Source organism: Epithele typhae (assembly GCF_022376455.1).
Source record: "Epithele typhae strain CBS 203.58 chromosome Unknown BXZ73scaffold_146, whole genome shotgun sequence".
In the NCBI taxonomy this organism is placed as follows: Eukaryota; Fungi; Basidiomycota; class Agaricomycetes; order Polyporales; family Epitheliaceae; genus Epithele; species Epithele typhae.
The window spans coordinates 1-62,520 of NW_025954337.1; the positions used below are offsets into that span (position 1 = coordinate 1).

Here is a 62,520-nt window from a genome sequence, read left to right on the forward strand (position 1 = left end):
CGACCATCCACTCTCCTCGTTCCCGGCTTTCTTCTAACATCCTCGCGCCGCAGCTTGCGGACAGCCCTGGAGAAGGGCGCCGCTCCTATCGTGCAGGGGATGTAAGCTTCGGGAGGGGTGACTTTGGACGCCGCGTCTGCTGCGAGGGCTGGGTTCTCTCGACCGTATTTTACCAGACGGCGCGGACGAGTACATTCGTGTACATAAGATGTTGCATTACTGTGCCAACCCTCCCAGGAGGAATATCTCGATCTGGACCACACCCCACCCGCCACACGCCAGACCAGAGTCTGGGTTGCCCTACTGCTTGGCCTCATATGCTCGCACCTGACGCTGAATACCGACCAATTCCCCATGTTTGGAAGGCGGGATAGAAGTGGTCCCTTCCGACTCCGGTACACACACTAGAAGCGCCAATTTAAAAGCTTAAAAGCGTGATTACTTAGGCCATTGTTGACGGTGTCACACACTATGAAGTTCAAGCGAACACTAAGTACCAAGTACGAATCGCATTGAAGACTACGCAATACAACGAAGGCGCATGTTGGCTTCCCCGCCGCAGGAGCGACGGGTACTAGTCCCGAGGGCCACGGAGAGGCCTGCGCCGATACCTCGGGGAGCATTTTTAAACAGAGGTCGTAAGGACCTCCGTCGCCCGTACTAACGTAGGTAGACATGGACATAGAGATAGAGAGAGAGAGGAGCCAGGGACGGGCCGAGCTGGGGCCGGCGCGTACGAGTGTCCCGGAGCCATGAAAACATTCCGCGAGGTTCGCGGAGCGGCATTCATAGGGTCGTGCGCGCCGCCTGACGATCGCCGTCCTTGAGGGTATGAGTGTGGGGAAGAGGGAGGGATAGAGATCGAGAGAAAAGAAAGGCGAATCGAAAACTGGAGGCGGCACGCACGACTTTCCCGGAGCCTGAACTTTCCGACAGGCTTCGCGGAGAGGCAACCATCGGGAGTGCGCGTGCTGCCTGGCGCGGGACCATGCCCTACTTTCGCCGCTGGATTGGACAGCGGGAAGCGATCGGCCGCGCCCTTACTGAGCCTGTACGTACGATTGGTCTCGAAGACGGTCGCTGCGCAGTCAAAGTCAGATCGCATTCGAAACCAATAAGGAAGGCGAGCAACTCACCATGTTGGGGGATTGCCATTGAAGGCGCAGCTGCTGTGCGAAAGTCAGCGTCGACGTTGGCGGAGAGAGTGAGAGAAAGACGCACGAACCACCGGCGGGCTTAAAGTGCGTCTTGTGAGAGCCATCAGCGAGGACCATGAGGGGTGATCCGAGGTGCATACGAGCCTCGTCCTCGGCCTCACGTGCGGTGCGGCGCGAAGCCGCTGCACGCTGTCACTCGCATGCCCATGTGGCGGTGAGGATGGCGAAGCGCGAGCGACGCCAGAGCCTCGGTGCCGAGCGAGGTGAGTGACATGAGCCGAGTCCTAGCGGGTGGTCAGCGCGAGTGGCGCACGACGATGGCGAAGTCAACTCACCTTCGAGGTGCCGTACGCGCTTGGTGAGGCCGACACTGCGAGTCGGAGGGCAGTTGGGAGTCGGAACCGGATGCCTCACCCGGAGGTGAGCATGTCGTCGCCGCTGCCGTTGAGGCTGGCGAGGTGTGAGGGTGTAGTGTGCCGCATGAGCAGGGGTGCGTCGCGGGGGTAGAACATCGTCGAGGTGGTGGGGTCGTGGGGGTTCTGAGGAGAGAGAGCGCGGGGGAGGGGGGCTTTTATCCTCTCCCCGCGGACCCCACCCCGAATCCCGAGTGGCGACCGCATCATGCGAGATCTGCGCAGAGAACAAGGCCGTGCACTCGGCTCGCCCAACGACCCGTCGAGGCCCGCGATATTGGGGTCCCGAGGATCACCTGGCCAATCGCCTCCTGCAGGTCTCCGCGCCCAAGCAAGACCAGGTGCCTCTCGGGTGGGAAGGAGCTCTCGGATCTCAAAGTAGTCCCTGGAAATTGATTTTAATCACCAGAAGCTCTCAGCCGAGTCCCGACAGAACGACCGACGTACCGCGCATGAGAAGACTCGCCCAGAGATATCACGGCGGCCAGGGGTGAGGAGGGCACCGCAGGCCGTCGTGTGTCGCGGATTGGTCGCAGAGACCGAGTTGACGGCACCTAGAAATGATTTGGGGTGCTCGAGTCAGGCCCCGGCTGGTCGGCGGAGTTCAGAGGCGTTGCCAAACAAGAGTTTGGTGTGGGCGTCCTTGGTTGTGAGCGGTGGACAAATCTGACGTCGTCATTTTTAAGCACTCGAACGCGAGCCCGTGCATGTATCTTCCTGAAGCACGCCCAGCGACTCATGCAACTCGTTGAGGAGGTTGTTGTTTTGCTTCCATCGTCTGCCAGCAAACAAGACCTCAGGAGTCCGTACGCAGGGCAGTACGACAAGGTTGACGGCCTATGGGAGCGCTGACAGTGAGATGCCGTTGGATACCAGAAGAGCGACCGGAAAAAAATGAAGATGAGACCATACCTGCCGATTGAGCTCTTGAGGAACGTGGTTGAGAAGAAGACAGCGTTGAGTGCAGCGTTGAACGTTGAGACTAAGCGCCTGAGGGGTGTAAGCGCTGGCTTCAGTCCGCGGGCGAGCGTTCGATTCCATCCCTTGCTGCTTTTCGGTGAATGATGGTTTATTTCAATGAGCCATGTCAGTCACCCCTGATTTCAACAATTTCTACTAATACGATGCCCAGAGTTAGAGCGAAACCTCGGGAAACACGGAATCCGGAGCCCCAGACACCACTTCGGAGATTCCGCGTCATCCTCCACTTCAACCGCAAGACGTGCACATCAGGAAAAAACGACATGTCTCGGGAGTGCACCCGAGGCTCGAGAGCAGTTCGAGTACGGCGTGACAAGTCCCCCTCTCTCGAGGCACGAGAGCTTGGCAGGGCGCCTCGCGGGCGCTCGGGAGACACAGCCGGCAGCTCGGTGAGCACTGTCGAGTAGCTTCGAGTTTCGTCTCGAGAGTGCTCGAGAGGCTTCTTGAGCATGATATGCACTCCCGATATGATTCACATCCCGGATCTATTTCTGTTCGCTGCTAGATATGCGTTTGAAACAAAATATATTGAAGTAGGTATACTAATACAGTCCCGCTCTCCGTATCTACAATACATGGGTTGACCCACCACACAACATGGGAACAGGCGAGAAAGGCGACGTCGTGGAGGCGCACCGAGCCAAGCACCCACTCGTCTGTCACGTCGTCCGCACGGGTGAGGAAGACCTGGGCTGCGAGGAGCTCCGTGGAGCGCGTTTCGAGCGGCACGATGGTCTGCCAGTGCTCCTCGCGCACGGCGCCGCCGCAAGCTCTCGCTGGAGCTCGTTCCTGCATGTCTCAACCCGGGAGGCGGCGGTGTATGTATCTTCTGTTAGTGTCATATACGTAGTACAACCAATGTGTACACACTGTAAACAAATTTTTATCGAACTCCTGGGGTATCCTGTGCGCCGAGGGCATCTCGACAGTCCTCTCGTGGCGTCACTCAGACACGCGAGGGCTCGGTAGTAGCTAGCTGTAGCTCTCAAGGTGTTGTGAGCAACCACTGCAACTCTGGAGAGCTCGCGAGCTCACCGCAGTGCTCGCCGCTGCTCGGACGACCTCGGTAGCATCAGTCATTACGCTCGAGCGCTCGAGAGCTCTCCCGGCCATCAGTGACAACCAGCGTGTGATCCCGAGTCCGGGCCGAGGCTCTCGCGCCAAGCACTTTTTCCTGATGCATCTCCCCGGAGGGACCTAACCATCAATTCTCCCTTTCCCTCTCCTTCTCCTCGTGCTTCCTCACTTCCCGCTCCCCCCGCGCCCTGCTCGGCGAGAATCGCATCCACATCCGACTGCGCCCGCGGCGGGAACCACACGTTCCGCGACGCCATCATATCCTCGTACCGCCGTCCTGCGAGCTCGAGGTGGAACACCCTAGTGATCACCGGGGCGAGCGTCGAGCGCGTAAACGCGAGGCGGACGACGCGCGCCCCGCCGCCGTCGTCCACGAACTCGCGCGCCCACCCGGGCCAGTCCCGCACGTGGTCTTTCGTGCAATCGTGCTCGCCCAGCGGCGCGGGGACGCTCCACGAGGACGCACTGTGAGCATAAATGTAGATTATATTCACCCGGGCACAATGGGTTCTTTTAATCTGCGTCGTGGGTGATGGCGATCAAGCGCCGGGTACTTGCAACCACTGTTGCGTGTTAATGTGCGGCGTGATTATACCCCCGGATATTTCCGGAATCACTGGTGAGCCCATCCGCTGGCTCGCGCGAGATACTGCGGGTTATTTGTACCCCCTGGGGATTTTCACCTCCCCATGTCGCGGGTTATTGGTAGCCGCATTGCACTGCGTTGGTTCACTGGGCTCACGGGTTCAGATCACACGCCTACTGGTCCTGAGCAGCACAAAATGGATGGATACGGATGCATTGGCATCATTCAGACTAACAGCGCGCTCCACATGCTTCTACTAGTGCGTAAGAGGCTACTTCGGAACCACCTTACCCAAATTGCGCCGCTTGGGCGACGGCCGAACGTCCTCCTCACCCTCATTCTCGTCGTCGTCCTCCCCCTGAGCCATGAGCTCACGCTTGACCGCCTTTGTCATCCGCTCCTTCGTCTTGCGTGGTGCCTTCGTCGGCTTCTCCTTCTCCTTCGAAGCGTTGGCCTTCGCCTTCTTCTCCTTCGTGGCGTTGGCCCTTGTCGCCTTCTTCTGGGCATCATTCGCCTTCGCCTGCTGCGCTTCTGTCTTCTTGCTTGCTGTCTTGCTCGTTGTCTTGCCCTTCTCAGGGTGCTTCTTGCCAGTTGCGGCTTCAGGAGCCCTGTTGTGACCCTTTGACGGTGGCTTGGTCGGAGTGGCAGGTGTGGTATAGTTGACAGCGGTGTCGGGCTCAACGTTCTCGTCGGGGTGGTTGCCATCACCGTCTTGGACATCGGGACGGGGCATCACCTATGGTAGGGTATCACGGTGCTCGACTTCAGGCAACGCGATTGAGATAGGCAATGCAGCGAACTCACCTGTATGCCATCGTCCTGTTCCATTGGCATGCTCTCCTCATCGTCGTGATTGTCGTGGTCACGGTCTGGGCTGTCGTCGTCTTCATTTCTGGACTGCCTGGCCTGAGCCTCGTTGAAGCCGTTGTTCGCGTCCTCCTTGCCGCTCGGTGGGTGGCTTTCATCCAAGCTGGAGCTGTCGTCATCGGAGGACAACGAAGAGTCTTCTTTCTCATCATCCTCCGAGCCATTGTTGTCAGCGTCGTCTTCGTCTTCATCGCCTTCATCCACAGAGACCTCCTCATCGTCGAGGATGCCGTCTTCATCGTCGATGATCATGTGGGCATTGTCATCCAGTTCAGAGTCCTCGCTGTCATCACTGACGATGGCCTGGACCTTCTACAGCATTGAACCGGAGTCGTTAGGTGGGAATAGGGCAGTATACTGTATGATATGCTCACCTTGACATCAGGCCTCAAAGCGGTCTGCGATAGCACCAAGACACGATGGCCATGCTCGTCCTCTGTGATGACTGCAGTGCCGTCCCGAATGGCCTTCTTGCGGCGGTTAGAAAGGTACTGTATAAGGATCTGTGTGATTGCCCAATCGCCCTGGAAGCGCTTGAGGTACGGTTGGTCATGGCGGGCCTAGCCACGTTCAGTTAGATATGGTGCTAGAAGCAACAAGACGGTTACACACCAGATCATACAGGTCCCCCATCTTCTTTCGGTCCTGGGACCGGATTCCCTTCAGAATATCAAGACGCACGGACTTGCTAGCATCCCGAACAGATGCCTGGTTGGGAACACACGATAAGCATTAGCTCCGCGCGATGACAGTGGTTACTCACAAGGCATTGAGAATAAAGGGGCTTGTTCCTGTTCAAACCCATCTCGTGCTGCAGACGAAGATCCTTGCCAACGGTGCCCTTCGGTTTAGGAATGAGTCGCTCCACATGGTTCAGGCGTCTGCGAGACTTCTTCGCTGAAGCCTCCAGCTTCCGGGACTCCTTCTCTAACTCTGCCACTTTGGCTGTATATAGAGTGAGATGGGGGTGGATTAGTGCGCGATGCGTGATGTATGAACGAGTATTCTCACCTCGAAGCCTCACTAGCTCGGCTTCTGCGTCCCCCTTGTCACGCGCCATTGACGCGGAAGTGTGCTTCACACCTGAGGTGCTGTTCGACTTTGCAGCCTGCTGCATAGAAGTGCCCTTTGCCTTGGAGGGTGTCTTGTTCGTCGGCTACAGTATGCACATATAACGGAGAGCAGTGATCATGAGATCTGCTGCTGCAAGCTCTGATAGATACAGTAACACTCGCCTGATCACTGCCGGGACTTCCTTTCGTAGCCTTGACAGGTTTTTTCACACCGCCATTGGTCGACTTCACTACCGGTGACAGTGTATGTGAGCACTTGCAAGCCAGAAAGAATGAGAACATGCACCTTTACTAGAACCTGCTGGAGGTCGGTTCTCTTTCTTAGATTTTGGGGGCATAGTGAAGCAAGGAATTTGGGTTGATAGAACAGAGCTGAGCTAAAGGAGAGCGACGTGCCAGCGATTTCGCAAGGAGATTTTGGAATGAGTGGCTTTTCACACGGTCACCTGATGGGGTATGGCTCACCGATGGGACTCAGGAGTTCACAGACTCGCTCCGAAATCTCTGCCAATAAACCCTTTGCTGCCACTACTCGCCTTTGTTTACGTCTGTGTGCATGTACCGTTGGGATTCCAGGTTAGAATGCATCAGATCTCCTTTAATACGGTTCTCAGTACTCACCTGAACGTAGATGACAAAGTCAGTAAAGCCAAAGGCTAAAGTTGGAAAGTCAAAGTCGGGACAAAGAGCTACGGCATCCACCGCTTCTTCTTCGAGTCGCCCCAAACCTTCAGAGAAGAAGAGACGGTGCGTTTGCGGATGTGGGAAGAGGCTGTCAGAACGGATGATCAGGCATCATCGGAAGGACATGAAGCTCCCTCACATGGGTCTTGAAGCGTACCGACGGCGTGTCCTCATAGAAGGACTGCAAGAGGACCATGCCTTGGACAGCAGAGACTCAGGTACACCAACTGAAACCGTGCTGGAAGGAGGGGGCATGGAGCCCGTTTTCAACATCGGCGAGCTTCAGATTGATGTTGAGAGGGAGCCGGAGCCGGAGGGGAACACCCTGGAGGAGAATGACTCCGTCAGTGAGTGCATTGGTATATGAGAGATGAGCGGGGAAAGCTGAGGTTGGTTAAGCAGCTCTCGATGACGATGCAGAACAGAACATACGTAACGAAGACGCTGGTGAGGGTCTGGAGCCGCCGAAGCACATCAAAGATGCCCTCCGCCTCAGTGCGCAGTGTCGTGCTGTGCTTGTGGAGGAGGTCGAGGATGAAGAGGCGAGCCCAGACCCTGCCGAGTCTGGGGACAGTGACGATGAAGAGGAGGACGAATGGGGCACTATGGAGTACTGGGAAGACGTTCTAAACCCTGGGATTGAAGACCGCCTATACGAGAGCCTGCGGCAAGAGATCTCAGACATCCAGGACCGCCTGACGAAGAGCGACTTTGCTATCCTGAGGGCGTACACGTACAAGCTTAAGCACAATCTCACCGAAAGCGCGCTAGAGGACTTACCGTACGTTCTCCAGTCTTCCGAACTCCCCACCCTCCACAAGATCAGAGCACGTATCGCTTTCCTATCTGGCATCACCCCACATCGATATGATTGCTGCCTCGACTCCTGTATGGCGTTCGTTGGTCCGTCCGGAGAAGAAGTGAAGTGTCTGTACTGCGGTTTGAGCCGATATGACGAAGACAAAAGGCCCCGGAAGCAATGGACATACCTGGCACTTGAGCCGCGCCTCGCGGCCCTCTATCGACACCGACCTACTGCTGTGAAGATGCTGTACCGAGGTGACTACCAGTCGAAGCAGGGTGTCATCGCAGACTTGTTCGACAGCAAGCACTACAGGACTTTGAAGAACCACAACGTCTTCGTCCATGGCAAGGATTCGGGGCGCAAGTTCTTCAGTGATCGTCGAGACATCGCCCTCGGGATCTCAACAGATGGGTTTGCTCCTTGGCGTAGAAGAAAGAAGACTGCCTGGCCTGTAATCGCTTTCAACTACAACCTTCCACCTGAAGAGCGCTTCCACAAGCAGAACATCATACCTCTATGCGTCATCCCAGGGCCCAAGAAGCCGAAGGACTTCGACTCATTCCTCTGGCCAGCAGTAAACGAGATGTTCAGGCTGGCGCTGGGTGTAACGGCGTTCGACATCCTCACCATGTCAACCTTCCTTCTCTGTGCTTTCATCATTCTCGTCTGCGGTGACATACCTGCCGTGTCAATGGTCATGCAAATCAAAGGTCACAATGGGCTCGTACCTTGTAGAATGTGCGAGATTCGAGGCCTCCCAGAGCCCAACTCCAAATCGACAACCCTCTATGTGCCACTAAACCGGAGTCGCCATCCCAAAGTCCGGAACGATGAGAGTCTTGTGAAGGCATATGATCCAGCGAGGCTTCCACAGCGCACGCACGAGCAGATGCTAGAGCAGGGCAGGCAGGTCATGGCAGCTGAGACGGAAGCATCTCGCAAGCGTCTGGCGCGCGAGTACGGGATCAACGGCGTTTCTTCACTCTTCTATCTGCCCTCCATCTCCTTTCCCACCTCCTTCCCTTACGACTTCATGCACCTCATCTGGGAGAACCTCATCCCCAACCTCATCCTTCACTGGACCGGCACCTTCAAAAAGCTCAACGACGGCAAGCACTCATACCAATTCTCAGCCACAGTTTGGTCTGCCATCGGGCAGGCTACCGCCAAGACCGGAAGCACCGTCCCCTCAATATTCGGTCCACCGCTGGGCGACATCTCAAGCGACAGGTCCATGTGTACGGCCGATGCTTGGTCCATATGGACTCTATATCTCGCCCCGGTTCTCCTTGAAAGCCGTTTTAGTGAGCAGCGCTACTACACTCACTTTGTCGACCTCGTGGAGCTCCTCCTTCTGTGTCTCCAATTTGAGATTACTGTAGAGGACCTCAACAGGATTCGTACAGGGTTCATCAAGTGGGTGAAGATGTACGAGCTTTATTACTACCAGCATGACCCATCCCGTATTTCGGCTTGCCCTGTTACCATCCACGCACTGCTTCACATCGCGGACAGCATCGAAGACATCGGGCCGGTTTGGACGTCGTGGGCCTTCGCAATGGAGAGATTCTGTGGGGATCTCCAGCCCGCTATCAAGAGCAGGCGGTTCCCTTGGGCATGCATCGACAACCACCTCCTGGCCAAGGCCCAGATCACGCAGATCAGACTCATTTACGACGTTGGCACGGAACTGGAGCTCCGACCGAAGCGCGAGGAGGACGACCTGCGACGGGGGGAGATGTGTTTTCCAGAATGTGAGTAACGCATTTCCTCTTGTCATTTGTTCTGTGATTCCCAACGCTCTGTCGGGAGCAGATACCACATGCGTCTTCTCTCCTCCCCGCAAACCGTTTGTCCCAGACCAGGAGCTCCGAAAGAAGATCCTGGGCGCGCTGAGTACTCGTCTAGGCCGCACGAACTCCGCGCTGGTTAAGAAACATACGCCTATGGAGCTCATAGGATGGGGTCGAGTTCGAATCCGGAATGAGGGCGACACGCTTCATGCGTATCGGGTTCAGAGCCGCACTAGGGATGCGAGGGACGCCACTTTTGTGAGAGTGAGTCCCCGCCTTTTCAAAACCTGTTCCAATGCATACCTGATCGCTCGCCACAGTATGAAGTTCTTGTTGACAAGAACAAGCACAAAGCCAGAAAGCAACCGTCCTATGAGCTGCAGACGTTCTACGGCCGACTGGAGTACGTCGTTCAGGTCAACTTTGATACGCAGACGGCACAGCGGCTGGGGCTAGATGTCCTCTCTCCAGACGGGGCAGTCGTTGCTCTTGCCGCAGTATTGGAGTGCGCAATCGAGCGTAGCCACTCAAGGCTTGACATTCACTTCTACCGTAATTTTGGTAGCATTTCTGTGGTCGACCTCAGCTGTGTTCAGTGCGTTGTCGGTCGTGTATGGGATCCTGAAGCATACATGTGGGGCATTGTTGATAGGAGCGGTTCGTTATCCAGAGCTCTCGTAGTAGTAGATGAGTAGCTGTAAATACCAACGCCCTATGCTACATAAACAAAACATATGGCGTGTGCGGTAGCATATCTGAATGTGGGGGAACCCGGGTGTGGCCATCGGAGGGCTGGGGTGTGGATGAAGTCTGAAGACGCATGTGTAGGAAGGGGCTGCAGGATGAAGCGGTGCTATCGAAGGCCTATGAACGGCTACACCTAATGAGGTTAGACGCAGTCCAAACCGAGTGGTATTCGTGGAGATGTGGGAGGAGGAAGCTGTCCAGTGGGGAGTGAGGGCGCGAAGCCGGCTGGGAGGGCCTCGAGTGCGCCGACGTTCGTGCCGACGTCCTCACGGATCGCGGCGTGCGTGCATCCCCCGGTCTTGATTGCCAGGACGTGGCCGGGGGGAAGGGTGCGGTGCTTAATCAGGGACTCCTGGTCCCCGCGGGTGAAGGTGTTGTTCATTGCCATCGCTGCGGGGACGGTGGGAGTGAGCGTCGGAGATGGAGAGGAGGCGCTGGCAGGGCGGAGGGCGCACCGGTGTCGAAATCCGCGCAGGGCTTCTTGCCGAGCCCGTGCACAAGGACCGTCTTGCCAGACCCAACTGACCTACATGCACACGCACTTATGCGCGTCGCGCTTGAGCACCGCGGCTAGACGGACGGAGAACCGAGAGGGAACGCACCTGATGATGCCGACCGTGAAGCCCCTCCTCCAAGCTGAGGGAGGTGTAGACGACCATGTCGCGCTCCGCATGCTTGCCTGCACCGGCGAGCGCCGAGGTGGTGGTGAGCGCGTGCGGAAGAGGAGAAGGCGGGGACATACCGGGATGGTCGAGATGCTCATGCGCGTGCGCATGTGCGTTTGCGCCGCCTGCATATGTGTGGGAAAAAGCACCGTCGCGGTGGGAGGGCGTGCTGCAGCGGCGGTACGGCGGCAGAGAGGGGGTATAGCAGCCGGACGCCGTCCGACTCGGGACGGCAGGACGGAGTGGGTCGCGAAGGGGCTCGTTTGAAAGCAACGGGGGAGGGGTTGAGAGAATATCCGTCGCGAGAGAGAGGGAGGAGCTCACCTGGCGGTATAACATATCCATCGCCTTCCATGTTTGAAGCGTTCTCAGCCGTGCAGCAGCTGCACGCGTTCGCCGTTTGGGGTGGGGAGCCGTTTTGCGATGCCGCAAGCATAAAGAACTGAACGACAAGGGGTGACGATCGGAGCCAGGGAGGGGGCCAGGAGGATTAGAGTACCTGTGGGAAAGCGATGATGCAGCTCGACTATGCGAGAGCCGTCCAGTGAGGAAGAAACCGCGGCCGCGGATGGCTGGAGAGGAACCAGGGAGTCAGCAAGACGGCATGCACGACAGGCTGCGCAAAGCTCACCTAATGAACGCTGCAGGAGCTTGGGCCGGCGTACGACAGCCTCTGGGCGCACCCGGACGTGGCGGAACGGTGCTGAGTCCCACTCGGGACGGGAGCCAAGGCTTCGCGGTTCGCGGTGTGAGGGTGCGGGGGAGCGAGCGGGCGATGACGACAAGCGCGCGAGACCTCGCGAGACCCGCTCGCAAGGATAAGCGCCAGTCTCGCCTTCTCATCGACCGCCATCCCGCGCGCACGCATTCTCCGTCAAGCTTCGACCCCGAGCTCCCCTCTTCGACCGCCACCCCACGCGCACGCACGAACCTTGAAGCTTCGACCCCGAGCTCTGCGCGTCGCCTTCCTCTTCAACCGGCTTCCCGCGCGCGAACCCCGCTGCGGTCCCACCTTCAAGCTTCCACCCTGAGCTCGGCGCGTCGCGTTCCGTGCTGCGCCCGCCGCTCAACCTACCGCAGCGATGGCCAGGATGGCATGGATGTCACACGTTGAGGTAAGTGCGGCTTTACAGCTGTATTTTTGGGACTTACTCCGTACACTGGGCAGAGCCGCGCACACCAAGCCGCGCACTCCTGCCGCCGCACGCGCATTCAGGTCGGCCGCAACGCGGGTAGACGAACGTGTGCGGTCGAATTGAGGTGAGTTCACTCTATGGCGAAGTCGGGGAGAAGTTGTCTCCCTGTCAGCTGCTGTGGCAATCTTTGCCCGCGAATGACAGGGAGATCAACTATACGGCCTCATCCTTTCTGCGCCGTCTGATACCTGGCTCCGGTCGGTCCAGAGCATGTCCTATCGCCTCAAAGCATGCCGACTGAGCGGCATAACTACAGCCGGACGAGCATACGAGGGATCGTGCCCCGGCCCTCCCCTCTCCCATCCCACGCGCTGCCCGCGACCATGCCGCACACACGGAACGGAACCAAGGATCCGCAGGTGAGCACTGGCCTTCTACATGCTCCGCATTCTGGCTGCAACGGCCCCGCTCCTGCTCTCGCGCTCGCGCTACCCTGCCGTCGCCGCGACTGGAGCATCCTCCGTTTCGAGCGCTGTCACCCTGCCGCCTGACGCGGCTCGGATGGCGAGCTCCCAACCGGATGCCGCTGCCGCAGCGTGCTGCTTGGGCGCGATGACGGCAGTTGCGTTGGGCGGTAGTACCTGGTGTCGCCCTGCCGCCAGACGCGGCTTGGTTGAATGGGTCCTCACCGCGTGCGCGTCTGCCGTTCTGCTCTCGCACGGTGCCGCCCCGGTGACGGTTGCTGACCGCTCCGCCTGCAGGCCCCGTGCACCGTTGCGGATGGAGCTGGCGGATGGCTCCCGAGGATCACTCGGTCCGGGTTCGAGTACGGCTCGGTATTCCTCCCCGCCGAGGGCGACCACAACATTACGCAAAACGCCTACTCGTTTGGATACGACCTCGCCAACGCCCTGCATCGGCAGGAGCAGAGGCTTGATAGGGAGGAGGAGGGTGAGGAGGTGGACTCCGATGACGAGGATCTTGAAGACCTCCCAGGTATTCGTCGTGCCGCTCCTGCATCCGTCCACGCTGACCTTCTGGCAGTGGAAGAATGGCGTCGGGTCGTCAGGTCATATGAGAGAGAGACGGCAGCTGCCGATGCAGCAGGCTCCCGAGGACGCACGCCCTCTCCCTGCCCCCTTGGTGAGCCACCTGTGCCCTTAAATCCCAATGGCCGTTTGCTGATTGATTCCCACAGGCAGTGCCCGCATGAGATCGTGCTCACCAGACGGGTGCTCCCCTCACCGGACCGGTATGTGTGCACGAATCATGCCTTCCCAACGCCCGTTGCTTAAGCACATGCCTAGGCACTACCCGCTCCCACGTGCACACCTTGACCCGGAGGGCACAAAGAAAGCGGGCGAAGCTCGCCAAGGACCGCCTGCGCTCGCCGTCATCCAGCCTCACCCGTACCGCACGGGCGCACCCCCCTCTTCCCGCACATGTGCGATCTCATCCTCCCACGTCTTCCTCAGTTGAGATGCCCCCCATCCCATCTGGTGACGCCTTCTACAAAAGGCATGTTGAGGTCACGGAGACCGTGCTGCACGACTTCTCCATCCGGGACGACTACCCTGTTGACAGCTTTGCATATCAGACGAAGCGAAGTCCGATACCTGTGGGTGCGGTAGTTGAGACGCTGGAGGGTCTGAAGGCCCAAGGTTTTCGTGGAATAATATGGGATGGCAAGTGAGCGCCCTTCTCCCTTCACTAAAGGCCCTTTCTGAGAATCTGACTGCCTCAACAGAACTGTGCATCGCCTCCTTGACAAGGACAGAAACATCTTCACAGTGCTAGTGCCCCCACCCAAGTCGCCGGACCTCATCGCCAGCATGGACCGGCTGTTCTCCAAGCTCCACGACCAGCGTGAGGATCCCAATCGTGACACCAAAGCCAACCGCCGAGGTGATTTTTCCTCTATACACTCCGCTATCACAATGGGATCTGGAGCCAAGGTACGTTGACCTCCTTCAATTTCTGCAAGCCACGATACCGACCTCCCTTGCATAGCGGCCCATCAGGGTGCATCAGAAGACCGACTGGACGGCGGCAGCGGAAGAGGCCCTGCACAACGACCCGGACCTTGCAGATCTCTGTGGATGGCAGTCAGGTGATTGCTTGAACGTATGAGACGGCATCACTCGCTGACGGCTAAGGGCTTTCTTAGGTATCTTCACTCACAACTTCCCCCTGGTGTACGGCCACCTCTACAGGACCCTCAATGCGCTTCTGGGACGCGACCCATCCCTGCGACTCAACTTCCCAGACAGGTCCATATACACTGGATTCTCGGTGAACTATGGGCCTCGTACAGCAACCCTACCCCACCTCGACAGCGGGAACTACCCAAGCGTTCCCTGCGTCATCACCAGCCTTGGCCGCTTCAATCCCGATCGCGGCGGCCATTTATATTTTCCAGACCTAAAGATATATATTCGGTTCCCTCCGAAGTGCACAGTTCTCTTCTCCTCCGCCTCCATCAAGCACGGCAACACGGCGGTCAGGGGTGCTGATGCCGAACGCATGTCCATCACTCAGTACGTCGCAGGCGGGATTGTTCGCTTCGTTCGGCACCGCTTCCGTCTCGTCAAGGAGATGTCTCGTCAGGAGCGGCTTCGTCTCGATGGCCCTCCCGGCTACCAGTGGATAAAGCAGAGGTCTAGGTTCTCCACCCCTGAGCTGCTTGTTGACCATCGTCGACAGATGCGTAGCGATCTCGACCCCTACCTGATTGAATAGCGCACTTGTAGATGTGGAGGCGTAGAGGCTTCCTAGCATATCTGTAACCCCGTGCTATGTGAATACAGAGTTTGGTGTGAGTTTGACATTGTGCGTGCGTTGTCAACCAGATCGCTCTTTCTTAACAGCGCGATAGCCCTCCTCCTCCTCCATCTCCTTCAATAGCTGCCTTTTCTTTGCCTCCACAAACAGCTCCTTCCGATGCTCATCTTGGTGTTGCAAAGCCTCTGCATCAGGCTTACGCCATGAATGTTTGCAACCTGGGGGCAGGCCTTGAGATCGAGGCGGCGTGTCGGGGCGATCCTCATTGAACTTATGCAGAGAAGGGGGAGTGCTCTGGCATCCCGATGAGCCACTGTGCCCAGAAACCATGGGTATAGTACTCACAAAAGGACGTATTCTCTCTGAAGGCAGTCTCTTTGAAGACGGTGTTGACATCTCAGTGTCAGTCTCCGAGAGATCCTCGGCGGCATGGAAGGAGGCGTCCACCACAGAAGGTTCCTTCTCTGTCTCCTTTGCGCTGATCTGCAGAAGGGGAGCCTCAAGAGGACCCGGGGAGAGGTCAATAAGCACTGTCTATGGAGATGTGTGGGGTTAGCTCCAAAAATGTGCACACTCTTGCGACACTCACAACTGATTTGCCAGAGTCGTGCGCTATTTCAACAGCGACGCATATGCCAGTTCCGTCTGCAGAAGACACCACGTGATATTGGGGCAGGAGAGGCCCAGAAGCCACGGATACAGTAGTGTTTTGGAACAACGCCATTGGTGGGGAATTGGGATGAGAGAGATGACAAAGACGTATACTACACTAGCACTGCACACTCAAGCTTTTAAAGACTGCAAAAGGTGGCATCGATCAATTCACACGTGACCTCGTTGGACCCAATCATTGAGCGCTGATCGGTCGGAGGTGTTTTTCACTGCTCCAGCTTGGGACGGGTCATTTCCGCCCACAGGCGCTTCCCCAATCAGACGGCGGTGAATATCACCTGCGTCACGTGTTAAACCAGAGTGGGTCTAAATCACCTTCAAACGCCTACTGCCATGAAAACAACCACTCTGCCGGTGATCCTCGGGAAACACCTGGACCGAGGGTGCTTTTTTACCCACATTCTTTCTCACAGTGACGGCGTCCGGAAGAGCGTCGTCGCCCAGTGCACGGGCTCGGCGTCCGCTGCGTGGGTGGACGTCCCTTCGCGGTCTTGGTGGGGGGAGGGCGTGGCGGAGGCTGAGCAGGTGCCGAAATGGAAGAGGATGCACTCCCTCTGGGCGACGTCCTCGAAGTACATCGACGCAATGAGCGGTGTGCCGAGGCCGTCCTTCGGGGAGCTCTTGATGAGCGGGGTGGCGTTGGTGCCGAGCCCGAGGACGAGCAGGCGGTCGATCAGCCAGTTCGGGAACCGGAAGGGCGGCGCGGGAAGGATGTTGTGCAGAGGGTGGCAGAGCGCGACGCGGTCCACCTTGCGGTACTCGGGGAACGAATCGGCGATGTAGATGTCGCGCCATTCCGGTTTGACGGGCTCCCCGAGGAATGAGAGGTTGTACCAGTCTTTCCCTAAATGGACCCGGCGCACGAAGCTGACCCCGCCGTCTGGCATATCGAAGCCCCAGCCAACGCTGTAGCAGACAGAGGAGGGGTCTGTGAGGTTGTCGTTAGTCGGATGCAATAAGAGTCCGAAGTGCTCCTGGTTATCGTCCGCCATGAGCATTGCGACGGTGATTCCTTGGACTTCGAAGACAGGGAAGCGGCATTTCATTCCGTAGTTTGTTTTGTGGAACTTCGGCAGCTCGAGGCGCCCGAAGGGACCGAGCGTCCGTTTCTCGCTGTCGGCAGGCTCATTCTGTGGACCGTGTCACTACAGAAGCAATGAAGAATGCCAACGAAGCACGTACATGTTCTGGTTTCCATTGCCACGGAAGATAGGGCTGGAGAGAGTAAATCGTATTCGGGGAGTAGCGTATATTCTGTGAGTTACCGAAAGTAGACACAGACTGAGCGAGCAAGAAGAAGTGATCGAGCGAGGGTACGTGGAACACGTTGTACGTTCTCTGCCTTGTCATAGGTTTTGCTCCGTAGGTGTACGAGAACCATCGTCCCCATACGAAGAGGCTAGTGTCGAAGGACTGGCGCATGATCTCTTGCTGAAGCCGCTGGAACGCGTGCTTGCCCTCGCCGTAAATGGTCGGCATGTTGACATGGAAGAGACCCATGAGACAGTACGCCTCGTCCTCGATGCGTGTCGTCCGACGGTTGGCGGCCCACGCCATGCGGGTGGCGACAGATTCAGTGGAGTACGACGACTCGTTCTTGAGTGCTTCCTCCCGTATGCCCGTGATATCAGCCAGGAGGCTGGCAAGCTCGATTTTGTTGCCGATGACCTGCCAGTCTTGTGAGACGAAGAGAAGAAAGAGGGGGGCGATGAGCTCCTGGAGCGTCCATCCACGCGTGTGCCAACGGGCCTTCCTGAACGCCGAGCCGGGAGCGTGGAGCGCGTCGTCGCCGGGGACGTCGGCAAGGTAGGCGAAGCAGACTTCGGATGCGGCGTACCAACGGAACATGGAGTTGATCGCTTCTGAGAGCTCTGTGCTGCTGGTCTTGTCGATGCAGCATGCGTCGATCCAGACCCATTTGAAGCCGTGCCTTTCGGCGAGGAGACAGGTGTGTCGGATCTTGGGGGAGACGAGGTCGCGTGGGATCTCGTTGCTGACGTTACAGTGCTCTTCTAGCTTGCAGATCTGCTGGTACGTTTGCTCCCCTCGGTCTTCCCATGTATGCGAAAGGATGGCGTAGCCGCCGATTACAGCACCTGGTGCGGAGAAGAAGTGGAGCTCTGCGCGGTCGGTGCTGAGCAGCCACATCTTTGGAGGACTCGTAAGTCGGTAGACAAAAAACCTGGACATTTTCGACGCACTTCATTTGCGCGATGGAGGGAGCAGACAAGTAGGTTGTGAAGATTTCGTAACACGAGGGAGTATTTGGATGGGTGCCATGAGACGCCCGCATGTCATGATGCTCTACTCAGGATCACATGCTCCTCACCGCACCTTGTTGACGGGGGAAACAGACAGAGTACGAGCGCGTCCATCTTGCGTGACGGCAAGTAGGATCCATTCAGGGAGCGCGCTGGTGCACTGTACTTACGGCCACTTACGGGCATGCTCGTCGCTAGGCACAGTACCAGATATAGATGAGCGCTTGCCACCAATGCACCCGGAAGACGCTCGTCCGATAAGCTGGGCCGTCGGTGACACCGTCGAGCATCGAGCGACACGCAGGCAGCTGCAGGCTTGGAAAAGCAGCCTTTTCTGGGCTGAGAAGATCTTTGAAGAGCTTGAGCCTTGCAAAGCCGAGCGGTGACTCGCGCTACCGCGGCTTGTGCCTGGACAAGGGTCGGAGAGCGCGTCGGGTAAGTACTGCCACTGGTATAGCAGGCTAGGCACGCGCGCGTAATGTGGGGAACGTCACCGGCGGCCCCTCCGGAGTCCTTCCCCCGCATGCTGAAGGAAAGGCCGATGAAGTCGGTGGATTGCCGGCATGGACCGAAACGAGGTGCGACAGACGTGCTGAAACGCTGACAAACGGCACCAGGTCGCTCCCAGGGCTTACGCTGGCTTACGGGTCCGCGTGTGTGCAGTTGATACAACGCCACTTCGAGTCAGAGATAGCGCAGGCGTACATACTTATGCCGAATGATGGATTCTTTTCAGCGCGTCCTTTTCGCTCCGCGCTTACTCCCGCCGTCCGGTTGAATTCCTTCCTCCACACCCTTTCCGCCTGCCACGCCTGCCCCAGTCGCGCAAGTTCTCCCGCGCGCATTCTGAGCGCATAGCATGGACCGGCCCATCGACTGGTTTGTCGACATCGCCCAGGTGCCTCTCACCCGCTCCGGCCACTCGATCGCCTCCGTATCCCAAACGTGCGTGTTCCACTTCCCTGCGCGACGCGCATTCCCCCAGACGCGTCGAGTGACCGCGTCTTCCATCTCCCAGTCCTTGGCTCGACTCCCTCCTCGTGACCGCGTACATTGGCGCGTTCTCCGCCCTCACATTCACCGCGTCATCTGTCGCCGACCGCTTCCGCCCCACCCAACATGAGGCTGAGGAACGTCGCTCCTTCTTCCGCCGCAAGCTCGACATAGTCGGTGGCCCTGCCATTTTCGCCTTCCGGATAGCACAGTCCCTCTCCACCTCCGCCCTCTTCGGCATCTGCTGCGCTCAGCTTGTCGCCTTCCTCAACGCCCAGGATGAGACGTCCGCCCATGGCGTAAACTGGCCCTTGGTCTTCCAAATTGCCTCGGTCGCACTTTATGTGAGTTCTTCTACGCATATACCCGCCCCCACTTTGCGAACCCCCTACCCCAGGCGTACCTCGTCCTCCTCACCTTCCTCGGCGCGTTTGGCACCACAAGCACCGGCTTCCGCGCGTACACGCACGGCTCCTGGGTGCTTGCATGCGCCTGGGGCGTGTACGCGTACCGCGACCTCTGGCCGCTCGCGACCGTCGACCTTTCCCCTGCGGACTCCGCCGAGGGCACGCTCATGTGGGTCAAGATTGCCCTCCTCTCCATCGCCGGTATCTTCGTCCCTGCCTTCTCCCCCGCAAGTTCGAACCCCGCAACCCGAAGGACGACCTCGTCGCGTCCCCGGAGCAGGTCGCGTCGGCGTGGTCCCTGCTCACGTACGGCTTCATGAGCCCGATCGTGTGGACGGCCTACCGCATGCCCCATCTCCCGTTCGACCTTCTCCCACAGCTATCCGACTTCGACCATCTGCGCAACCTTATCCCCAACAGCTTCCCGGTGCGTATCTGTCAATCAGTGGCTTCTAGCCTGCCGACTCACGATCCTGCGCAGGTCTTGGACCCTATGCGCTCCAAGTCCAGGCTGCCCCTGGCGCTCAAGCTGATCCGTGTGTTTGGTAAGGAGGTGCATTTGACCGCTTTCCCTGCTGATTTGCTAACGCGTCGACGCAGCGGTCGAACTTACCCATCTCGCGGCCATGTCCATCACTGCCGTAAGTCACATCTCAGCTCAGGAGCGCGGCTGTGACTGGGCTTAGTGTATTGCGCCCTCTCACGCTGTAACGGTTTGCATTGGACAGATTGAGACTGACACTTGTATCCTCTCAGGTTGTTTTCGCCTTCGCTGCTCCCATCAGCATCAACAACCTCCTCATGTGCGCCCTTCCTAATCCATTGATTCGGATCCTACGGATACTGAACCTTCTCCGTGCCTTACAGCTACCTCGAAACGGGCAGCAAGGGCAACTTCGCCGTCGAGCCATGGTTCTGGATCGTGCTGCTCTTCTTCGGGCGCGTGTTCAAGGTCATCTCCGACGAGTGGTTCGTGTACAAGACCACGCGCGTGAACGTGCGGATGCAGGCGATCGTCACCGAGCTCGTGTTCGAGCACGCGCTCCGCATCCGCATGAAGGCCGAGACGTCGGACAACGCCACGGCGGACGACAGCAACGCTCCGACTGCAGTCGCAACCCCGGACAACGCGTCCCAGGCCGACGTCGACGCGTCGAGCACCGACGACGCGGACACCGAGACTGGCACTCATTCGGCCGAGTCGAGCACCGCGACTGCGGTTTCGCCGTCGCCCCAGCGCCAAGACAAGGACAAGGGCAAAGGCAAGGAGGAACCCGCGAAGAAGGAGGAACCGAAGAAAGAGAAGGGCAAGAACCTCGTTGGCCGCATCAACAACCTCGTCTCGAGCGACTTGAGCAGCCTCGACTTCTCGTCCATGCACCTCGTGTTCGCCACCATCGAGTCGCCCTTCCAGATCATGCTCTGCATGATCTTCCTGCACCAGATTCTCGGCTGGAGGCACGTTCTCTCTCGACTTCAACCTTCTTGATTTAACTTACATTGGCTGCAGCGCGTGGGTCGGGTTTGCGGCGATGATCCTCACGCTCCCCATCCCCGGTTACATCACTAAATACCTCAGCACCACGCAGCGCGAGAAAATGCAGCGGACCGACGGGCGTGTGCAGCTCGTCTCGGAGATGATGAACGTCATCCGCATGATCAAGCTTTTCGGCTGGGAGTCGCGCATTTTGTCGCAAATCAAGGAGAAACGTGATGAGGAGTTGGTGGTCATTCGCAGGAACAAGCTCCTCGGTGTCTTGAACAACTTGTACAAGTGAGTGGTCGATTGCTTGCACATGGCGTGAGCCAGATTTGAATATGATGCGTTTACAGCTACTTCGTCCCCATCCTTATCATGCTCGTGACTTTCTTCACGTACTCGGTTATCATGAAGGAGTCGTTGACCGGTACGCCGTATCCTGTGTCCTCTCTTGTTCCGCGCTCATTACCCCGCAGCTGCGAAGGTCTTCTCGGCAATGAGCGTTTTTGACATGCTCCGCATGGACATCGCCGCGACTTTCTACATCATCCCGGCCCTTATCCAGACTCACGTCGCCATTGGACGTATCGCGGACTTCCTCTACAACACCGAGCTCATCGACGAGTTCACCGAGGCCGCGAACCCGGAGACCGCGCTCGTCCCCGCCCCGATCCCCGACTCGCACAAGGACAGCGTCGGCATCCGCCACGCGTCCTTCACCTGGGCCAACGACTCGGCGCAGCAGGCGTCGGTCACACCCGGGGGCACGCGCCGGCGCGCCTTCGCGCTCCGCGTCGACGACGAGGTCTTCTTCCGCCGCGGCAAGATCAACCTCGTCGTCGGCCCGACCGGCTCCGGCAAGACCTCGCTCCTGATGGCGCTCCTCGGGGAGATGCACTACCTCCCGCAGGGCCCGGACTCGTTCGTGAGTCTCCCGCGCACGGGCGGCGTCGCGTACGCGGCGCAGGAGAGCTGGGTCCAGAGCGACACGATCCGGAACAACATCATCTTCGGCGCGCCGTTCGACGAGGCGCGGTACAACAAGGTCATCTCGCAGTGCGCCCTCAAGCGCGACCTGAGCCTCTTCGATGCCGGAGACCAGACTGAGGTCGGCGAGAAGGGTATCACGCTCAGGTCCGTCGTCGTCTTGTGTGTTCTGTGCTTGTGGCTGACGATGTTTCCCAGCGGTGGACAAAAGGCTCGCATCACCCTCGCGCGCGCAGTCTACTCGAACGCGGACATCCTCTTGCTCGATGATGTAACGCGCATCTCTCGCCTCCGCACACTGCTTGTCGCTGATACACCCTACAGATCCTCGCCGCGCTCGACGTGCACACCTCCCGCTGGATCGTTGAAAAGTGCCTCAAGGGCGACATTCTCCGTGGCCGCACCATCGTCCTCGTGGTAAGCGCCTCCATCGTGCCTTGATCTCCTCACGCCCTGCTCACGCGCGCTCGATCAGACGCACAACGTCGCCATGGTCAGCCCGATCGCCGACTTCGTCGTCGACATGGGTGCGGACGGGCGTATCGTCAGCCAGGGGTCTCTCTCGACCGCGCTCGCGCACGACACGAAGTTGCTCAAGGAGTTGAAGCAGGACGAAGAGGAGATGAAAAAGGCGAGCCAAGAGCTCGACGCCGAGGAAGACGAAGACGAAGACCAGGAGGCGAAAAAGGACGCCGGCAAGCTCGTCGTCGAGGAAGAGACTGAGCTCGGGCATGTGGGCTGGGACGCACGTAAGTTGCTCATCGGAATGGCTATGTAGATGGATGACTGATCACGAGATTCCAGTGAAGCTCTTCATCATGAACATGTCGAGTACGCCTGTGCTCTTCTGGGCTGTGTATATTGGCTTGTACATTGTCCGCCACGCGTTGAACAATTTCCAGGTGGGTAGTCGTTGACGCTTCTGTTTTCACTCTCTGTTATTGATGGTTTTGCACAGACTTGGTACCTCGGTTACTGGGCGGCCCAGTATGAAGTCATGCCCGCGGAGGACGTCGATGTGTCTTAGTGAGTGAGCTTTCATCGGCCCATAAATGAGTGAGCTGACAAATTCACAGCTACCTCGGGATGTACTCTGTCACTGTCCTCATCGGCATGATTATGTCGGCATTCTGTATCATCTACTACGTGTTTGGGACCATCCGGGCAGGGCGGATCATCCATGAGAAACTTGTCGTTTCCGTCATGGGCACCACGCTCCGCTGGCTCGACAAGACACCGACGTCGCGCATCATCGCGCGCTGCACTGAGGATATCCAGGCCGGTATGTGAATCACGTTCTTCATCTACACGCCCGTCTTTGTTGACTTTCGAGGCAGTCGACAACCGCGTCGCGATGACCACCGAGTTTGTCGTCCAGATCGGAGTTTTCATGATCCTCAAGATGGTCTCCGTCGTCATTTTCTCGCCCATTTTCCTCGGCCCATCGCTTGCCGTTGCGTTCCTTGGCTACAACATTGGCTCCATCTTCATGAAGGCACAACTTTCCGTCAAGCGCGAGATGAGCAAGGTCAAAGCGCCGGTCCTAGGCCACTTCGGTGCCGCTATCACCGGAATCAGTGCGTATTTCGCCATGCTAGGTGGTACGGATGCACGGGTTGCTAACCGGCGGCGTTCTCGATAGCTTCCATTCGCGCCTATGGCAAGCAGGAAGACTTTAAGATGGAGTCGCAGAGGCGCATCGATCGCTTCAGCCGTGCCTCTATCACGCAATTTAACCTCAACCGGTACGTTGGTAGTCGTCATGCCGCGTCCAACGCAGATACTAACGAATGAGTATGCAGCTGGGTATCGATGCGTGTCGACTTCGTTGGTACTCTGTACAGCACGGCCCTGACCACCTACTTGGCGTACATCGCGCACATCAGTGCATCCAATGCCGGTTTCTCGCTCAACATGGCCGGTGCGTAATTCACGTCTGGTGATCCACGCTTCGCGCTGACGTGACCGTTCCCCCAGCTGCCTTTAGCGGTGTCATCTTGCAGTTCGTCCGTGTCGTCAACGAGTGGCAGGTGTCTAGCAACAGCTTGGAGCGTATTCAGCAGTACCTGAATGTCGAGCAAGAACCGAAGCCCACACCGGAGGGTGTTCCTCCCGCGTACTGGCCCGCCAGCGGTAGCCTCCACGTCGAGAAGCTCTGCGCTCGCTACTCCGAGACCGGCCCCCGTGTCCTCCACGAGGTCTCGTTCGAGGTCAAGTCCGGTGAACGGGTGGGCATCGTCGGGCGTACAGGCAGCGGCAAGGTACGAAACACCTTCCATTTACATAGACCGAGCCGGATTTACTGACGAGCCCCGCAGAGCTCCCTCACCCTCGCGCTCCTTCGCTGCATCCTCACCGAGGGCCACGTCCGCTACGACGGCCTCGAGACGCACAACGTCAACCTCGACGCCCTGCGCTCGAGCATCACCATCATCCCGCAGGTGCCCGAGCTCCTCAGCGGTACGCTCCGCCAAAACCTGGACCCCTTCTCCGAGCACGACGACGCGGTGCTCAACGACGCCCTCCGCTCCGCCGGCCTCTTCTCCCTCCAGGACGAGGGCGACCACTCCCGGATCACGCTCGACTCCGAGATCGCGGGCGGCGGCGCGAACCTGTCCGTCGGCCAGCGCCAGATCCTCGCGCTCGCGCGCGCGATCGTCCGCCGGAGCAAGCTCCTCATCCTCGACGAGGCGACGTCCGCGATCGACTACGAGACGGACACGGTCATCCAGGGCTCGCTGCGCACGGAGCTCGGCAAGGACGTGACGCTCCTCACGGTCGCGCACCGGCTCCAGACGATCATGGACTCGGACAAGATCATGGTCCTCGATGCGGGGAACATCGTCGAGTTCGGGAGCCCGGCGGAGCTGCTGAAGAACGAGAAGGGCATGCTCAGGTCGCTCGTCGACGAGAGTGGGGACCGCGAGAAGCTGTACGCGATGGCCATGGGCGTGGCGAAGGCGTGAGGAGGTGTGCCGACTACCTGCTCTAGTATATCTCGGATGCGAGATTTTGGGTTTATTTGTTACATATACTGCGCTGTGATGTAATGCTTTTGGTGTTTGCTTACTATCGTCGATCAAAATCATGATACGTTCAAACTTCAGCCATCAATGCATCACAGTTCGGACGTTTGAGAGTTGCTTTGCTGGCTTCCGCGCTACCGATCTGCCATCCTGCAGGACGGGCGTCCACAGGGTGCCGTGCGTGCCCGACAAATGGGCATTCGTCGAGCAGCTCATGTACGCGCGTTTAGTCTCCCCAATGTACAGTGAGGTCAGTTAGGCTCTATAGGCCGGATCTTCTGTGAAGGCTGGCCAGGTTTTCGCAATCAGTTCATTCGACCCAAATTCGACCACGTTGTACCAGAGTCAGACGCGGGGTGAGTGACATGTTTCATTGTTGTTGCAACCCCCCACCACGGAGAACGCTGCGATCTGGACGGGGCGAGGACAGACAACTCGGACGAATGGATGGCAAAGTGGCAACCAAATGCATTTCAAGTGGACTCTCCTGGTCGAAGTGACTAGTACAAATGTACGTAGATGGCACATGTTGGCTTCCCCGCCGCGCGAACGACGGGTACTAGTCCCGAGGGCCACGGAGAGGCCTGCGCCAATACCTCGGGGAGCATGTTTAACCGGAGGTCGTAAGGACCCTCGTCGCCCGTACTAACATGGACATAGAGAGAGAGAGAGAGAGAGAGAGAGAGAGAGACCAAGGACGGGCCGAGCTGGGGCCGGCGCGTACGAGTGTCCCGGAGCCTAGAAACATTCCGTGAGGATCGCGGAGCGGCAATCATCGGGTCGTGCGCGCCGCCTGACGATCGCCGTCCATGAGGGCATAGGAGAGGGGAGAGGAGGAGAGCAATCGAGAGAAAAGAAATCCGAATCTGAGGGCGGCACGCACGGATTTCCGGAGCCGAATCATTCCTACAGGCTTCGTGGAGAGGCAACCATCGGGAGTGTGCGTGCCGCCTGGCGCAGGACCATGCCCTACTTTCGCCGCTGGATTGGACAACGGGAAGTGATCGACTGGGCCCTTACTGAGCCTGTACGTACGACTGGCCTCGAAGGGGCCGCTGTCGCTGCGCGGTCGAAGTCAGATCACATTCGAAAACAATGGGGAAGGCGAGCGACTTACAATGATGTGTGTGTGTCGTTGAAGACACAGCTGCTGTGCGGAAGTCAGCGTCGACATCGGCGGAGAGTGTGAGATAAAGACGCACGAACTGGCACCGGCGAGCTTCAAGTGCGTCTCGTGAGAGCCATCGGCGAGGACCATGAGGGGTGGTCCGAGGTGCATACACGCCTCATCCTCAGCCTCACGTGCGGTGCGGCGCGAAGCCGCTGCACGCTGTCTCTCGCCTGCCCATCTGGCGGTGAGGATCGCGAAGCGCGAGCGACGCCAGAGCCTCGGTGCCGGGCGAGGTGAGTGACATGAGCCGAGTTCTAACGGGTGGTCAGCGCGAGTGGCGCACGACAGTGGCGAAGACAACTGACCTTCGAGGTGCCGTACGCGTTCGGTGCGGCCGACACTGCGAGTCGGAGGGCAGTTGTGAGTCGGAACCGGCGTGCCTCACCCGGAGGTGAGCATGTTGCCGCCGCGCCCGCTGAGGCGGGCGAGGAGTGAGGAGGTGGCGTGCCGCATGAGCAGGGGTGCGTCGCGAGTGTAGAACATCGTCGAGGTGGTGGGGGTTCTGAGGAGAGAGCGCGCGGGGGAGTGGGGCTTTTATCCTCGCCCCGCGGACCCCCCCCCCCCCCCCAAATCCTGAGTGGCGGCCGCATTTTGCGAGATCTGCGCAGAGAACAAGGCCGTGCACTAGGTTCGCCCAAAGACCCGTCGAGGCCCGCGATGTTGGGGTCCCGAGGACCACCTGGCCAGTCGCCTCCTCCACTTCTCCGCGCCCAAGCAAGACCAGGTGCTTCTCCGGTGGGAAGGAGCTCTCGGATCTCAAAGCAGTCCCTGGAAATTGATTTTAATCAACAGAAACTCGCAGCCGAGTCCCGGCAGAACGACTGACTTACCGAGCGCGAGAAGAGTCGGAGAAATCATCAGGGGCAGGAGGGCACCGCAGGCCGTCGTGTGTCGCGGATTGGTCGCAGAGCCCAAGTGGGGAAGCAGGAATCCAACATAACAGCACCCACGAATGGTTTGGGTGCTCGAGTCAAGCCCCGGTCAGATGGCGGAGTTCAGAAGTGTTGCCAAACAAGGGTTTGGTGTGGGCGTCCGACTGGTCGTGAGCTGTGGACAGATTCGACGTCGCGATTCATGAGTGCTGCTTCTTGATTTAAGCTTCTACATGTGATGATAAACAGCGTAATAACGCACCCGAGATCGTCGCTGGCCTTGCGCTGGCGCTGAGATTGCCACTACACTAGTCGGAGTCTCGACCGAAGAGACGACTCATGGTATCCCGCCATACATCCCTTTATGTGACGGCTTAATACGAACTTAAGAATATATTAACTCTGATATAAGTGCACTGAAGCATTAGAGCCTGTGTTCAGATACCAAGCAATCTCTGGAAAGTTTCTTCAACGAGATGGATGAGAGGAGCAAAAGTGTGCAGAAGCGCACACGAATCCCCAGGTCGGTGTGTTTAGCGCCAATCCCGGCGCTTCTGGTGGTGGACGTCAACTCCGCACTGCTGCCAGTTGGGCTGAATTTTCATTCTACTTCTTCTCCTTCTCCTTCTCCTTCTCCTCCTCCTCGCAACAACACCCCGGACCCGGGCCTCCTCGCAATTATGTGCGTCCGCCTCATGGGAACTAACTATCTGAAAGTAATTTGCCACAATTGGAAATTTGGGAGAAGATTACTAGGTCATTGGCATGCTTCGGGATGCCTCAGCTTTGCGTGGTTTTTGGATGTGTGTGTCCGCATTCATGGAATTGCAGCTGGTATAGGAGTTGCGGACGTTTGGATAAGCTTCTTCTCACGGGTGCAGTGGCTTCTCTTCTGACATTGGAATATGCCGCCACATGGCAGTGGGCACCAGCGGCCGCACGTCCATTATAAGTATGTTTGTAGTTGCGCGCGGACAAACCTGCGATAAATCAGGGCCGTGGATTTCGGGAATGTGCTTCCGCCGTGCACGTACCGCATGTCGCACAATCTTGCCCGAGCGGGTTGCCGTTGGCGCGAGATTGTGGGTTTTATGCGGGAACGAGCGGGGCCCGCCTCGTGGCTCGCGCACGTATTATGCGTCGTTTTGTACCACCACACTCTGAAGGCCCGGCGCTGCCTTCGCTGCCTCTTTCGCGGGCTAACATAAATATACTCAGAGCCGTCTCCTCTCTCGCCCCCGATTCCATTGCGTGTGTTCCTCCAACCTGTACTCTGCATATTCTTCACTAAACGTCCCTCGCTAGGATGCCTCCTATAAACCCCTCACTCAGCATTGATGGGCAGAACAGCAAGATTATGCTCGACATATCCGGCATCGCGGTTTCTTTGGCGGAGACGCGGCCGTAGCAGCGATGTTGGCCGTCCACGTCTACGAGGGCCGGAAGTGGCTTGGCTGGTACAACACCCCCGGTAGCTACGAGATTGCGAAGCGGTGCGGACAGCTGTCCCGTTCGCGCTTCTGGGACGGGCTGTACCCTGGACCCAACCTGACACCCGCGAGGGTCTTGGGCTCGATGGCTCTGAGGGCTCCCGGTATCGATGCGTCCAATCGGGCACGATTATGGTGAAGACGGGCCACATCGCCAGCATCTTCCAGCAGCACTGCGATCAATTGAAGCCTCAGGAGTGGGGCGCCGAGGCATTCCGTATCACGTCCAAGGTCAACGTCTCAATAGCCTACCTCGACCACGAGCCGCCCTCGAGCCTCCCTCCGCTGCGCAACTCAAAACTCGCGTCAGGAAGACGACCCTGGTGGCCATCATCCCCATCTTCGCCTCCGTCGTCACTTGCGTAGCGTGCGCGCTGCACGAGGACTGGATTTGCTTCGCGATGATCCTCGCAGGGATCCTCGCCAACGGTCTCTCTTGCTACTGGATCGGTTCCGGAACGCTCACCTTCACGCGGCCCGAGCCCGCGGGAGGCGCGCTCCCCGTGCACGGCATCCTGAATGACGGCGAGCAGATCATCATCCTCAAAGGTCCCGAGGGCGCGGTCAACGTGGTCACCCGCGGCGCGTTCTCGCTCGACTACGGCTGCGACGAGAGATACCACCGGATCGGGGTGTGCGCGCTCCTCCTCATGACGCAGTTCCTCGCCCAGCTGCTGCTGCTCCCACAAGGGACGCACTTTGGCCAGATTATGTTCCTCACGTCCCTCGCGGTCTCATGGCTGCACAACATCTACCTCTCCGCCGAGTTGTCACTCAACCGCGACAGCATGAAACGCCATATCCTTATGAAGAAGATCCTGCAGGACCCACACATAGTCAAGTACACGCTCGGAACCCCTGCAGCCATGGCCGTCTTCACCCTCCTTGTCCTCGCCGAGCGCGACACCGCTCATCCGGAGCGATGGGACCGCGTCGCGGAGCCGGGCCGCCCGCGCACGGAGGGCCACTCCGACTCGGGCGCGGAACGGGACGAGGCTGACAAGGAGTCGCTCCGGAGCCTGTTCGACGAGCTCCTCCCGAACAACACGCCCACGTGGCAGGAGTGGAAGGACGAGACGCTTCGCAAGGTGCTCGAGCGCCACCGCGGCGCACTGTCCATCTCCCAGCTCGGGGTGGAGGCGGTTGGGCAGCCGTACACGCCGGAGCAGCCCCTAGCCCTGCTCAACACCTTGAACTGGGACGTGGGCGCAGCGTTCTGTGCGTACGGGTCCCTGTGCCAGAGCCTCGTCAAGGAGGTGTGGGGACGCCACAACAGCGAGGACACGTCGGTATGTGCCCCCGCTGGCTCGTTGCGTATGCGGAGTGGGTTGCTGAGGGTTAAGGTTAGGCCACTCTCGAGGCGGATGACCACAAGCGCGAAGACAGCACCAACGACGACGAGTCCACCTTGGTCAAGACGAACTACCTGTCCTCCGATGTGAGTGGTTCCACAGATATGCACCGTCTCCCTTTCTCAACGTCAATCGTTTCCACAGAAACCTACCCACCCTATGCACGACCATCATCTGAGTGACCTCATGAGGCGCCGCAAATACTCAGTTGTGCAGGAGGTGGAGGTTGGTGACTTCATCCCCTCCAGCAGTGGCATGATACCGCTAGGGGGTGGTGGGGTCCTCCGCTAGAGGAGAGGCGGGGTCCTCCGCTAGAGGAGAGGCGGGGTCCTCCGCTAGAGGAGAGGCGGGGTCCTCCGCTAGAGGAGAGGTGGGGTCCTTTTCCATCGTGGATTGAGGGAGACGAGTACAAGCGATACGAAGTAGACAATCGCGTGTCCCTAGGACTCTACTATCACGACCCCAGTGTTCGGATGGGCAAGCGCCGACCGGGGTAGTTCAACGCGTCCTCGTCGCCCCCCTCTGCCGATAATCTTCAAATTTTATAGACCCATTTTAATTGTTTTTCTCCGTACTTCTGCAAACTTTGGGGTCGAGCGGATGACATATGCGTGTATAATCGTTGAAACAGTGGACAGACCCCAGTGTTCGGAAATTTCTCCGCGCGTCGTCACAGACGCGGTCACGGCGCCCAGCTGTAGCCGACGTCAGAGTCTGTCATCAGCGAGCCATTGCCGAGCCAAATCGAGTAGGGTGACGAACAAGCGCTGGATCACTGTCACACCTTCAGAGCTCGACTTTGTACTGTCGACGTCCACGAGGGCGCATCCTCTCGGAGAATTTAGCCAACGCTTTTAAAGTGCGTAAGATTGACATTACCAAATTTCCAAGTGGAGCGCTGGGATAGGTGTTTCAGCCGAGACTCATCAAGGGTGGGACTTCTCCCAGTGAGATGAGTGTATCCTCGAGATCGGACGCAGCATGGGCTGGGGGGACGCGAAACTTCGAACATAGGTGTATGAGAAGCTATCCTAGCCACGTCTAAAATTTCATGGTTATCGAACGAGGTACTGGAGCGCAATTCGCGTTTTTCCGAACACTAGGGTCCATCCGAACACTGGGGTCGTGATAGTACTCAGAGGGCAATCCGCATCAGTAATTCTTCCTCAGTCGGGCTGGGTCTGAAAATGTCAATACAGACCAATCTGACCCCTTTCTGACCTGTCCGACTGTCCGACATCCGACCTTGCAAAATTTGCCATCCGACATTGGCAATTGCTGTATCCTCGTAGTCTGACATTCTGACCTCAATCTGACTTGTGTAAACGGCATTCCTGAGCGGGACGTAAAAATGTGTATATCAAGTCCTGCATACGAGTACATAGTCACACTATCTAATCGAGGTCCCGTACACCTTCCTGGGACACGGATGGTGAGCATGGCGGCGCGTAGAGCTCCCTCGGCGATGCAAGGTACGTCCGAATCTTCGACACCGCACTCGTCCACATATGCACATGTGCACACACCTGTGGGAGGCTCCAGGCCCACACCCCCACCTCCGCTCCCGGGCCCACCTCTGTCCGGCATCACCATCCATACGCGTGGCGGCCGCGAAGGCAACAAGGGGGCGGCGAGGGGAAGCGCGATCGCCACACCACGGTGCAGTGGAACGTGAACCTGCATGCCTCGGCAGCGACGATCCATGCAAGGTTGACGCGGAAGTTGGCCCGTGGCAGGGTCCGTCGACGCGAGGGCCAGGACATTGCATCAAAGGCCTGAGCTCCACGCAACGTTAGCGCGGACGAGACAGGTGACGCGGGGAGGCGGGAACGACACCAGCGAGATAGGTGCACAGGCAACGTGGGTGACGTGGCAGCAACATGGCGGCGAGGCGGGTGACGCAGGAGACGTGGGCGGCGACACGGGGGCGATGGGGCAGGCATCATGGAGGTGGTAGGGTGGAGGTGAGGGTGGATGGAGGCGAGTCCAGCGCGGTCCTGTAACGGGGAAAAATAAACGGATGAAAACTCACGTCGTGGATGAGATAGAGACGGGATGAGCACTCACCGAAAAAAACGGGCTGGACGTCCCACTAGATGTCAACATCGCAGGCAGGAGCCCGCTGCCCGGGAGAGACGCTGTTCAAACGTTACGCGGAGCACCTGTTTCGGTGTCAGTCAAGCCTGGCAAGTTGCCTGCGCAGGTGCTCACACACGCCGTCAACGGCAAAGACCCGGCCGGAGACGTGGCAGGCGACAAGAGGAAGACGGGTGCGTTTGCAATGTCCCCAACTTCGCCGTCGCGCCCGAGCGGGTAGTGGTGCCCGTACCGCTTTGCGTCAGGGCCCGGGGGCGAGACATTCGAGCGCGCGTGGGACGGGAGAAGCGATTCGCGAAGCGTTGAGTACGAGTGTGCAGTCGAAATGGAAGCGGAGGGACTCACATGGGAACCTTTTTCGAGTGTTCTTGACTTCGGGCTGGCGACGGGGCTCCTTGACCTCGTAGGGGAGGAGCTCATTCTCCTACTCAAGCTTGCGAATGCAGATCAGCGGTGGGGGGATCGCGGCGACCTATTTGGGTGACGCGGGCGAGGTGGGCGAGACCGAGTGCAAAAGGGCGGGTGAGATGGGCGAGGTCAAGAGGACGGGCTACGAAGATGAAGAGGACGAGGTGGGAGGTCGGCGACGCGCTGGCAGCCGGAGGTGCGGCTCCGCCTCGGGGACCCGTGGGAACCGACGCGCGCTGCGGGCCGTCGCGTGGACTCCAGCGCCTGGCACTGCCAGCACCGCTAGTACTGCTTCTTCGTCGTTGTCGTCTCCCTTGACCTTTCCTCCCCTGGGCCCGCCTCTTCTCCTGTCCCCTCTCCAAGCCGAATGGTGCGCATAATGCCCCGATCCCTCCCCCGCCCACCTCTCACTATCTTCCAACCGAACACGCCCCGTCTCAAGTGACCTCAGTACATGTCTGCGAACTCGGCCATGCTCCTCGTCTCGCTCGATGGCGACGGAACACCTTGTCAAAGTGCGTACCCACCTCATCCGTCTGTGCATATTATTCACATAAACCTTTGTTCCCTTCTTCGCCCCTGGCATCTCCCTCGTTATCCACTTGCGGAACCCACACCCGCCGACCTTGGACGTCACCTACTGCCAACTTGGGACCACCAAGGAATAGACGGATGCGCAGAGCGATCCTCCGCCCCACCGTGGACCCCGTCTCTTGCAGCCTGACTCTCGCCCAGAGCGCCTCTCGCGCTGGCTCGCACCCACCAATCCCCATCTCCATCGCCCACGCTCCACCCGCGATCCAGCCCGCGTCCGCGCCGGTCGAAGACTCCTCCAACTCCAACAACGTCCCCTCCCTCTCTGGTGCCGACACGAGCATAAACATGGCCGCAGTGGTGCCCCGCCACCGTGGGTGCCTCGCCGCCGCTTGCCTGGAGCGCGACACTGTTCCGACGGGAGAGCGACAGCCTGCAGCACTTGAGCGGCACGATGGTCCACAGCGCACACACGGAGCTCAAGTCAGTCTACATCCCACCTCGTCGCTTGAGATGCTAACACAAGCGTGACTCCTGGATGTGCGCCCCGCCGTTCTCCTCCCTTTCTCCACACCTTGAACCGCCCTCCGACCACGGCTGCACGAGGGACTGCGAACGCGAATAGGACGACAGCCCACGCCAAATCGAGCCCCGCGCTCCCCCAGGGCTGGTCGCGACGGGGCTTATGTGCCACGCCCTCATCGATGTGCCCTTCCTTCTACCATCCACCTGGCCAACAACGTGACGGGCCCCAGTGCACTTGCCCGCGTACCCTCGGCGTCGTCCGTGGGCCAAATCGGCATTTTGCACTAGCGTGAGTCGTTCAACACTGGTGTGGGCGCGTCGAGCGTGCGTCTCTGATTTAACAACAGCAGGTTTGACGGCAACCGGCGGGACTCGGACTGCCATGTCCGAGGTCCAGCGCTGTGACGTGGACTTGCACCCCGTCCTCGCGTTTTGCACATCCCGCCCTGGCCATTCCGCGCACTCGCGCTCGCATGGCACCATGCACAGCCTGGCGACAGCGGGAGTGGGAGCGTGGGCGATGGCTTGGATTCTGTCGTACGAGCATGTGTTGGACCACTTGTGCCTGTATCTAGGATGTACACTGTAGCATTAACACAATATATCATCGTTAAAGTCTCTTAATTGTGTGAAATTCGATGGTGTATACGCTACAGTGCAGGTCAAATGGGTGCTGAGCACCAAAAAATTCAGATCGTCGGATGTGTCAGATGAGGGTCAGATGTCGGAGAAAGTGAGATTTCGCCCGTGGCCCGCCATGTGGCCGTATCAGCAAAAAAGCGTTTTTGCCGACGCGGCCACGCCCGATCCGGATTTCTGTGGCCAAGAAAAAAGTGCTAAATTTCGAAAAAAAATTCGTTCAAAAGGTTCTTTTCTTTTTCTCGGCCTTTCTGCTTAAGAAGCCTCTCCTCTGTCCTCTCCAAACTGCCGTCCCCCCGCCCTTCCCTGCCGTTCCTCAACGTTCAAGGTTCAACGCTGTCCGGGCATCCGTCACACGTCATGCTCCACTGGCGCCCATGATCTCATCACTGGCACCTCTCCATCAGGCTTTCGCCCCACATGCTCTCCGCGTCGTCCTGGCCTCTGCCTGCACTGCACTCGCCCTCCACCTGCACTGTGCTCGCCGCCTCCCCCGTCTCCCACTCTCCTGTATGTCAACTCACACCCGCTACTCGTCCCTGTGACGGTCTGCGTAGCTCTCGATCTCACAGAGCCCCCTGACAGCCGCCCTGAGCCCCACCATAGGGCCACGAAGCAGGTGGCCGACATCGACGCATGGCGCACCGAGCACACTGTCGACTCACACCCTCTTCGCCGACTTCCCCACCGATGAGCTGGAGTCTACCTGCGCCGGGCCGGCCGGCGCAACAAGGTGCGTCACCTCGCTCCGTCTCACCAGCCTGCCCTCACCCACTTGTACGCATATTCCTTCGTGTCCACAGAACGGGCTCCCAGTTTATGTGCACCGCATTGCATCTCCCACGCCGCCCATCTAGAATTCAGGGGCTCAGCGCCATGACCACACTTTCCCTCGGTGCCACAAGAATGAGCCAACCCATCGTCCCACTCTCCCTCGACCTCCCACTTTCCCGGTCGACCTCCCACACCCCCACGTCCTACCGTGCCCCCTACGTCGCCCCCTTCTCCTCCTCCTCCCACCCATGGTCGCGCTCCCACAGCAATTCCCACGTCCCGCCACCCCCCGCAACAGTGGGTTTGGCACCTCTGATCCCGTGATATTCACCAACGACGCACGCTAGGCGCGCCGCTGCCCCACAGTCTTCGAAGGTGAGCACAGCCAGGACGTCCCCTGTCGCGGGACGGCGTGCGATGGCAGTGCGTCCGACTCAGGACACGGCGTGTCTGAAGACACCCCAACTCGAGGACCAACCCTCATGGCATTGACAAGCAGGCCATCGCTGATTGTAGAACTGGTGCACTGCTGGAGATTTTCCGGTGGTGTGATGGAGAGCCCGGCGACGACTTCCACAGCGACGAGACATGCCATGCAGTCATCCCATCCTGTGGAACAGTCCTCTGGACAGGCTTCGTGGGCTCATGGGTCCAACCACGATTACGACGGCGGGTGGGTCATGGAGGGAGCAGCAATAGCGACATCGTGACACGTCCCGCCCCAGTGGAATGGAGGGTCAACTATGCCTGGACCGGAACTCAAGCTGCCGCTGGTGCGGGTAAAGCGGCCACCGCGAGTGCGAGCGCGGTAGACGGTGCGTACTTGGCTATTTCCTACGTTCCCTTGGTCTATTTTAATATGAGCTCGCCTGCAGGCCGTCTCCTGGACCATGCTACTATACTTGACCCTCACAACCTCTTGTAAACCCTCACCCACGCCCTTGAGGTCCTCCTTATCGCCCACAACGGCCCCGCCGCCCACCACGGCCTCGGCTCTGCCCCTCTCCCCCTCCCGCTTTCCCCCTCGGACTGCTCGATCTACCTGTTCCACCAGAACCACTATGTTGATCCCTCACCCTCACCCTCGCCCTCACCCTCACTGACACTCACCCTTGCCACGCTTCTCACTGCGCTGCATCCGCACCTACACACGCCGATCACCGTGGACTACTACAACACCACGCCGAGCCACTCCGTGCGGGTATGCTTCATGAACGTGTGCAGTGTGCGCCAGGGCGGGTGGTGGTGGTACATGCACATGGAGGGCGGCCCGACGTCTGTCGGATTCATTACCCGATGGACTATGGGACCTGAGGAACGTCCCAGGCAAGGAGGAGGGCGAGAGAATTTGATGGCGAAGGTGGCAGGTCTCGTGGGCATGATTCCAGTGACAGTTCCAGCTGGTGCGTTCCCTCTTGACCTTCGGTGGCGAACAGATTTCTAAGGACGTCCGCTTAGCAGCCAAGACCTTCGGCCCCACCCTCTCGCTCAACACGACCCATTCAATGGATATGCTCACTGCGCCTGCTGTGCGCTGTTTCAGCGCCAGTGCATCCTTTTGGAGAGCTCGCGCTAGTGGTGCGCCATCAACGGGCCCGAGGGCTTACACGTTATTACATTGAGTACATGGGTCTCCATGGTCCGTATCCGATAGTCATCCCTAGCTCGTTCTGCGCTCCATGTCATAGTTTTACCTGTGCTATTCTATTGTTTCTTGTCTGTCTTCTATCATGCTCGTTATCGCCCATCTTCCCCTTCAACATTAAGATTGTGGCGCCCATATGCATCTGAGTCCCGCCTTGCACAGTGCGCTTATCCTGATCTCTTGCTTGTCTTAGCCTCCGCATTTGTGCATCGCCGCATCCCCTCCCCCTTTTCCTCTGCCTACATATGCCTCACCATACTATTTCTCTGTCTGACATTGTTAGCTTTCTATCAATGCCAGATCAGATCCACATCACACAAGCTCTTTCAGCGCACTCCTTCTCCATCTTCATTCAGTTGGTGTCCCATTTCCGCACACATCTGGCTTGGACAGCCAATCTGTCCTCAGATCAGCCACCTCCTCGCCTTTCTGAAGATATGCAACTGTTCTTCACTGGTGCTCTCGATATCTCTGTTCATGTGTTCGAAAAACTCTGGCAAACACTCAGCCCCATAGTTTGGGATCGCACAAGCAGGTGTTTGGATCCTCTTCAGAAACCCTCCAAGGAGATCATAGACATCATTCTGAAACATGGCACAATGCACGGGATAGGTGAGTTACCCCTTTATTTGATTTATACTGCACTCCTCAACGTTTTGATAGCGGCATACTACTTCCACCTGCCCACTTCAGTATGCTTTCATGATGAATGCTGGTACACAGCAACTCACTTAAATGGTCAGCCACGCAACCTAGGAGATAGGCTAGTCAACCGTGGTGTCTACTTCTCCCACGAGTATGGGCCCTTGACCGCGTGCTCGTATAGTGCAGCGTGTCCTCGTTCGTAGCTTTCTCTCCATCTCCAGCATTGTTCTTATATAATCGCTGTTGATACAGGCTGCCGGACTCGCTATTACCACGATTTTTTTGTCAACACACACACCAGCCAGCGGCGATATTATGGTGGGCTCCCACAGGCATTTCAAGTGTCTACCCATGCCTTTCTGGAATGGTCTCGACTCTCTATCAGAGAGATTCACTATCTCACCTGTACCTCACAAGATCAGAGTCAATTGATCTGTGATCACCCCCCCGGGGTGATTCCACTTTCGGTAACTGCAAACGTCTCTAAGCCTGCGTACTGTAGTGCCTCTACGGATATCGATGAAGATACCTTGTAGGGAAACGTTAGAACGCGGGCACATGCCCAAGTCCCCGCCCCCTTCCCCAACGTCCCCGAGGGCTCGGCCCAGCCGTCCTCCGCGCTTCCCCGGCACGCGTGAGCAGATTCCTGCGCCACGCCGCCGCCCGCCCTTGATGGCCCCGGTATATCTGGACGCTGCGCGCCACCGGGTCTCCGCCGGCGCCTCGCCTCTCCACCACCTGTGCTCGCCGCCCCCAACAGCGAGCTCGCTGTTCCTGTACCCTGCCTCCCCCTCCCCTCCGTTTCCCTCCGTTCTTTTTGGTACCTGCTTGTATTTTAAATGTGCACCTAATGATACACAATGCAATAGCTACAGTTGGCTGGGTGTGCCTGCACTGAGCCCTTAAATCCCCCAAAATGCGTGCAACATAGGAACATATAGAAGCAGTCCATCGATGGGATAAGTTCTGCATAAGTTAGCTGTATATGAGAGCCTCTGTAATCTGAACTTGCAGGTGGATAGCTGAAGGGGTGAAGGCATGATGTCATATGTTATTTCAGAATGACATACTCCACAGTGATATGGAATACACATTTATTGTCTTATGTACACCTAGAATCGTTCATAGAGGACATTAAGAGTGTGTTGCAAAAGACAGCAAGTCAAAGTACGATGTTCTAATGAAGATATAACATATACTCAGAAGGGGGAGTTGGCTTGAAAATGCGGTCTTCATATGTTTTGTGCAGACCTCCGATCACTGTACATCTTGTTGCATCATGTTTACATGTATGTGGAGAGCTCAGATCGTTGTTTTGGTGCTTATCGGTGAAGGACTGAATACAGGCCATGGTATGTCATTTTTCTATGACATAACGTATAGTGAGATAGCATGTGCTCCGATTGTTATTCTGAAAAGCGGAATAGAACAGGGTACTCTGCTGCTCAACGATGTAGAAGGAATCTCGAGAAACGGTTCAGGAGTGGATGAGATATGGCAGATGAGCTTGAAGGGTGCACAGTGTTGAAGGTGGTTCAAGGGCGTCCTCTGGACAACTTGCCATTCTAGACCCATATGACATATCTCATCCACTCCTGAACCGTTTCTCAAGATTCCTTCTACATCGTTGAGCAGCAGAGTACCCTGTTCTATTCCGCTTTTCAGAATAACAATCGGAGCACATGCTATCTCACTATACGTTATGTCATAGAAAAATGACATACCATGGCCTGTATTCAGTCCTTCACCGATAAGCACCAAAACAACGATCTGAGCTCTCCACATACATGTAAACATGATGCAACAAGATGTACAGTGATCGGAGGTCTGCACAAAACATATGAAGACCGCATTTTCAAGCCAACTCCCCCTTCTGAGTATATGTTATATCTTCATTAGAACATCGTACTTTGACTTGCTGTCTTTTGCAACACACTCTTAATGTCCTCTATGAACGATTCTAGGTGTACATAAGACAATAAATGTGTATTCCATATCACTGTGGAGTATGTCATTCTGAAATAACATATGACATCATGCCTTCACCCCTTCAGCTATCCACCTGCAAGTTCAGATTACAGAGGCTCTCATATACAGCTAACTTATGCAGAACTTATCCCATCGATGGACTGCTTCTATATGTTCCTATGTTGCACGCATTTTGGGGGATTTAAGGGCTCAGTGCAGGCACACCCAGCCAACTGTAGCTATTGCATTGTGTATCATTAGGTGCACATTTAAAATACAAGCAGGTACCAAAAAGAACGGAGGGAAACGGAGGGGAGGGGGAGGCAGGGTACAGGAACAGCGAGCTCGCTGTTGGGGGCGGCGAGCACAGGTGGTGGAGAGGCGAGGCGCCGGCGGAGACCCGGTGGCGCGCAGCGTCCAGATATACCGGGGCCATCAAGGGCGGGCGGCGGCGTGGCGCAGGAATCTGCTCACGCGTGCCGGGGAAGCGCGGAGGACGGCTGGGCCGAGCCCTCGGGGACGTTGGGGAAGGGGGCGGGGACTTGGGCATGTGCCCGCGTTCTAACGTTTCCCTACAAGGTATCTTCATCGATATCCGTAGAGGCACTACAGTACGCAGGCTTAGAGACGTTTGCAGTTACCGAAAGTGGAATCACCCCGGGGGGGTGATCACAGATCAATTGACTCTGATCTTGTGAGGTACAGGTGCACTATCTCTGCTGCGTTTGCATGGTAAGGCCATTTATAGGCCACAAACAATCCTTGCTCTGACTGCTACTCATTTAGGGTTTCTTTTGCAAACAATGCTCAAATCTACAACACTGAACACAAGCAGGCCATAGAAGAGTTCCCGAAGATATGGAAGTCAATCTTGCCCACCCTCACTTCACTACTAGTGTCAGATGCCTTCTATATAGCCGCTCTTCTGTGCGACCATGATGAGAGAGGGGGTCTTCAACTAAATCTGGAACGCAGTGGGGACCATGATGCACAACTTGAACCTGCACTGGATGCTCAGACTTGTCGCCTGGTTGGTGCTGCTCGCAAGCATTGGAGCCACGTTTGCAAGAGATGCTGTGCGGAGAAGACAGATCCGGAGACAGGAAGAACTAGTGAGTGTTTTTAATTGTCTCACATATGCTTAATCACCTTAATGAAATTCTGTGACCGATAGAGGGCTTGCGAGCTGTAGTGATGGATGGAGTGACTGTCGGACGTCCGTGTTGTGGTGTCAAGGACTGCCAGTTACCTCTTCAATCACAACGACATCGGTTCTGCGAGCTTCACAAGAACAAACAGTTGGTCTGCTCGGTCATAGGCTGTCGTCAACCCTCCGAGCATCCTCAGTTCAAGACATGTCTTCAGCCTGCTCACCGTGTTCTGGAGATTCTATCAAAGCAAGATGCATACTTCGTTCTAACTTAAGGCTGCATGCGGATCGATCCACGGATGATCCGGAGTCTTATCCGTGGATCAAGGCCTTTCTCAGGCCTTGATCTGGATCCGCGTGGGTCAGAGCCTCCGGAAGGGCCGGAGTCATGGGACCCGGACCCGCACTTTGCGGATTGAGCCGTGAATAGAGCCGTGATTCGCAGAAAATACGGATAGGCTCGACCTGTGGATCAAGAACGAGCCACACATGGAGCCGTGTCTTATTGATCCGCGCACAAATGGCTGGATCCGTAGGTGCGTGAAGTAATATATTATAAAAACATCAGTATGTAGGATAGCGCATGACACAGGCGATGCGAGGACACAAGGGCGCAGGACGCTAGGGCGCAGGACACTAGGGCACAGGACACGACAACGTGAGGTGAGCACGTGGACGCGAACTTCGAAGACACGAGACGCGAGGGTCGAAGAGGTGATACGTGAGGTGAGGGCGCAGGTGCGAGCACGAGGTGAGGACGCTGGTGCAGACACGAGGAGGCAATGCCATAGTAGGATGCGGTGCGGGTGGATGCGGCCGTGCATGCACAGACGTGAGGTTGGACACTGGAGGGCGGGAGACACAAGCCTTGCGTCTCACACTGTGCAAGGCGAGGACGCGGACGCGAGGTGCGGACACGGACGCGAGGTGAGGACACGGACGCGAGACAAGGACGCAAGGGTGGAGGGCGCGAGAACGTGAGGTGAGGACGTAGATGCGAGGTGGGGATGCGGACGCGAGGCAAGGGCGAGTACACGGACGTGGGCATGGATGCGGACACGGATGAGAAGGGGTGAGGGTGGAGGGCACGGACGCACAGTATGAGCGTGAACGAGGAGTGGTAAGCATATATTGGCCACATTGGTGGCATGCGCGAATGTAACGGTACAAGAAAACTACAGACGGAATTAGTTGGCGGGAGCACGGCGGCCGCTGTTTGTGCCCTTCTTGTCCCGAAGGTACTCAACCATCTCAGACTCAGGGATGAGGCCGGGGATGCGCGCCCAGGAGCCAAGGATTGTGTTCGCCCGGACGGAGTTGTTGCCCAGCGAACGGCGAAGACGAGAGACAGTCAGGCGGCCGCGCGAGAACGCCCGCTCGGCATCAGTAGACGTGGCTGGAAGCGCGATAAGTGAGCGGTGGAAATATGCGTGTGGGGATGCCTGTGCATACCGGGGATTGAGAGATAGTCAAGCGCCATGCGGGCGAGCGCAGGGTCTTCCGTGCCGCTTTTGAGTGCAGCACTCCAGTAGGCGAGAGGGTCCTTGATGGAGGTCTTCGGCGCCGTATTGAGGTACTTGTCAAGAACATCAACAGTGACGCCACGCCCGCGAGCGCTGATGGAGGCGAACAGCTATGAAGGGCAAACATGAGTTCGTTTAATGCGAGCGAGTAGCGCAGTGGGTATGGTACTTACCACGGCGCTGACGCTGCAGCGTGCAGGAGCAGCAGGGGCTGGGATCTGGGTCGCCGAACGAGGGAGTGAAGACGACGGGGCAGCACTGGCCGAGGATGATGCTGCACCGGTGGGCCCCTGCTTGTCCAAGGCAAGACTGGCAATAGAGGGGTTGTTGGGCTTGTAGTAGGTGATCCACGCCTCACAGAAGAGGTCGCGCACGGTCTGGGTCCACTCCTTGGGCCACCCCGCCTTCTGGAAGTAGCTGAGCTTGAGAGCAGGGTGCAGGACTGCAGCGCAGATCGCGTCAGAGAGGGATTGTGAGAGGTAAAAGGGTGAGTTACTTACTCATGGCAATCCTGTAGACCGGGGTCTCGTCCGTCTTGCTGTAGTACTTGTTTAGCATAGCGCGGGTGAGGCAGGCAGCCTTCCGAATCGCGGGATGGAGGGTGGCCTGGTCGACGAAGTCGTCAAGGTGCTTAGTCAGCACATCAATGAAAGGAATTACCTCGTGCAGAAGGGCACGCGTGCTCGAGGAGATTTCATTAGTCGCATAGAGAAATGGCTGTATGAGTGCCATGCAATTATGAGTCGTCAGCACACGTTGTCGGCGAAAGGTTATTCGAGTACTCACATCCATCAAGTGATAGAGCTGCTCAAGCAAAGTCCACTCGCGCTCGCTGAGGATGAAATGCCGCAGGCGCACACCCCCAGAACGGTTGAACTGGTGCATATCACACAAGTTCCTGAGGACATCCTTCAGCTCAAGCGCGCGACCAATGACGGACACAATGGTGTTCCACCGTGTCTTCACCGGGCGGATGAGGACGCGAGAGTTGAGCCTGGTGTCAATAGCGAGCTTCTCCAGTTCTTCACGAATGATAGGGCTATGCCATACCTTCTGCGAGAGCTTGGAGAGCTGCCGTGGTGTGCGCACGTGAGTGTTGTGTGGCTATGCGTAGAGAACAGCGACCATACCTTGTCGAGGGCGGCGATCGCCTCCTTTGTATCCTCAGAGGTGCATGTCAGGTTGTCGTCCTCGAGACCGTCGATCAGCACGTCATCAGCAGCCTCGCACGCATCATTGGCCTCCTCGAGGTCGTCTTCTTCATCATCGCCTTGAGAGTCTTCAGAGAACTCGTCGTCCTCGTCGCCGCTGGTGTTGTCGTTGTCGTTGGTGTTAGAAGCGCGGCGGCGTTTCTGGAATGGCTTGACCGTGGCCTGCAGAATGTGAATGAGTTTAAGTGAACTCCAAGGAGAGTACTAGGAACCATACCTTCGAAATGAGGTTCAGCACATGCCTGAAGCAGCGCACATGCCCATCTCCAATACGCGTGAGAGGATCTGCGGCATGCAGGTGTTGCATGAGGGCGGTGTTGACCTCAGCATTGTCGCAGGTCACACCGATTACCTGCAGATGGAGGCGATTGGCGTGAGGTCCGCGTGTATTCAAGAGTGCGTGAGGCAATGGACATACCTTCTCGAACAGGCCAAACTCTTGCAAAGTGTCCTCGAGCTTTTTAGTGAGGTACCTTGCAGTGTGAGACTTTGTGAGCCTGTATGAACGAGACAGATTATCAGCCTCAACTGTTGGTGTGCGTAGTAAATGAACACTTACTTGACAAAGTCAAGGATTACGTGCATAATGACGCCACCGGCCTCCCAGTGAGCAGTGATTCCGAGGAAGGAGATCACGTTTGAAGAGGTCCAGCCGTCAATGCAAATATGAACACCCCCTGTGAGGTTCTAGCCGCATGTTAGAACGAAGCCGACACAATATATAGTGTCACATACCTTGAAATACTCCACAAGACGCTTCTTGGCCTCCACGTGTATATCGCGGACATCTTGAGATATCGTGTTGCGGCTGGGGAGCTTGACCTTGCTATAGAGCATCCCCACAATGGCACGGAACTCCTTGTCGTCGACGATCGTGAAGGGGCGGTGGCTGCGAGCGCACCACATCGCCAAATGGAAGCGCATGCGGTGGTCGGAGTACGTGACGCCGCTGGCAAATGCCTCGATGAGCTCGACCTCTGGGGTTGCACCAGGATCGCACGACTTGATGTGGCACAACAAGTTCCCAGTGCTCTCTTGGTACTCGAGCCGGTCGACAGTTTTGGTGGGGTTCCTAGGGCAAGGGGTTAGCGGCCAGCTTCACGAGTGATCTAATTGTGAAACAATAGAACGTACCTCTTGCACACAAAACGGTGAATGACAGAGCCGTTCGTGCCCTCGACAATACGTGGATGCGCGAAGTGGGCGTACACAGATGAGCGCCACTTCTTCGTAAGCATATCTGAGGAAAGGTAGAACAAGATAAGTAGATAAACCGACTAGTATTAGAGAGACAAGGCTTACTGAGAGTGGATTCGGGCGTAAGACCGGCATACTTCTGGGCGAAGCGAGCCTGGCGGGAGTTCGCGACATGGATACCCGCGAGGTGGCCACTAGTACGAGTATGACCCTTGAGCGCGGCGACGACGTCATCACCGTCGTTGTCTTCGCCCTCGGATTCAGACGCGGCAGGCGTGGTAGCGGTCCCGGTGGTCTTCCCGTCGTCCTCGTCATCGGTGACAATGATGGGGGTTGAAGCCGAGCGGGTGGAAGCTTTTCCGTGGTTGGTACCACGTGGAGCAGTGGGCGTACTGCACAATATCATAGTCAGACAAGTTACACCAGCCCGAGGTAAGGCTGTATGCAGGTCTACCTGCAGGTGATCTGGATCTGTACCTGCAGGTAAGCATGTCTGACAGACACTGATCTGGATCTGTAGTGATCCGGAACTGTCAGGGACCCGGATCTGTATGATCTGGACCCGTGACCTGCAGGTACACCTGCGAAATGACCTGCAGGTCATTAAAACCTGCGGATCCAGGTACTACCTGATCTGTAATATTCAGGTACACCTGCTACATGACCTCCAGGTTGTCAATACCTGCAGATCCAGGTATTGGTTTACTTGAAAAACTAACTATTACACAATGCGGAGTTGTAGAAACGTCCTTGCGAGTCCCTAGTTTGGAGCCTGCACGTGCAGGAATCTGACGCAGGCAGAGAGCGTGAGTGCGGACTCGGGCGGACTCAGTGGAGGGTGGACGATGTGGCAGACATGGCAGACGGGGATGACGCGCGGATGCGGAGGAAGCGCGGAGAGCGCGGAGGACCTGTGGAGGACGCGGAGGACACGAGAGTGGGTGAGGGAAGAGGCGGGCCACAGAGGACGCGAGGGTGGAGGTCGAGGACGTGAGGACGTGAGGACACGGAGGCTGAGGACGCGAGGACGCGGAGGACGCGGAGGACGTGAGGACGCGGAGGTCGAAGACGCGAGGGCGGAGGTCGAGGACGCGAGCGCGGACACGCGAGTGGGTGAGGGAAGAGGTGGGCCAGAGGACGCGAGGGCGGAGGTCGAGGACGCGAGGATGCGGACGACGCGGACGACGTGTGGAGGGGAGAATATAATATGTGCATTGGTATTCCTACGTAGACACCCACAATTAGCATTACCCTGGGCCTCACGACGCGCGCGCGCAGCCTTCTTGTCCTTCAGGAAGTCCACCATCTCAGTCTCGGGAACCAACGCAGGGATCTGGGCCCAGGAGCCAATGATCGTGTTCGCGCGAACCGAGTCATTGCCCATTGAGTGACGAAGCCGCGAGACCGTGAGGCGACCACGCGAGAACGCCCTCTCTGCATCCGTGGATGTAGCTGAGGGGATTAAGGGCAATTCAGATGGAAGCACGAATGAATAAAGCAGGCGGACATACCTGGGATGGATAAATAATCAACGGCCATGCGTGCGAGATGCACATCCTCCGTGCCGTTCCCCATGGCCACATTCCAATATGCGAGAGCATCGTCAGCGTTCGGAATTGGGCTCGAGTCGAGCCAGGCCTGAAGTGTGTCCACATCAGGCTTGTTGTGTGACGCACTTCGAGAGCTGATGTTCGCGAAGAGCTGTAAGCAACTAAGTCAGTGCGCGCATATACAACCATGTAGCAAACAACGTACCGCGAGACTCTCCTCGCGAGCTTGATTGACCGCAGCCGAAGAGGATTTGCCCTTCTGCTTGCGCGAGCTGTCAGCAGTGCTCGATTCTTCAGTGGCTGAAGGGTTGTTCGGGGAGGGCTTGTAGTACTTGAGCCAGACCTCCGTGATGACGCGTCGAGCTTCCGCAACCCAGGTGTTGTCCCACTCAGCATCGTCGAAGTACTTCATCTTATAAGCGGGGCTGAGCACTGCACGCAGCACAGAGGTAAGTCCTTCCGGGGACCAGGACTGTACTACACACACGGGGAAGGACGTACTCATGGCAATCCGGTAGAGCGGTGTGTCGTCCGTCTTGCTGTAGTACTTGTCGAGTATGCCGCGTGCAAGGGCAGCGCTCTGTCGGATCGCGGGGTGTACATCCTCACGGGTTGCATAGCGGTCGACATGTAAAGTAAGCTTATCCATGTATGGGATTACCACATGCAGGAGGGCCTTGTTGCTCGTCGAGACCTCAAGAGTGGCAACGAGGAAAGGCTGTAACATCAAAATGAGCATTGCGTACTCGTGCGAGGCGGTAGATAAACATTTACTTACATCCATGAACCGGTGGAGCTGCTCGATAAGCAACCAGTCTTCGTCTTCCAGCTTGAACCGAAGAAGGCGGATACCGCCTGGCCGGTTGAACTGCCGCATGACACAAACGTTGCCAAGAACCTCCTTCATCTCGAGCGCACGCTTCAGAACCCCGATGATGGAGTTCCAGCGGGTCTTGACAAGACGGACGAGGACGATGGCACTGAGGCCGTGCGCCTCTGCGAGCCGATGAAGCTCCTCGCGGACGGCAGGGTTGTGCCAGACTTTCTGTGAGAGCTGCAGGACCTGAGCGATAGACTGTGAGCTAGTCGAACGTGTAGCAATCGCACCTGAGATCTCACCTTATGCAGAGCTTCAACAGCCTCCTTGATCTCCTCTGGAGTGGCGGAGCTGTTTGAGTTCTCGAGCATGTCGATCAGCTCCGCATCGGCGTGCTCGCGGTCCGCGTCCTCTTCATCGTCATCCTCTGCCTCGTCCTCAGAGACGTCCGAGGCATCAGAGTCCGTATCAGAGTCTTGTTCCTTGTTCTTGCGTGAACGAGCCTTTTGAAACGGCTTTAACGCGGCCTGTCCAGTGCAGAATGAGGTTAAAACACGTCGCATTATTGGCTACATTGTACACGTACCTTACAGACAAGGTTCAAGATATGCCCGAAGCACCGCACTTGCCCCCGCCCGATACGCAACTCAGGGTACGTCTCGCGCAGGACACGCATCATAGCCGTGTTGACCTCCGCATTGTCAGAGGTCACAGCCAAGACCTAAAGCCAGAACAGTATCAGCTCAATATGGCAGCGATAATCAGTGCACGTTTGGAGCTTATGCGCACCTTGTCCAAGATCCCAAAGCGGCGGAGAACATCGGCGAGCATCTTGCCGAGATAGTCGGCTGTATGAGCCTTGAACAGTCTGTGCGGGAGTGGCGGATCAGTGGTGCACATGAACGAGAACGCAAAGGACTTACTTCGCGAAGTCAAGCGTGATATGCTTGATCTCGCGCTCTTCACGCCAGTGCACCGTAATCCCTAAGTAGGAGATTACATTTGGTGCGGTCCACCCGTCGAAGCAGACATGAACAGCGCCCTTGATAGACTAGCAAGTCGTCAGCATCCATTTGCAAGCCCGCTCCAGGTTGAGAGCTTAGAAAACCTACCTTGAGGAAGGCGACACAGCGGTACTCCGCCTCGAGGTGAATATCGCGAATGTCTTTGGAGACGGTCGTACGCGTCGGGACCTTCGCGCGCGCGTAGAGCATCGCACAGATAGTGCGGAACTCTTCGTCCTCAACGACCGTGAAAGGACGCTTGCGGCGTGCACACCACATCGCGCAGAGATAGCGCATGCGATGTGGTGTGTACGTCACACCAGCCGCGAACCTCTGGATGACGTCGGTCTCCTTGTTGAACGCCGCCGGATTGCATTTCTTCACGTGCCGACCGAGGTTCCCTGTCGATTCTTCATACGCAACGCGGGACACGGACTTTAGAGGGTGGCTGTATCCGAAAACAAGATCAGCACACACTGACAGACTCGTAGTAGTAGAAGCCAGGAGAAACTTACGCTTTGCAGTAAAACCTATGTACAACCTCGTCCTTCTGGTTACGTTCAATCGTGGGAGGCATGTTGAAATGGTCGTAATAGGGCGAGTCCCACACCTGCATGAGACGTTCTGTCCAAGCGACATCATGGATCCGGATTAGAAGAGGTATGCATACTAGCAAACGTATCGTGCTTACCGAGTGTTTCCTCGGGGGTCAGGCCTTCGTAACGCTTTGCGAAGCGGGCCTGGAGGTTGTCGGAGGTCGAACCACCTCGCGACACGGCCTTGGAGGATGCCGCCGTGGCCTTCTTCGTCTTCTTCTTCCCCTTGGCCTTCTGCCTCGCTGCGTTGGTCTTCTTCTTCTTCTTCTTCTTCTTTGTCGCCGTTGTCTCGCTCTCATCGCTCGCGTCCGACCCATCATCATCCGAGCCAGACGACGACTCGTTGGTGACAAAGTCCTTCTCGTGCTCAGAGTTGTTCCCACTGCCGGAGTCTGACTCGGTTTCGGACCCGAGAACGATTGGATGGCCGCTCACCCCTGAAGTACTGCCCGACTGAGTCGCCGTGCGGCTGGATAGCAGCGTAAACAGAATGGAATTTAAATAGACGTGGTTGCGACTCACCCGCCAGTCCCACGCCTCGCACGTTTCAACGTTGGTTGTGCGACCTTTGTCGTCTCCGTCGAGAGTGGTTGCTGGGAGCTGCCGGGTGGGGCGGGGTTGTCAGGCGACGGGCTCCGCTCTCCGACACGACGTTTGGTGCCGGACGGCCGCGAGTCAGATGCTTCTGAGGGGTTAAGGCTCATAGCGGCAAGAAGGCTGGGCAATAATTAGTAGGGGCAGGGATCGGGGGAACAGCGACACAACTCACGGGGATGCACTGTCGAAAAGGTCGCCCAAGAGCCTGCTCTATATCCTCCTGAAATGTCGCCGTCGTCGTCTCTTGGCATTCGGCATCCATCTTCGCCGCAGTGTGCTGAGCAAGGACGGTTTCACTGCAAATTCCGACCGGATGAGCCTCCTGACTGGTTGAGATGTGCCCAAAGCTCACCTCGACGGTCCAAATCATCCCTGTGTGCCCAGGAATAGTCAAAGCCGACAGACGTCGGCCCGCATCTCCGTCTGCGTGCAGAACATCCGCCCTGGCACGCCCTGGGCCTGCGCTGTGTGGCAGTGCCTTGAGCTTGCTAGGATGAGCACGAGATAAGAGCCTGCATCATCCAGCGGACGGAAAAACAAGTGAGCGAAAAAATCCACATGCTTGGAGGCTGTACTTACTGATAACGCAGTTGTGGTGCCTACAACGTGTCGTCCCATCATGGCTAAGCTTGTGGTTGAAGGGCCGTGCGATAGGAGATGGCGGCGAGCATCGCGAGCGCAGGAACGGTGGGTGGGAGCAAGATGAGGATGAAGACGAGGTGGGCTCACCTTTGCAGAGCGTGTGTGGCCCGGCGTGCTTCCATGCATTCACACGACTCGGTAGGGAGGGGCGAATGCCCCCGAGCTTCTTCGGTGTCTCCCGCGGGCGTCTCAGAACTCGACACTGCTCGTCCTCTCACCCCCACGTCTCCTCTCCCTCCGAGTCAGCCCTTTCTCAGTGGCATCAACCCTTTGCCCAGCGACCTCGCCCAGCTCGTACCGGCCTTCCGCCTCCGCTCCCATCTATGCAATCAACTCCTCATCCATCAACAAGCTCACAGATCGTTATCTAACTGATCACGAGCTCTCTTCAAGACTCCCGGTGACCATGCACAAAGTGTGTCCCTCCCTCCTCCAGTGTGTCGTCCAGGTGAGTCATCTGCTACTTCTTCCACACCGCAGTGTTGTGATCAGGCACATCAGCTACTAGCCATTTGAATTGTTGGCGGACGACACACAGCTCGTGCGGACGACACACGCTCACACGGACGCCCCACCTCTCGCGCGGACACCCAACCTCGCGTGGACGCCCAACCTCGCGCGGATGCCCCTCCTCTCGCTCGGGTGCCCCGTCTCAGCCCACCTCTTGCTCGGGTGCTCCGCCTCTCGTGTGAGCCTCTCGCGCGGACACCCAACCTCGCGCGGACGCCCAACCTCGCGCGGACGCCCAACCTCGCGCGGACGCCCAACCTCGCGCGGACGCCCAACCTCGCGCGGATGCCCCTCCTCTCGCTCGGGTGCCCCGCCTCAGCCCACCTCTTGCTCGGGTGCCCCGCCTCTCGTGTGGATGCCCGGCATCTCCCACGGACGCCTCCCACGGATGCCCGGCACCTCCCGGCCTCTCGCGCGGACACCCAACCTCGCGCGGACGCCGCCCAACCTCGCGCGGACGCCCAACCTCTCGCGCGGCTCACCTCTCACACGGACACTCAGCCTCTCGCGCGGATGCCCAGCCTCTCGCGCAGAGTCCGGACACCCAGCCTCTCGCGTGGACACCTGGCCTCTCGCGCGGACATCCAGCCTGATGCGTGGGCGACGCGCCTCTCTCACAGACGACACGCGCTCACGCGGACGACATGCAGCTCGTGCGAACGCCTGGCCTCTCGCTTGGACGCCCCACCGCGGAGGCCCTGCCTCTCGTGCGGACACTCCACCTCTCGCTCGGGTGCATGTGCCCCACCTCTCGCATGGATGCCCGGCCTCTCCCACGGACGCCCGGCCTCTCGAGACTCGTGCGGACACCAGGCCTCTCGCGCGGACAACATCTGGTCTCACGCTCGCCGAGATGCACAAGTTAGGCGCAGAGGGCAGGGAGGTGATGCATGACGCGCGTCGCACCCTGAAGCTGGACTCTGGACGTGCCTCACCTGTACTATGTAGAATCAGTTGTATACATGAAATGTTGTGCATGTTCACAATAAATCTACCAATACACATGGTTAAATCCCCCCAGCGCTAATGAGTATACGAACCCGCAGGTCCACCCACATACCCGGCATTTCCCGGGCAGCTTGATCTGGACCCGTGGCGACCCGGATCCTCATGTACCCGGATCCGACAGGTGCATGATCTGTAGTACCATGTGCGGATCCCTGCAGGTCCACCTGTGTATTAACCTGGACCTGCATACAGCCTTAGCCCGAGGAGGAGGAACTCACGCGTCATTGTGGCCCTTGCGACGCTTCGTGTCGCGAGAGCCCGAATGGGCGAGAATCGCCTGCGCCGCCTCCCTGTCGGGGACAGACGGAGCTGTGGAGCTGTCACGAGACGCGTCACTACCTTGAGACTCGGTCTCGCGGCGACGCTTGGCTGCAAGACTGGCGGCAGCGGTGGCAGCAAGAATAGGAGTCTGGGGAATGGTGGATTCAGACATTGGGAGGTAGCGAGAGGGAAGATAGTAGCTAGAGACGAGACTCACCTCGGAGGTATGCTTTATATCATCTCGCGCTATCGGTCTGCGATGCCCTCGGACCGTCCAGCCTGGCCTGTCCCTGCACCTGGTGCCTTGCTGAGAGAACCCCAAACCCTGTCTCAGACGACCGCAAGAGTCATGCGCCTGAGAGAAGACTCACCTAGCCAGTCATCGTCGGAGGGGATGGAACCTCGGCTGACCATGGAAACCACGCACCCAGTGGTTAAACAGAGCCGCCGACCTGTCTCAGAACGTGTTGAGGGCACGTATCACACTTTGAGGTTAAGCCCCACGCACCTGAAGTGAGGCAGACAGCACCACTACCCCTGAACAGCGCGCAGCCTGTAACCTTGACGGAATTTGAGGTTGAGCCAGGGGGGCCGCGATTTCAGCACCCCTACAGGTGCGGGATGTCCGATAAGCCATCGCGCCACGCAACGAGCAAGGACACGAGAGAGATGTCGCCGGGATGAGTGTTGGGGGCGAGGCATTCATGTTTGTATATCTATATATGGACGTTAGCCTCAGTCACAGCCACACTGGCAGGGTGAAGCCACCGAACTCACGCTTACCTGGGTTCCTGCGTGGGGCAAACATGAGGCCTGAGGTGGAGGTCCAGAAAGAGATGGTGGACAAAGACGAACGTGCTGGGAACGTATCTGAACCGCGAGAACAGATTGGAGCCAGTGTGCTTCTTCTCCGGCGTCAAGATCGGCTGTTACGTGTTGGGGCTCGACCACCGACTGCCAGCCATCCTCTCCCTTCCGCTCCTTGTCTCACCCACTGAACATGCATTTGGTGCGTGCCCACACCCTCTGATTAATGTTTTCTAGCGCGGTGCACATATCTGCGCATGCATCAACACATGCACACCACGTTCTTTGCGCCGCCGCGCTAGCACTCTACTTACCATTTTAGGAAGGCATGCGACGCTGAGCCGTGTGGTCTCACACCAACGACCTGCACACGCGTGGCTCAATGCGCCCTCCTGCCACGTATTCAAGAGGAGCGATGCCAACCTCCCAATCTCCCCAGACACCCCTCTCTAACAACGCTCTCTCTGCCACTTTCCAAGTACACCTTCCCCATCATGTCCAACTCCCCCATCCCACGCGATGTTCACAACACCGTCAACAGCCTCAAGCCATCCATCTACATCCTCCTCAAAGAAGACACACTGTATTCCGTTCCCCCCGACACGTTTGATGACGAGACCGCCCCAGTGTGGGCAGCTGTTCTCGTGAATGGGGTCACGAAGACACTCACTGTGAGTTCATTTCATTTCCTCTGTCCTTCCCTCTCCCTCAATCGTCTCGCGCCCAGCTCTTTCTGCCATGCACCCCACTCGCGCTTGCCACGGTCTCGCGTGCGCGTGCAGAGAAGTGGCTTCACCAGGTGCTCGGGCCGCCGCTCGAGAACTGTGAGCTCCCCGAGGAGCAGTGCGGGCTGCTCTTGCAGCTCATACTCGCTTTCCGCGCCTTTGTTCAAGAGGACGACAATGTCGCCCACATTCCCTTCGACTATTTCGCCAAGGTCTTCATCAGACACGCCCGCTCACTCAACACGCATGAGCCAGCCACTGAGGTGCTTACGGCCCTCAGTCTCTTCTTGCTCGACATCATGCCCCAGGTACATCCGAATGTCAGTCCATAACTACAACTACGTTCTTATGCAAGTAAACAGGTTGTCTTCCCCGAGGAGGAAGACCTTGCACGTGTTCGTGCCCTCGCGAATCCAGGGACTATGGTGCCTGTGCTCGCCTCACCCTCTGCCATTCCCCCGCAACCCTGCAGCGACGAGCCCACATCAAGCTCATCTGATTTGGCAGCACCGTCCCTTCTTGGTATCGACATTCCTCTGTCAGCAACCCCCGTCCTCCCCGTGCCATCTGCCTCCGCATCTCCCGACACTTTCTCGCTGCCGATCAACAGCTCCATGCCCAACACCAGCTCCCCTGGTTCACCTCTCCTTGCCACGGCCACGGCCACTGGCCTCCCCATTGAGGCGTCCTTTGCCGATGCTGTCTCGAGCATTGCGTCGCCCAGAGCTACCACCCACAGAGACGTCATGGACTCTGCCCCATTCTCCCCCGATCCCATCTCCCCCCACTACTCCGACATCTCTTCCATGCACTCCAACGTCGACATGCATGCTCGTCCTCCCTCGGCCGAGAGCTCTCCCTGGGGAACAGATGCCGCCATCGACTTCGTGGATGCGCTCAAGCGTGCGGCCTTGTATGCTGAGGTGGATGGGGAGGTGGCAGCCGGGATCCGTCGCGCCACGCCCTATGCACAGGCAGACATTGAGTTTGCGGACGCTCTTGAGCGTGCCGCCTTGTATGTGGAGGTTGATGCCGAGTACGCAGCTGAGATTCACCATGCGGTCACACATGTTGAGCTCGCGCATACGCTTGTTCGTGGTGTGCGCGAGATGTCGTACGTGTGCTCGACCTCCATCACCCCTCATCTCCGCTCGCCGACATGGAGTGCACGGATTTGCGGGGTGATGTAGTCTCCAGTGTCGAGGTTGATTCGAGCAACCCGTCCCGCCATGCGCTCGCTTCAGGTGTTCCAGTAGAGTGGCATGATGGCCGGGCGATTTCTGCTCCATCCCCTCCTGCGCTCCAGTACTACGTAGATGTTGTGCCCACCCCCCAGAATGTTACATACAATCCACTGTGGTCCACATATTATACGTACTCTGGTTTTCCTACCCCACATCACTTTCACACGCCCACCCTGGTCCATCCCGCTTACGACCTTACTTTCCCTGTCCTGCCCCCCCCCGTTCTTGAGCCCACTCGGTGGGCTCGCGCGTTTGCGGCTGCTATAGCTGTACCATCACCACCGATTCTCGATGCTGACCAGGCCATGAGAACGGCGCCTGTGGGCGTTTTCTGGGGTGGCGTGGGGCAGGATGGGTATGGCCATGCTGGCGCTACTGATCATGACTCGGACATAGATTCCCTACCTGGCCTCTACACCCCGTCCACATCTGATGAGGACTCTGATGATGACATGTATGATATCAGTATGTAGGTAGAGTAGCCACATACAACCCATGCCCACAATATGACATATTATGTCTACGTTTTGGTGTGCGGCTCTGCGAATCGACCCGCGGATGAGCCGCGTTCGACTGGGATTTTGGCCAGCCTGATCCGGACCTGCACGGAGCCGGAGCCTCAAAGAGCCTGAGCCACATGACTCGTGACCCACGGCTCACAACTCTGGATAATTGCAGGTTGACCTGCAAAGTGATCCGGACTTTCATGCAGCCTTAGTCAACAGTGTTTAAACTGTTCAGTTCGCCCTTCAAGTCTCGCCCGGTGTGTTCCACCACTACTATCTCTATCCCCGCCGTCGATGCACATCAGACCCATGCCTGGCGAGTCGAGCCTGAACCACACCCATCGGGATCCAGCGATGCCAGGACTGTACCACCCGTGGCTCCTCCGTCCTCGATGCCTTCTACCGCAGCCGCCAACCCCACCGACACCCGTCAAGTGCAACCGGAATGGATTGAGTCCCAGTTGCGACCGTCGGGATCCAGCAGCGCGAGGGCTGCGCCTCTTGTGTCGAAGGTCCTGCCGCCACTTACTGCTTCAACCGCCACGGCCAAACCCACCTGTCAGGTCCACGCCATGCGACCCGAGCCCAAACCACAACCATCAGGATCCGGCGATGCAAGGACTGCGCTGCTCACGGTTCCTCCGTCCTTAATGTCTTCCAACCCGGGTGCCAACTGTTACGTTCCAGACTTATTCGGGATGGAATACAGCCTAGGCGCCTTGTGGTTACAGTGGCTATGCTCTGGTGCTTGCGTGCTATCGAGCGAGTGTGAGCGACAGGAGGATAAGATTGCGCGTAGCTGAGGTAGATGTAGTATACAGAGGAGATTCAAGTCTGGGGAGGGAGCGCTCTGGGGCGTTGTCCTTATATACAGGGGCACGAGTGGTGAGTCATATTATCTACGAGTCATTGCCAGTCCGCATGACACAGTCCTAGTCGCAGCGACGCAGCGTGACTAGGTATCGTAGGAGGAGTCAGGACAAGTACACGACAAGTAGCGATGAGTATGTGTGAGTCAGAGGGCACGGCATATGTATTTAAGAGGTCTGCATATCGGGGGAGAGGGGGTTATTGGTGGAAATAAATGGGGGTAGCGTACTAGTGTCTGTGATCGTAACATCAGCTCCCTCTCTCGGGGAGGGTTGTCCCGACCTTCTATGCGTTGGTCGACGTTGTCGCGTCCGTGGAGGGGGCGTGTCCGATGTCTACCGCCGTGAGGTCCGAGGCGATCTGGATTGATACCCGATCAACGTACTCCTGGAGGGGGAGGTGAGCACCCTCGTAGTTCTGGAGGATGGTGATGATGGGCTGGTCGAATTTCTCGTGATAGACGTTCCACGGTTGGGTGTCGATGATGCGGTTCTTGACCACTTCGTCGCAGGGGGCGTCAATGTGTTGTGCGATGGCCTCGGCGACGAGGAGGTGTAGGTGAGAGGATCTTCACGTGGACCTGGGGGAAGCCGATCTCCAGGTACTCGTAGAGGTGTGCTGGGGCGAACAACTCCGGCCAGGAGTCGAGCCAGGCCCTGAGGTAGTGGTCAACGCCAACGTGAGCCGTGATGACGTACCAACCGGTTCCGGCTTGAACGCGCCACCTAGGTGTGCGAGGAGGGGGGTGGACGAGGACGAGTTTGTCATCATGATAGTCGATGATCTCCGCCTCGAGCTCAGCGAAGATGTCATCCAGGGCGTCGTGGTGGCGCGGGCGCGGGGACATGTCGGGTCCGGTGAGGGGGAGGCGTGAGGAGCTCGAGAGGGTGCCGGGGGGAAGGTTGAGGACTCCGAATTGAATCCCGGGTTCCGCATTTGCGGTCTGCGCGCGGACCCAGTTGCGATGAACCATGAGGAGGGACTGGGCCGCGAGGAGGTTGGTAGTGGGGATGGGGGGTTCGTTCTCCTTGTCGGAGTTGTCTTCTTGCGTGTAAGGTGGAGGCTGCGGGGTGGAGGTGTCTTGGGTACGCGTCACAGCGGCGGGGAGATCGAGTATGGGTTGAAGGGGTGGGAGGTCGTCCGTAGTGCCTGTGTTCACCGGGGTGAGTGCGTTCCAGGCGGCCTGGTTGTGCTCTTGTTCTTCCAGGGCGGGCTCGCTGGGGGATCCCCACTCGACGATATCCGAGGGGATGTTTCCCCACGGGGGCAGGTGTTGCTGGCTGGTGGGGAGCAGGTCGTCGAGGGCGGCCGCGACCTCGATACTGGTGAGTTGGTCGAGGGCGACGTCGGCAGCTCGTGCGAGGAGGGCTCTAAGGGTCAGTGAGGCCTCCTTGGCGACAGCCTTCTGGCTGGCAGGGGCTCCAGCGCGTTGCACGAAGTGGTCGACCTTCTTCCAGACGTCGAACGTCTCAGTCGCAATGCGGTATTCATTGACAAGGGGCTCGGTGTGGGGGATATGTTGGGTGCGGTAGCGGACATGGCCATGGAGGTCAGAGTGCGCGACAGTCCAACCGATGCGGTCCCCGAGGGTCCCTCGACTCTCGTTAGTGCGATAGAGAGTTGGAAGGTGGTCGTAGTTGACCTGGGGGCGGTTGTTGATGAAGTCTGGGGTGTCGTGGATGTCCGGCGTAGTGAGGCGGATGGGATAGAGGCGGGGAGCGCGACAAGGAGTAGAGCGGTGGTGGCGAGGCATCTGGAGAAGCGCATTTGATGCGGGAGCGGGATGAGGGTCAGAGGAGCTTGTGTCTCTTCTTATATATCCTCAGGATGTCAGGCGCGTTCTTCAAATGGTGCTCAGGTTCCCATGAGTTTTCTGCTGACTCCCAGCCCTTCCACGTCACTAGGTATTCCAATTTGTCTCGTTTGCATCCTCTCATTCGGTGGTTAAGAATAGCTTCCACTTCATGCTCCTCTTCGTCGTCTATGACGTCAGGAGGTGGACGTGGCATGTCGGGGCCATGTGCTTTGGTGACTCGATAGGAAGTCAGGAGCGCGGCATGGAAGACTGGATGAATCTTCCAAGTGCGTGGTAGGTTTAATTTGAACGTTACTGGTCCCATGACTTCAGTGATAACAATGGGTCCTTCTCGTTTGGGTGCCAGTTTCCGGTGCAGGTACGGGAGGCGGAGGTTGGTTGACTCTAGAAGGACCTTATCTCCTTTCTTGAATGTCCTGGTGACCTCTGTGCCATTGCCGCGGCTGCGCAATTATGGGCAGCAATTGTATTTTCTTGGTCAGCTCGGAGGGCGGAGAGCCATTCCTCCGTGCTTGGGTATTTCGGGTTCTTTTGTGGGAGTTTGACTAGCTGTGGTTGATAACTATAGAGTAGTTCAAATGGCGATTTCTTTGTTACTGAATGTGTCGTTGATTATGCGCGTATTCGAATTCCTTGAGGTGATCCGCCCATTCGTTTGGGTTATTGCCGCAGTAGAGACGTAGAGCAAGGTCCAATTCTTGGTTTACTCGTTCTGTTTGACCATCTGTTTGCGGGTGATAAGCTGTGCTCAATGCGGTTTCCATTCCCATTAGCCGATGTAGTTCTCTGAACGCTCCTGCGCGAACTGGGGCCTCGTCGGAGATGATTTTAGAGGGGATTCCGAATCGGCTGAAGACTTGGTCCCACAGTAGCTTTGCTGCTCCTTCTGCTGTGATATTCTTTGTGCATGGCGTGAAGATGGCCATTTTCGTAACGTCATGGTCGACGACTACTTGGACTGCATTGTATCCGTTTGATTCTGGTAGGTCTGTGATGTAGTCGGTGGTTATGACGTTAAACGGCCTGTGTTCCTGCTATGTGGGATCGGGAATAGTCCTGCTTTAGTTGGGTGGGTGTTGACTTTGGTGGTTTGGCATTTTGTGCATCCTTTTACGTATTCGGTGATGAAGTTACGCATTCCGTCCCATATGTAGTCTCTTTTGACTAGTTCGAAAGTCTTCTGAATCCCAGGATGGCCCATCACGGCTGGTTCGTGATAGGTTTTGACAATGTTGCGGTATAGGTTCTCGTCGGGTGGTACGTAGATATGTTCTTTGAATAGTAACAGTCCTTCTTCTTCCTTCCAATCGCTCGGCTTGCCCCAGGCAGGTCATGGTTTGTCAGTTGTTTCGTTGTCAGGAACTGTACTAGATCTGGGTTGCAGGCTTTGTTGTTTCGGATTTGTTGGGAGATGTCAATTTGGACAGAGTTGAGCGAGAAAATTTGTTCTGGTAGCATAACCATGTCCTTGTTATCATCCTCCCCCTGTTCTGATCTGTTCTCCTGGACAGTGCTCGGCTTGTGCAATTGTTTTTCCGGGTGATGTTTAGCGTGAAGTTGAACTCGTTCATGTAATGATGCCATCTTGCTTGTCTTGGGTTTAGCGTTGCGCAGAGCGGAAGTACGTTAGGTTTGATGGTCTGTGATGACTTCACGGGTGTGGTGATCCTTGCAATAAATGTCGCCATTCCTTGAATGCTCGAATGATTGCGAGTAGCTCCCTGTCGTAGATCTGATAGTTTCGTTCGCTTCTGTGAATGACTTCGATAATATGCGCATGGGTGCCATATTCCGTCTGCTCCTTTCTGGCGTAGCACTGCTCCTGTCGCTACTTTAGAAGGTCGCATTCTACTTGGAATGGTTCGTAGGGATCCGGCATCTTGAGGATTGGTCCGGTCATGAAGTGCTGTTTAATTCTTGAAGGCTGTTCACAGTCTTCGTCCCATTTGAACGGTGTCTTTCGTGTTAGCGATGTCAATGGTTTGACCACCTTTGAGTAGTCCTTGATGAATCGTCTGTAGAAATTTCCAAACCCTAGGAAGGCCTGTACTTCCTTCAGTTTGGTTGGTTGCTTCCATTCCAGTACTGCTTTATTTTTACTGGATCCATGGCTATTTCGTCGGGGCGATGATTGACCTGAGGAATTCTACTTCTTGTTTATCGAATTCGCATTTGGATGGTTTCAGGTAGAAGTCTAGTTCTTGAATTCTTTTGAGAACTCTTAGCGTTCTTCTGTGGTGTTCTTCTAAGTTGTTGGAGAAGATTAGAATGTCGTCGATGTAGATAACCATCCATCCTTCGCGAATGAGGTCCTCGAATTTTGATTCATCATGCTCTGGAAGGTTGCTGGGGCGTTGCATAGTCCAAAAAACATTACTGTGGGTTCATATAGTCCTTTGGGGGTTATAAACGCGGCCTTCCATTCGTCTCCTTTCTTGATTCGAATATTGTTGTATCCGCTCGTACGTCCAACTTGGTGAAATATTGGCTCCTTTGAGCTTATCCATCAGGTCGCTGATTAGTGGGAGTGGGTACGCATTTCGAATTGTTCCTTCGTTGAGGGCCCTGTAGTCTTGGACTGGTCGGAGTGTCCCGTCTTTTTTGGAATGTAGAAAAATGGCGAAGCAATGGGGATTTTGATTTCTTGATGTACCCCTTTCTCATGTTTTCTTCAATGAATTTTCTAGTTCAGCTTGTTCCGTGAGGGTGAGGGGATAGATCTTGTTCCATCTCTTGTCCTTGTGAAAATCGAAGCCTGGTTTAGATCGATTGCATGGTCCCATGGTTTGGATTCCGGAAACGTTCTGCGGCCTTCTTTTCAAATATCTTGCGGTATCCTTTCACAAGTCCGGTAGGATTTCGTCCAGCGGTACTTCGGGTTTCAGTTTATTTGCTTCAATGGATTTCCGCTGATTTGTGGCTCGTCGGATTTTGCTGGTTTCAAACCATTCTGTTAGGACTTTGGAGGGGTTGTGTGTGGTTTATCGTCATCCATGTCCGTTTCTAAGTAGGCCAATAATAGCTCTTGATTGTCGCTTTGAGTGGGTACCCCCACAGGGTTCCTTCGGGGGTGTGATGTTGTCGGGTTTTTTTCAGCACTGTTGTTTTTAATCCTATCTTGTTGATAGTCACTTTCCCGGTTTCCCATTGATGATGGTTGTAGTTTCGATCCAGGGCATTCCAAAGATCACATCGTCGCATCCGATATTGGCCACATACCAGTTGGTGGTAGTTTGTTGCTGTTGAGGATGAAGTTCCTTCTACGCGGTGAGTGATGTTTCCAGAGCTGTTGATTGTATCATCCGTGTTTTGAATCGGACGGTACTGGTAGTAATACCATGGGAGTTTGTATTTGTCCACTATTCGCTTGTTAATGATTACTGCATCGGCTCCTGAGTCGAGGAGTCCTTTGATTTCGACGGTGATTTTTCCCCTTCATGTAACCGTTGAGTATAAGGCGTGTCTCCGCCATTCAGTATTTGATACAAGGGTTACATGAATGGTGGTTGTATTAGGCAGATCCGGCGTCGATTCGTCCTGCCGCTTTAAAAATCCTCCGTCTCATCGATTATGGTAGCGTTTATTTCGGCTTCAGAGTCGCTGGGAGGGTCGTCTTCTTGGTCCTCCTCATGGCACAATCTTCTGCTGTGCCGGCTTTCCTTTCTTCTTGGCTGGGCAGAATCGTGCCAGGTGCTTTCCTTTCTTGCAGTAGAAGCATAATCCCTTGCTTCGTAGGTCTTGTTCTTCTTCTGCAGAGAGTCGGTTGACTTCTCCGCTGGCTTTTCTGTGGTTGTAGCTTTAACCACGTTTGTCTTGAACCTTGGTTTGATTCCTAGGATCTTGTCCATATCTTTCTTCATCTTCCATTCCTGTCTACATTGATGGCTCGTGCCATCCACGTGTTGAGGTCTGCAGGTACCGTGGCCATGTCGAGAATCTTGTTGCGTACTGGGCATCGAGGGATTGTCGGTACCATGCTAGTTGGGCGCGTGGTTCAGTGATGAGTGCCTTTGTGATTAGATCCATGAAGGTTCCGTTAAAGGCGTCGATGGACTCGTAATCCCTTGATGTCAGGGTACGCAGCTGTTGGTGGCATGAATTTCCTCATTGATAGGCGTAAAGGTGGCAAGTAGAGTGCGAGGAAGTTTCTCCATGTTCCATAGCCTTGTCTATTTCCTGCTGCGTCGGTTTCCCAAGCTTGGCATAGGACGGCTGTCTTCCAGATCGCTGCTGTTCCTCCTTCCATGTAGGATAGGGCAGTGGTGATCATTGTTTGGTCGTCTGGGAAATCGACGGGTCGCGCGTCGAATAGCAGGAGCAAGGCTTGTACGAACGTATTGAGCTTGTCTCGGTCTCCATTGAAGGGTTCTGGTAGTTTGACCTTTCTCTTTCCTCGCATTGGCATGTAACCACCCAAAGGTCCTTGCAGAATATTTCCACCCGGATTGGCAGGTGGTCCTCCTCCCGGAGGTCCTTGCCCGGGCCACCCTCCTCCTTGCCCAGGAGCAGGTGGTGGGTTTCCTTGTGGTTCGGGAGTTGGGTATCGCGCGATCCCTGAGAGTCGGGGTAGTGTTGATGTCCGGCTGCTGAAGCGCTTGCATTTGTGGGGTTTGTGCTTAAAGCAAAGCTTGGCACTCCTCGTTGTTGAAGCTCCATTGAGTTTCTTCCATTCTTTGCTGGAGTGTTCTCGCTGCTTCTTCGTTACGTTGCCTCCTCATTTCTCCCAATTGAAAGTTCAAGGGGCTTCTTCCTGAGTCATGGTCGGATTCTTCCTCTGGTGTACTGGTTCAGTGATGGTGGTCCGTACCACTTCTGTTTCTGTCACCGTTGCCATTTCTGGTTCTGGTTCTTTGCGTTCGGGGTTACATCTGGTTGTTTACCCGTGCGGCTTGTTCCTGGGATTGGGGCCGTTACTGGTTCTTCCTTGGTTGTTAAGGATCTGGGTGTGAGTCTGGGTGAATCTTTCGCTCGTTGTCCTGAGGCACCTGTGGTTACCCCAATTGTAATACAATTGCCCAGGAGCCTGCAGAACGGGTTTTGTTAACCCCACCAGGTGGTCATTGTACTATATCCCTACCAGGGCATTGTAATAAGCCATAAGTCTAATGACAGAACTTCTGCAGCCTTGTAATAAGCCTCGCCACTAATAACAGAAGGCCCCCAGGGCTGTAATAAGTTGATATTCTAATGACAGCACCCTCCCAGGACTGTAATAATCCTTGTTTCTAATGACAGAAGGTCTCCAGAGCTGTAATAAGTTGGAATCTTAATAACAAAGTGTCCCAGGGCTGTAATAAGCCTCGTCTCTAATGAAAGAAGCCTCCCAGGGCTGTAATAAGTTGGTATTCTAATGACAGAGCATCCCAGGGTTGTAATTAGCCCCGTTTCTAATGACAGCACCTCCCCAGGGTTGCAATAAGCCCCGTTCCTAATGACAGAAGGCCCCCAGGGTTGTAATAAGTCGATATTCTAATGAAAAAGTGTTCCCAGGCTTGTAATAGGCCCTGTTTCTAATCACAGAACCTTCCCAGGGCTGTGATAAGTTGATACCCTAATGACAACAGCCCCCCAGGCTTGTAATAGGTCCCGTTTGTAATGACAGAACATCCCCAGGTTGTAATAACTCACGTCAGGTACTATCCAGCTATTAATAGCCTCATATCATCGCTGGCCTGGCAGCTATTAATACCTGGTATACAGTACCCTACCTGCCCTGCAGCCCCCAATTGGGTGAATAGCAGCTGCCTACAAGATAGCTATCAATAGCAGTGGATA

The 62,520-nt window shown here is 56.9% G+C and overlaps 12 protein-coding genes across 12 annotated transcripts; 8 read left to right on the forward strand and 4 right to left on the reverse strand.

The window, feature by feature from the left end:
• Positions 1-1,040: 1,040 nt before the first annotated feature.
• Positions 1,041-6,492, reverse strand: BXZ73DRAFT_108185 (uncharacterized protein; the record flags this gene model as incomplete). Its single annotated transcript, XM_048017093.1, has 16 exons — positions 1,041-1,080; positions 1,137-1,166; positions 1,222-1,247; positions 1,298-1,441; positions 1,493-1,511; positions 1,572-1,696; positions 3,188-3,327; positions 3,798-4,093; positions 4,490-4,950; positions 5,019-5,393; positions 5,456-5,641; positions 5,694-5,789; positions 5,845-6,026; positions 6,093-6,237; positions 6,305-6,384; positions 6,441-6,492. 16 exons carry the CDS (start codon positions 6,490-6,492, stop codon positions 1,041-1,043), a joined length of 2,397 nt encoding a protein of 798 aa, XP_047871295.1.
• A 951-nt stretch (positions 6,493-7,443) lies between these two features.
• On the forward strand, positions 7,444-8,085 carry BXZ73DRAFT_57308 (uncharacterized protein; the record flags this gene model as incomplete). Its single annotated transcript, XM_048021560.1, has 1 exon — positions 7,444-8,085. A coding segment is annotated over one exon (642 nt), but the record flags the coding sequence as incomplete, so codon positions are not given.
• Positions 8,086-9,069: 984 nt separating this feature from the next.
• Positions 9,070-10,131, forward strand: BXZ73DRAFT_57295 (uncharacterized protein; the record flags this gene model as incomplete). The annotated part of the gene is made up of 3 exons (XM_048021557.1): positions 9,070-9,321; positions 9,395-9,700; positions 9,757-10,131. 3 exons carry the CDS (start codon positions 9,070-9,072, stop codon positions 10,129-10,131), a joined length of 933 nt encoding a protein of 310 aa, XP_047871297.1.
• A 194-nt stretch (positions 10,132-10,325) lies between these two features.
• On the reverse strand, positions 10,326-10,923 carry BXZ73DRAFT_108187 (uncharacterized protein; the record flags this gene model as incomplete). Its single annotated transcript, XM_048017094.1, has 3 exons — positions 10,326-10,573; positions 10,639-10,704; positions 10,764-10,923. 3 exons carry the CDS (start codon positions 10,921-10,923, stop codon positions 10,326-10,328), a joined length of 474 nt encoding a protein of 157 aa, XP_047871298.1.
• A 2,893-nt stretch (positions 10,924-13,816) lies between these two features.
• Positions 13,817-14,723, forward strand: BXZ73DRAFT_57306 (uncharacterized protein; the record flags this gene model as incomplete). Its single annotated transcript, XM_048021559.1, has 3 exons — positions 13,817-13,939; positions 13,995-14,094; positions 14,152-14,723. 3 exons carry the CDS (start codon positions 13,817-13,819, stop codon positions 14,721-14,723), a joined length of 795 nt encoding a protein of 264 aa, XP_047871299.1.
• A 1,121-nt stretch (positions 14,724-15,844) lies between these two features.
• BXZ73DRAFT_82940 (HET-domain-containing protein) lies at positions 15,845-17,585 on the reverse strand (the record flags this gene model as incomplete). Its single annotated transcript, XM_048023821.1, has 2 exons — positions 15,845-16,567; positions 16,620-17,585. 2 exons carry the CDS (start codon positions 17,583-17,585, stop codon positions 15,845-15,847), a joined length of 1,689 nt encoding a protein of 562 aa, XP_047871300.1.
• A 972-nt stretch (positions 17,586-18,557) lies between these two features.
• BXZ73DRAFT_82941 (P-loop containing nucleoside triphosphate hydrolase protein) lies at positions 18,558-24,531 on the forward strand (the record flags this gene model as incomplete). Its single annotated transcript, XM_048023822.1, has 22 exons — positions 18,558-18,643; positions 18,717-19,035; positions 19,089-19,307; positions 19,331-19,525; positions 19,580-19,634; positions 19,699-19,739; positions 19,855-19,901; positions 19,966-20,484; positions 20,543-20,872; positions 20,932-21,005; positions 21,055-21,712; positions 21,764-21,836; positions 21,890-21,982; positions 22,041-22,314; positions 22,370-22,467; positions 22,524-22,591; positions 22,642-22,847; positions 22,903-23,142; positions 23,208-23,310; positions 23,368-23,486; positions 23,543-23,826; positions 23,884-24,531. 22 exons carry the CDS (start codon positions 18,558-18,560, stop codon positions 24,529-24,531), a joined length of 4,749 nt encoding a protein of 1,582 aa, XP_047871301.1.
• A 560-nt stretch (positions 24,532-25,091) lies between these two features.
• On the reverse strand, positions 25,092-26,245 carry BXZ73DRAFT_82942 (uncharacterized protein; the record flags this gene model as incomplete). The annotated part of the gene is made up of 7 exons (XM_048023823.1): positions 25,092-25,236; positions 25,316-25,329; positions 25,475-25,652; positions 25,709-25,741; positions 25,794-26,016; positions 26,068-26,102; positions 26,148-26,245. 7 exons carry the CDS (start codon positions 26,243-26,245, stop codon positions 25,092-25,094), a joined length of 726 nt encoding a protein of 241 aa, XP_047871302.1.
• Positions 26,246-28,047: 1,802 nt separating this feature from the next.
• Positions 28,048-29,767, forward strand: BXZ73DRAFT_93473 (uncharacterized protein; the record flags this gene model as incomplete). Its single annotated transcript, XM_048026665.1, has 5 exons — positions 28,048-28,197; positions 28,221-28,355; positions 28,439-29,011; positions 29,087-29,413; positions 29,621-29,767. The coding sequence occupies 5 exons, from the start codon at positions 28,048-28,050 to the stop codon at positions 29,765-29,767; spliced, it is 1,332 nt and encodes a 443-aa protein (XP_047871303.1).
• Positions 29,768-35,196: 5,429 nt separating this feature from the next.
• BXZ73DRAFT_108193 (uncharacterized protein) lies at positions 35,197-36,029 on the forward strand (the record flags this gene model as incomplete). Its single annotated transcript, XM_048017095.1, has 3 exons — positions 35,197-35,226; positions 35,400-35,654; positions 35,997-36,029. 3 exons carry the CDS (start codon positions 35,197-35,199, stop codon positions 36,027-36,029), a joined length of 318 nt encoding a protein of 105 aa, XP_047871304.1.
• A 3,864-nt stretch (positions 36,030-39,893) lies between these two features.
• On the forward strand, positions 39,894-40,136 carry BXZ73DRAFT_57303 (uncharacterized protein; the record flags this gene model as incomplete). Its single annotated transcript, XM_048021558.1, has 1 exon — positions 39,894-40,136. A coding segment is annotated over one exon (243 nt), but the record flags the coding sequence as incomplete, so codon positions are not given.
• An 11,942-nt stretch (positions 40,137-52,078) lies between these two features.
• BXZ73DRAFT_108195 (uncharacterized protein) lies at positions 52,079-53,499 on the forward strand (the record flags this gene model as incomplete). Its single annotated transcript, XM_048017096.1, has 3 exons — positions 52,079-52,255; positions 52,312-52,617; positions 52,672-53,499. 3 exons carry the CDS (start codon positions 52,079-52,081, stop codon positions 53,497-53,499), a joined length of 1,311 nt encoding a protein of 436 aa, XP_047871306.1.
• Positions 53,500-62,520: the final 9,021 nt, after the last annotated feature.